General features: G+C 46.9%; 1 protein-coding gene, 1 long non-coding RNA gene and 1 pseudogene across 2 annotated transcripts; 1 reads left to right on the top strand and 2 right to left on the bottom strand.

The window, feature by feature from the left end:
- Nucleotides 1-4,604: 4,604 nt before the first annotated feature.
- LOC116884492 lies at nt 4,605-9,007 on the bottom strand. Its single transcript, XR_004385872.1, has 2 exons — nt 8,556-9,007; nt 4,605-4,935 (listed from the first exon to the last, which is right to left on the bottom strand). It is a non-coding gene; the product is annotated as an uncharacterized LOC116884492 (long non-coding RNA).
- A 3,365-nt stretch (nt 9,008-12,372) lies between these two features.
- On the top strand, nt 12,373-12,797 carry LOC116884405 (annotated as a pseudogene).
- A 20,912-nt stretch (nt 12,798-33,709) lies between these two features.
- LOC116884404 (60S acidic ribosomal protein P1-like) lies at nt 33,710-41,878 on the bottom strand. Its single transcript, XM_032885506.1, has 2 exons — nt 41,624-41,878; nt 33,710-33,829 (listed from the first exon to the last, which is right to left on the bottom strand). The coding sequence occupies exons 1-2, from the start codon at nt 41,876-41,878 to the stop codon at nt 33,710-33,712; spliced, it is 375 nt and encodes a 124-aa protein (XP_032741397.1).
- Nucleotides 41,879-60,948: the final 19,070 nt, after the last annotated feature.

Genomic DNA, 60,948 nt, shown 5'->3' with positions numbered 1-60,948 from the left:
TGTGAACCCTTTCTCAGAACAGTGTTTATGGTTTGAATCTTTTTTTCCTGAGGAAACATCAAGAAGCAGAAGACAGGGCTGGAGAGATGGCTCAACCGTTAAGATCACTGACTGAGCACTCCTGGGTCCTGAGTTCAATTCCCAGCAACCACATGGGGGCTCACAACCATCTATAATGGGATCAGATGTCCTCTTCCGGTGTGTCTGAAGACAGTGATAGTGTATCCACATATATAAAATAAATAAATCTTAGGGGAAAAAAGAAGAAAGAAGAACAAGAAGCAGGAGACGAATTTTGTATCGTGAAGAGCCAGTGTGAATTAGTACCAAATAGTATTCGTTACATTTCTTCAGTGGGGGCAGGGATGCTGTTTCGGCAAACCACCAGCAGGTGGGGATGTTACTCTCCACAAACAGCAGAGGGCGTGTGGCTGGTGTGCGTACCCTGTGGTGTGCATGGCATATCCTGTAAAGACTAGTATGATGGTTTATGTGTGTGATGTGTGTATAGATGGTATGTGTTGATGCATGGGACATGCATGGTGTGTATCTGTATATGTATTCTGTATCTGTGTATGTATCTGTATGTGTATTCTGTGTCGTGTGTGCAGTATGTGCATGTACCATGTATAGCATGTAGCATGTGGGTGTATGTGAGTGAGGTGTGCGGTGCACATCTGACACATGTGTCATGTGGTGTCACTATAACATCTGCACACATGCACTGGAGCTGACAGTGTCCCTCTCTCCTGCCCCCTCACCTCTCAAGTAGGCAACCAGATGCTCCTTTTTTTTTTTTTTCCGGAGCTGGGGACCGAACCCAGGGCCTTGCCCTCTACCACTGAACTAAATCCCCAACCCCCCAGATGCTCCTTTATTTTGCATTCCTCCCTCTCTCAGCTCTCCCACAGCTATTGTCTCTCTGCTCCCTTCCTAGCCAGAAGATAACAGGGAGGGTTAAGAAAGCCCTGCAAAGACCATGAAACCAATACCGAGCCTGGGAGGTTTTCCAAGATTCCTGGAGAAAGAACATGGTTCTCAGTTTCTCCTTTCCCTGGCCTTTGCTGGGTGGTGCTTTATTGCTTTCCAGGAAGGCTGACATCATTCTAGCAATTTCCTTCTTGCCAGGGTATGTTTTTTTTTCTCTCTTTGTCTTTGTATGGTGTGTGTGTGTGTGTGTGTGTGTGTGTGTGTGTGTGTGTGTACAGTATGAGAATTGAACACTAGCCCTTGTTTGTGCTAGATAAATACTAAACCACTGGGCTATAACCCAGTAGTTCAACATACACATTTGAAAAGAAGACTCTAGGGGGCTGGAGAGATGGCTCAGCGGTTAAGAGCACTGACTGCTCTTTCAGAGGTCCTGAGTTCAATTCCCAGCAACCACATGGTGGCTCACAACCATCTGCAACAAAATCTGATTCCCTCTTCGGGTGTGTCTGAAGAGAGTGACAGGGTACTCACTTATATAAAAAAAAATAAAAAAAAAAAAAAAGAAAAGAAGACTCTAGACAGAACAAAGAACCAGGAGAAGGTTGTTAGACCCAGTTCCACATGCATCTAGGATGCAGGCTAGAATGAATCTTCCCTGGTTCTTAAGATAAACCAGGAAGGAGAATCCACCTCCCCTATGTTTGTGTAAAGTGTTTCTCCTCTGAATTCTTACAAACCCAGTCCAACCTCTCCTGAGGAACCACCATGGGCAGACCCCCAAGCCATGGCAGGAGCTGCAACCATCCCTTGTCTCCCCTACTCCTGGACCACCTGACTAGTAGACATTAAAAGTTGCACCGTGCAAGGCTGCTCCCACACACTGGCTCCCCAGCACAGACCTTCAGGGACTCACTGTAGGCAAATCATCTAAACTCCCTGTCAAGATGCAGTAGAAGTAGTTAATGCTCTGAAGACAGCGTCCAGTCTCTTCTGATGATCACTTAAGAGTTAAAATCCAGACCTCACCATTGAACACGGGTGACCCTGGGCAAGTCACTAAACCTGCCTCTAAGCCACCTCTGTCAACAATTAAGGCCGATCCTTGCCACCAGTTGATTCGCTCACCCGTGAATCTTCGTGATCAAGTATTTTATTTTCTCTCTCTCTTTTTTTAAATCATGCTGGTGAGCAAAGCAACACCTCATAAACACCAGGCAGATGCTGTACCATGGACCCATAGCCCAAACTCTTACTGCTTCTTAGCAATATAAACATTGAGTACCTTTACTCCCACGTCTTCAGAGACAGAAACCAATGACCTCTGAGAGTTCAAAGCCAGCTTGGTCTACAGAGTTAAGTTCCAGAGCAGTCAGGGCTATATCGCGAGTCCCTATCTCAAAAACAAATTAATAAAACCCCCACAATGTAGAAACAATAGTGAAACATCAAGGACAATGTTAATATTGCTTCCGTGTGCCAGCAAAGTACTTGATACATTTTCTTTGATTGTCCTGGGATCAAATGTAGAGCTTCCCACATGCTGAACATACATTCCGCCAGTGATCCACTCACCCCAACCCAGCGTCCATGAGCCTCACCCTCACGAAAGATTCTATTTTTTTCTTTTTCTTAAGATTTTGTTTATTTTATGTATATGAATACACTGTAGCTGTCTTCAGACACACCAGAAGAGGGCATCAGATCCCATTACAGATGGTTGTGAGCCACCATGTGGTTGCTGGGAATTGAACTCAGGACCTCTGGAAGAGCAGTCAGTGCTCTTAACTGCTGAGCCGTCTCTCCAGCCCAAGATTCTATTTCTCAAAAGTGGAAAGTAAAGCCCAGGCGAGCTGAGCGCTGTGGGCTGTCTGAACTGTCAGAGGAACTCTATGCTGGCCACGGCAGCAAGGGCGCGTCGAGCAGTCTCCAACCTTCATGTGAGAAAGAAATTGGCCGTTCTTCTTTTGAGGTTGGGGGGGAAAACGAGAGTTCAGAAGAAGTGGGATTTGAGCTCATGTGCCACTCCCTATGGACCCTGGGTATTGGTCCTCCATGTTGACCGTGCATTGTGCACACAATAAAGAGCATGAAGCAGGAGGCTGAGCTGCCTCCGTGTGGTGTGGAATGGAGGACGCTGTCCAAGCTGGAGCAACAGTTCCCAAGGAAACGGCATGATGGGAATTACTGAAAGCAGCAGTGCACTTCCACAGGGAATAACTCTTTTATTTTCCTGGAGGGTTTGGATTTGGTTGTTTTGACGGAGTCTCCCTAAGTAGTGCAGGCTAGCCTTAAACTCAGGACTCTCTCACCTCAGCCTCCCAAGGGCCAAGATTACTGGCGGGCTCCATCGTGCCAGACTCGAGATGGCTCGGCAGGTAAAGGTGCTTGCTGCCAAGCCTAGAGAACTGAGTTTGATCCCAGGACACACATATAGAAGGAGAGATCAGCTCTGAGAGGTTGACCTCTGACCTCCACCTGTGTGATGTGTCATGTACACGCACGCACACGCGCGCGCACACACACACACACACACACACACACACACGGGCGCGCGCGCACACGCGCACGCACGCACAAATAAATAAACACGCAAACAAATAAATAAATCTAATAATTTTAAAGCAAATCACCATCTTTTTGACCGAGTGTGTTGAGAGTGGTGATTTTTACAGAGACCACGTTCTGTTCTCCGTCTGGAGGCTCCGGGCTTCAGATAACAAGGCACTGTTGAGAGACGGTGAGTGAACTGCACTTGGTCTGTCTGGAAGTCAGCGGTTCGCTGACATTTCAGCCTGGAGGATTTTTGCCAGCTCCTTTAAAGGTACCAGAACTTTCGCTATCCCGAGTGAAACCGACACACGGGCAAGCAATGGAGATCTGTTTGTTTCTGCAACCGGAGATAAAAAGAAATCAGAAGGGGTGACAGGCAAGGAGGAGGAGAGGTAGAACAAGGGAACAAGGGGTGACGGGGTGGGTGGGAATCATGCTGGGGTAGGATGGAAGACAGCAGAGCAGACTAAAGTCCTGAGAGTCCCTACTGGGACAGAAGCCCTAAACTCAGCATACAGAAATGCTAGGGCGGGCGGCTGTGGCCTAGCCAGATCGGAAAATAGCAAATGCCAGGCAGCTCTCAGGGGCCCAGCAGGCCCGCGAGACTCACTGACCTCATAGCCCGAGATCCAAAGGGAAAGTCTGTCCTAATCGTCTTACCACACCTCCCCCAAGACGCGGGGTCCACACGTAAACAAATGAGCTCACTGCCCACAGCCCCCTCTTGGGCATTCTCTCCCTGAGACCAGTCGAGGTCCCCAGGGGCTTCCCCTCCCCTCCTAGAACCAAGGGCTCCTTAGGTGTTGACACAGCTACCACCACCTCTGAGAAAGGAGGACCCTGGAAAAGCTATCTCCTGCCTGCCTTCCCACTACTTTTCCCACTGGGGCCTCCTCACAATGGAGCCAGACCAGACCCTGTTGCTGAAGGGACCAGCAGCCAGCAGCAGCCCAGCCCCCTCCTCCACAGAAATAGCCTGGGGATTAAATTGCTCTAATCTCCCAGCTTCGGAGGAAGCTGAGCTCCCCTTGACCCAGAGGAAGTAGATGCCAAAGGCCCGCGCCTTTTCCCCTCATGCCTCATCTCCACTTCTCTCTCCTCAGAAAAAAAAGACCACAAACCTCCCCGAAGGAGAGCCGCGCCTCTGCTCCCTTATCTCAGGGAAGGGTTGCCAACGCCAGGCTGTGAGGCTGTTAGGTCTCTGGTTTCTTCCAGAGCCCAGAACTAGAAGGAACTGGCTTTCTTCCTCTGGGAACCTGGATTTCCCAGATCTTCTGATTCTTTTTCTGTGAACTCTGTGCAGCAAAGCATCTGGGGCTCCAAGTGTCGTCAGCCTAAAGGTTTTGTCTCTGACACCATGTCTTCCCTCTCTCACGGGTGATAAGTCTTCAGCATTTTGGGGGATTCAGGAGATGTTCGCCCCTAAATTGTACATTGGTGTTCAGGGGAGGCCTTTAAAAAACAAAACAAAGGGGTTGGGGATTTAGCTCAGTGGTAGAGCGCTTGCCTAGCAAGCACAAGGCCCTGGGTTCGGTCCCCAGCTCCGAAAAAAAAGAACAAAAAACAAACAAACAAACAAACAAACAAAAAAATACAAAAGCACCATGCCTCTGTTACAACAGTGGTGATGCAGGCCTTTAATGCCAGCTCTCCAAAGTCAAAGGCAGGAGGATCTCCAGGAGTTCAAGGCAAGCATAGTCTATGTAGTAAATTCCAGGACATCCAGGGCTGCACAGAGAAACCCTGTCTCAAAAAACAAAAACAAACAAACAAAAAAAAAAACCCAACAAAACCAAACCAACAACAAAAACCCATCTGCACCCTGTAACCTTGAAAACACACACGGAGTCTGTCTGCCTAGGAAGGGACCCAGGAAAAGCATTTCTGAGGTGCTCTGCCTAGTGCAGGGAGAGACAGTGAGTAGCAGCTTGTCCTGGCTTACACTAGTGACAGACTTTTCTGTTTGTACCAAATATGGCACGTGCCTTTTAATGTCAGCATTTGTGAGGTGAAATTTCAGCCTCCACTACGTAGTGAGTTGGAGGCCAGCCTGCTTGGGATACATCAGAAAAGATGTCTCAAGAAAACAAACAAACAAACAAACAAACAAAAAACAAAAAACAAGCAAACAAAATATTGTAATACCCACAGTATTTAGAAAACACAAGCTATAGAACTGTGCAGAAGAAAACGTCTAGGTCACCGGTGTGAACCAACCTCAGGGTCAGCGATGCTAATATTTTGGGTTATCTCTTCATTTTTCTTCAGATTTAGTGTTCCAAACGGGCACACAGCATACAGTTACGAGGTCTCCCTTCACCTTCCTCTGTAATCTAGTGGCACGGGCTCCTTGCTCAGCTCTGGAGAAAGCAGGAGTTAGTTTTTGTGGGGTGTATTGGTTTCGTCTTTATTTTTTGTTCTTTTCAACAGTGAGTGTCAAGAATAATTTACCTTTCAACCCACTGGTTCGGCTTCTGTGAATCTATCTTTCAAGAACGATTAGATGCTTGTACAAACATATAGAGGTTTTAGTGTCATCTATAATAAAACATCTTCATAAATATTGTACAAAGGCTAGAGGAACATAAAGTAGGGAAGGCAGGGTGTGAGAGACAGGTCTGGAAGGAGTCGGGGTGAAATGATCAAAATACGTTATATTGTATAGAACTCTCAAAGAATTAATAAAATACTTTTTTAAACAGAGGGATAAGTTTAATAAATTATAGTTGCTCATGAAATGAAATACTCTTTATTTATTTTTTTTAAATAAAACACTTTTTAAAGGCCAGGCGTCCACACATATCTGTAATCTCAGCATTTGTTAGACAGAAACAGAAAGTTACTCACAGGATCAGGGCCAGCCTGGACTATGTAGCTTTCAGGCTAGCCTGGGCCACATTAGTATTAAGTTCCCATCTTAGACTCCTTTGTGGTTAGAGTCTTACTATGTAGCCTTTGCTGGCCTAGAAACTCACTGTCTTGACCAGGCTGGTCTCAGACACTCAGAGACACCCACTTGCCTCTGTCTTCTGACTTGGTACCATGGCGGTGCAGGCGCCGTCAGCTGGGAACAAAGGTGCGCACTATCATGGTGGCGAAAGATAAATAAGTCACTTTTTAAACTAGACGTGGCGGCACGCACCAGCACTTGAGACGAAGTAGTGTCAGGAGTTGGATGCCTGCCACCAAAATAAATAATTACTGTTTTCAAAGAATATGTAAAGCCCATAATATCTTTCTTTCCTTACGACTCTCCAGGACATCCACCTCAGCTCTCAAAATGTACGTGTGTGCCTTATGGGAGTATACCCCTCGTAACCCCCGCCCCCCTTGATTCTGTTGTAACCCCCTTGGGAGGTTACCCTGTCCCCTAGCCCCGCTGCTCATAGCCTTTGGTCTCAGTGACAACCTCTGGGACAGCGCTTACTTTATCATCCTTTATCATGTACGATTTTGACTTGCTGTCCGGTTTTTACGTGTAGAACAGATTTGTGTGTGAACGTATGACCACGTGTACATGTAAGAGCAAGCCCTGGGGATTACAAGCTGCCTGCGGGCTGAGCCCTGGCTTACACATCTCCCTTGTCACCTCTTCAGTCTCAATAGACCCACTGTTGGTATTCTGTCTAAGCTCCACCCCCACAGTTACCTGGCAACAGCCAGGTAAGCTCCGCCCCACAGTTGCCTGGCAACAGCATCTGTGCCTGACATTATATTAGGGGCTGCTTGGCCCCTCCTCGCTCTTCCTGTATCTTCTCTTCTCTTCTCTTCTCTTCTCTTCTCTTCTCTTCTCTTCTCTTCTCTTCTCTTCTCTTCTCTTTTCTCTCTTCTCTTCTCTTCTCTCTTCTCTTCTCTTCTCTTTTCTCTTTTCTCTTCTCTTCTCTTCTCTTTTCTCTTTTCTCTTCTCTTCTCTTCTCTTTTCTCTTTTCTCTTCTCTTCTCTTCTCTTTTCTCTTTTCTCTTCTCTTCTCTTCTCTTTTCTCTTCTCTTTTCTCTTCTCTCCTCTTCTCTTTTCTCTTTTCTCTTCTCTTTTCTCTTCTCTCTCTTCTCTTCTCTTCTCTTTTCTCTTCTCTTCTCTTTTCTCTTCTCTCTCTTCTCTCTTCTCTTTTCTCTTCTCTCCTCTTCTCTTTTCTCTTTTCTCTTTTCTCTTCTCTCTCTTCTCTTCTCTTCTCTCTCTTCTCTTCTCTTCTCTTTTCTCTTCTCTTCTCTTTTCTCTTCTCTCTCTTCTCTCTTCTCTTTTCTCTTCTCTCCTCTTCTCTTTTCTCTTTTCTCTTCTCTTTTCTCTTCTCTCTCTTCTCTTCTCTTCTCTTTTCTCTTCTCTCTCTTCTCTTCTCTTCTCTCTTTTCTCTTCTTCTCTTTTCTCTTCTCTCTCTTCTCTTCTCTTCTCTCTCTTCTCTTCTCTTTTCTCTTCTCTTCTCTTTTCTCTTCTCTCTCTTCTCTCTTCTCTTTTCTCTTCTCTCCTCTTCTCTTTTCTCTTTTCTCTTCTCTTTTCTCTTCTCTCTCTTCTCTTCTCTTCTCTCTCTTCTCTTCTCTTTTCTCTTCTCTTCTCTTTTCTCTTCTCTCTCTTCTCTCTTCTCTTTTCTCTTCTCTCTTCTCTTTTCTCTTTTCTCTTCTCTTTTCTCTTCTCTCTCTTCTCTTCTCTTCTCTTTTCTCTTCTCTCTCTTCTCTTCTCTCCTCTCTTCTCTTCTCTTTTCTCTCCTCTCCCCTCCCCTCTCCTCTCCCCTCCCCTCCCCTCTCTCCTCCCCTCCCCTCTCTTCCCCTCTCCTCTCCTCTCCCCTCTTCCTCCCCTCCCTCCCCCTCCTCTTCTCTTCTCTTCTCTTTTCCCTTCTCTCTTCTCTGCTCTCTTGCCCTCTTCACTTTGTCCCTTCTCTTCCCATCCTGCCCCCTTTCCTCCACGTGCTCACGGCCAGCCTTTACTTCTCCCCTCTTCTACTTTTCTTCTCTCGTCAAACCTCTCCACGTGGAACCATGTTGGCTTGGTGTGTTCTGTCTGGACTCGAGCCGAGCCGAGATTTTAAACCCCAACACCCACGGCCCCTCATTTTGCTGAATTTGTTCTGGTTCCCTACGAACCTTCTGAGAGTTCAGTGCTCCTCAAACTGGCTCTCCCTGCCGCATCCAGCCGAGTCGGAGCGTCTTCCCCGTCTCCTCAGGGATACCCAGATTCATTTTTGAGTCGCTGGCTACGGGATGCTCCCACTGGGTTTTTCCATTCTCATAATTTGTCTCATTCGTTCCTATTGCTGCTACTTGAGGAAGGTCAGTGTCCCGACCACTGCTTTTGTCCGGCCAGCTTTGCCTTTTCTGCTTACAGCTTTTTGTCCCTTCTTTGCCCAATTCTGCTTAGGCTCTCTTCCTCTGGTCTCCTGTTCTCAGACGCTGCCATTTGGCATTAAAGGAGGCCCCTATTTAATGAAACACTGGCTCCATATCCTACTACGTGGATCCCTTCTCGATTTGATCCCAACCCATCCATCTTCCTGTTTTGTGTCACGGGACTTCCTAATTAATGTCTTCTAACTCCTGCCAAATCAGGGTATATGCTAATCCCAGGACACAGTCTGCATCCTCGTGATTTCTCCACTTGCCACCTGTGTGACCTTGGATAATTTATGTGACCTCTTCAAGCCCAGCCCCTCATCTGCAGAATGGGAGTCATGTTAACAATGCCTTCTTTATGGCGTTGTTGTGAACACAAAACAGATGCATGAATGAAGCAACTGTCGTTTATCTGTTTATAATTCTGCGGCTGGGGCCAAGCTCAGCAAGGACAGCTAGCTCAGCCCTACGCCCACCAGTAAACTGAAACTGTCTTAACGGAAACCGGAAGACCCAGTTCAACAGCTCTCAAATGGCTGGCAACTGGGTGTCGTTGGCAGTCATCGTAGTGTTATCCTGTTGCCCCCCAACTAGGACTTTCCAGGTTGCTTCTTGGACTTTGTAAACAGCATGCCACCCGTGTTGTGATGTGTATGAGGTATGGGGAATGGGGTGCCTCCGAGGGCCCATGCTGAGGCATCCCTACCCTCTGAGGGCCCAGCCACACAATGGTATAGTACAGAACAGAGTTTATTTAGGGGATGGGAAGGGGAGTTGAGAGGGGAGTAGAGACAGAGAAAGGCAGAGTGAGCAGAGCAAAGAGGAGTAGAGAAGTAGAGGCCGGCCATAGGCATGTGGAGAGAGAAGGGGAGGGGAATGGTGAGAGAGGGCAAGGGACAGGAGGACAGAGCTAGAGCAGGAAGGCAAGAGCAAGTGAGAGTGGAGGGGGCGAGCAGCCCCTTCTACAGTGAGTCAGACATACCCGGCTGTTGCTAGGTAACCATGGGGCGGAGCTTAGACAAAATGCTAACAACCCATGGACTAATTATCAAGAGCATAGTAGTAATGACAGTGCCTGCCTTTAATCCCAGGATTCAGAGGCAGGGAAAGGTGGATCTTTGTGGGTCCATGGCTAGCCACTAAGGAGTTCCTAGTACATGGGCCAGCCAGGGGGCTACAGAGTAAGAATCTGTCTCAAAATAAACAGGCGAAAAGCCTTCCTCATGAAGGCAAGGCTGAAGTCTAACAAAGAGACCATTCCCACCATTGGTTTGTTCTTTGGCCAGCTCAGAATAGAGATGGTGGGGGAGACAGTGTCCCTCTCCAAGAGGCCCTGACATAACCACCGAAGGAAGAAAAGAATTGATATTGACACAAGACAGCCCCCCAGGGTTCCTGCCGTCCCCTATCTTGGCCAGAGGAAGGCCTGTAACATTGATTTGTCACAAGATGGCTTGGAGAGCTGCCAGGAACCAGCATTTGACTTTCCCCCTGATGTGATTAGTCATGACATTCCAAGCAAACATTAAGCTCTTTGAGGGCAGGACTCGTATCCACAGCGCGTGCGCGCACATACACACACACACACACACACACACACACACAATTTGCACACTATAAAGGCCCCCATAAAGATGTGCTACGTGATTTACTTTCCTCAGGCAGCCCTGGGATTGGAAGGGAAGCATAAGAGTTGCTTTCATTGAATTTTTGCACAAGGGCAGGCTCAGCAGGCTCCTGGGAGACTCAGAGAAACAGCCCTTTGTTCTCCAGCCCTGCCCAGAGCTGGGCCAGAGCCTTCCAGAAGGGCGAGCTCAGTGAGCAGGCTGAAGCCTGTGGAGGGCGAGTTGAGGAAATTCCATTCAAGACCCTCATTTCCGAAACTGTTCCGTGATTAGTCTGGCTTTGTGTGGGTCCCCGTTCAGCAGCCGAGAGGCCAGCTGAGGGTCATAAAAAACACCAGGGATATACAAAGGCAGGCCCCTTTACAGCCCCGAACAGGAGGTTAAAGGATTTGCTCTTTATTTACCTCAGCCTGAAGACAATTATCCCAATTACCTAAGGAAAAAAAATTTTCCCCTAAAGACTATTTTTAAGTTCATTTCTTTCCCAAAGCCGGGCGCATATGGTTTTTTTGTTTTGGGGCTTTTTTGTTTTGTTTTGGTTTTTTGGGTTTTTTGTTTGTTTGTTTTTCCTTTTCCCTTTGGTTTCAAGGACACACACTCTGTCTCGCTGGCAGGAAGGGCAGTCTGGGGTCACAGGTTAGAGGACTGGGGAGGTCAGGGGCCACCCAATGGTTGCCAAATCGAAGTCTCACTATTGCTCCAGGCCTGGGTCTTACATGGAGGACTGAGCCGAGGGGCTGTCGCTGCAGTTCAAAGGCCACCAGTCTGGTTTCCTTGGCTTAGGGTTCAGCCTTAAGCGAGCCAGTGCATTGCCTCATGGGTAGGGAGGGTGTGGGGTGGGGCCAGTGCATTGCCTCATGGGTATGGAGGGTGTGGGGTGGGACTCAAACACTGGGCAGCTCAAAGCTTCAGAGCTGTGCACGATCACACTGTTTGGAAGTAGAAGATCTTCAGGATGGGTGCCAGGGACAGAAAAGGCCCTGTTGACTCTCAAAAACCGTAGACTTCTGTCCAGAATGCCTAACTGTAGAGTACCAAGGACCAGGTGAGAGCTCGCTCTTCAGGGCCCACTCGGTTCAGCCCAGTTCACAACACTGGGGTCCTGAAATGGACTCCATGTTCTTCTACTTCCTGGAAAGGGGAGCGGAGGCTGGAGCATGAACTGGAAAGTAAAAGACCCCCAAATCATCCTAAACATTATCTATGCTGATATTTTAAAATCTACCGTAATCTACATTTACACTTATTAACACACTAACACACACACATACACACATACATATATATATTTATATATATACATACATATATTTATACATACATACATGTATTTCTTTTGAGATGGGTTCTTATGGTCTGGAGCTTGCTATGTAGGCCAGGCTGGCTTTAAACATACAGAAATCCGGCTTGGGCCACCACACTGACTTATTTATATTTATATTTATATTATTTATATTTATATTATTATATTTGTTGACTGTGCTAAGAAACGTTGTTGAGGGGAGCATGTAATTCAGTTGTCTGGAGTGAATGAAGCCCTGGGTTCCAGCCCAACACTGCATACACTGATCCCAGTGTCCACTAGATAGAATCAAGAGGACTGAAAGTTCAATGTTGGGCTGGGGAGATGGCTCCCGGATTAAGAGCCCTGACTGCTCTTCCAGAGATCTTGAATTCAAATCCCAGGAACCACGTCGTGGCTCACAGCCATTTGTAATGAGATCCGATGCCCTCTTCTGGTATTTCTAAGACAGCTATAGTGTACTCACATACATTAAATAAATAGCTCTTTAAAAAAAAAAATTCAAGGTCATTCTCAGCTGTACAGCTAGTTCAAGGCCAGCCTGGGATCCATAAAACCTAGTACCAAAATGGAAAGGGGAAAAAAAGAAAAGGAAAAGACACACAATATAAAGTGGTCCACACTACTCTCTCTGAGCTTCGCCATGCTGTCCAAAGACGACAAGAAAAAGAAAGATGCCGGAAAGTCGGCCAAAAAAGACAAAGACCCAGTAAATAAATCTGGTGGCAAGGCCAAAAAGAAGAAGTGGTCCAAAGGCAAAGTTCTGGACAAGCTGAACAACCTCGTCCTGCTTGACAAAGCTACATAGGACAGACTCTGTAAGGACGTCCCCAACTATAGCTTATTACTCCAGCTGTGCTCTCCGAGAGACTGGCGAGTCGAGGGTCTGTGGCCGGGGCAGCCCTTCAGGAGCTACTTAAGGTAAAGGACTTTATCAAGCTGGTTACAAAGCACAGAGCCCGAGGAATTGATACCAGAAACACAAAGGGTGGAGATGCCCCAGCTGCTGGTGAAGATGCACGAACAGGTTCAATCAGCTGCACATTTGGGACAATAAAACTTTATTGAATCAATAGGGAAAAAAACACAGTATTAATAGTTATTCTATTATATAGAATAATTCTACACACACGCAGCGGTTGGAATGTAAACATATGGATGGATGGATAGATGGACAGATGGATGGGTGGATGGATGGATGGATGGGTGGATGGATGGATGGAAGGGTGGATGGATGGATGGGTGGATGGATGGGTGGGTGGGTGGATGGATGGATGGGTGGATGGATGGGTGAATGGATGGATGGGTGGATGGATGGATGGAAGGGTGGATGGATGGATGGGTGGATGGATGGGTGGGTGGGTGGATGGATGGATGGGTGGATGGATGGGTGGATGGGTGGAGGGAGGGGTGGATGGGTGAATGGGTTGGTGGGGGGAGGATGGATGGATGGGTGGGTGGATGGGTGGGTGGATGGATGGATGGATTAATAAATAAATAAATAAATAAATAAATAAATAAACAGTAGCCATTGCTAGCAGCCTGTGGTGGTGCACACCTGTAATCCCAGCCCTTGGGAGATAGAAGCAAGAGGATGAGGAAGGAGTTCAAGGCCAGCCTGATCTCCATAAGACCTTGTCTTTATAACAATGCAGGAGCAGGGGTACTCGTTGCACGTGTGCTCGTGCCCGCAAAACATCCATACGTATAAAATAGAAACAAGCAAATAATCCCCATATTCCACGATGCAAAAAAAAAAAAGAGCTTCAAAGAACTCATTAAATGTCTGGTATGGTGAGGCCTGAGGGTCAGGGTGCTCAATGGTAAAACGTGGCCTAGCATGCCTGAAACCCTGGGTTCAATCCTCACTACTGGAAGAAAAAAAAATAGAGCAGCAGTTCTCAGTCCGTTCAGGAGTTCTGTAACAATCCATGGTTTGTTTCTCCCCTTCTAGCCTAAATTACTGCTTTCTACAAAAGGGCCCAGAGAACCGATACCTGAAAACCACCTCAGGTGGTTCTGGAGACACTTTTCAGGTAGCCCTTGCCCGCACTTTAAGAAGCATTTTGTGTGTGGGCGAAAGGTGCTTGTCACCCAGCCTGACAACCTGAGTTAAGTCTCCTCCTCGCCTGAGGAAATCGGAGTTTACTATCGCTCTGGGAACACCTCACTTGCTCCACAGCGAGCACATACCCAGAGCTCACACAAATACGCGAACGTAAGAGTCGTAAAGAGGCGCTTTGTGTAAGTGCCTCCTGAGCTAAAGAAACAGAACCACGATTATTAAATCTACCCCCAGACTGTACCCCTCAGAGGTCATCTCTCTCCTTTCTTTCCTGCTCCTGCTGCATTCTTGGTATGCATCAGAACCAGACCCTTAAGCAAGCTACACTCGAACTCTGACTCTGCGTTCCACCCCAGGCTGAGGCCTTTTCTGACGCTGAGGCTTTTGTGACGTTTGTGTTGCAGAACGTCACAGGGTGGCTGAGGTTCCGAGCTGGGGTTTGCTCCTCACTTGTCTACCACCGTGGGCTAGCAGACAGCCAAGCCTTGCTCTCTTGCCTGCTAGTGTTCTACTGGCCAAGCAAGCGCGGCCACATACAAGATCCTTCTGAGGAAAGAGCTGATACCAGGCACTATCTCAGAGGCAAATGCTTTCCGTAAACCAAGAGCCCACGAATTATGGCCTGCAGGCTTTAAATTAGGTCTGCAGTCTGAGTTTATATAGCCTCCGAAGAGTATGAACGGCTTTTACATTTCTTACAGGCTGTAGAGTGAAATAACAAAGTGAACTTTCAGCAGAGACTCTGTGTGGCTCTCGAGGCCTAAAAAGTTATAGCCTCAGGCTTAAAGACAGAAGTGTGTGGATGCCTGCCATGTGCCATCAAAAGGGCAAGGGAAGGTTTTGGAGGCAGGATTACCACACGCACAGAGGTGGGTGGTTTTATATTTGTGTTTCTTTCCAAGTCAAGGGAGAATTTAAAGGTGATTCTCTGGGCTGAGGGAGGGGGTGTGGCTTTGATGGTAAACACACTCCATGCTCTGGGTTCTATCTTTACTACCAAAAAGAAAAAGAAAGGAAAAACGGATCATTGACAACCGAGTAAAGTGGGGGAATAGAAAAAAAAAAATAAGCAGACAAAACTCCAGTAAGAGGGGTGTTAGGTAAAGGTGACAGTCTGGGTGAAGGATCTTTGAAAATAAAGAGTGGCGGGTAAGAACATTTTTTTTCCTTCTACTCATCTTAGATTCAAGGCTAAGGTCCCTGTGACAAAAGACAGAGCAGCAAAAAAACAAAAAACAAAAAACCATGCAGACTTAATTATGAGTTTTGTAGGAAATAAACACCTTCATGAGGAAATGACTCATACCGTTAAGTCAGCATATTTATGTTACGTCTGAAGAGTGGGCCGTTGTATGAGAAAGCTAAATGTGCCGTCTGAAGGCCACACACTGGGAACTGGGCAAGGCCTGTTTGTTGGGATTCTTCTGAGTCCCTGGGTGGCCATTGGTGTCAGGATGGTACGGCCAACCTTAGGGGCTGCTTCACATCGAGTCCAGGGGAAGCATTCCCTGGTCTTTGTTTCATTTTTATTTTCTGAGACAGGGTTTCTCTGTGTAGCTCTGACTGTCCTGGAACTCGCTCTGTAGACCAGGCTGCCCTTGAACTCAGAGATCTGCCTGCCTCTGCCTCACAAGTGCTGGGATGAGAGGTGCACCCTGTAACCAATGCTAAGCACTTTCCTGGGTTTGATAACACTTTTCACAGGACAGAGGCAGGTCGGAGAGGCCTCCCTTTACGGGCTCTTTCTCTTTTCAAAATCTCTTCAACTTAATATATTTTGCAGTTGTGTGTCCTGAGTCAGAGTGACCAGCATGCAATTAACAGTCAGGTATGCCAGCCAAGTATGGGTGGGCACGTAGGCCACATGTCCCTACAGCATGCATGACAGGATCATAAAATAATTGAATGTGGCTTAAGAACTGGCTTAGCAGCTAAGGGCGCTACTGACTGTGCAGAGAACAGAGTTCTGTTGCCAGCACTCACACTGGGCAGCAGACAAATGTTTGCAACTTCAGTTCCAAGGGATGTATGTAATGCCCTCCTCCAGCCTCTACAGGCATGTGTGGCACGCACGCGCGCGCGCGCGCGCGCACACACACACACACACACACACACACACACACACACACACAGAAATAAAAATGATAATTTTTAAAAGCAAGAGAAAAAAAGCCAGGTGATGGTGGCTTACACCTTTAATCCCAGCACTCAGGAGGCAGAGGCAGGCAGATCTCTGTGAGTTCGAGACCAGCCTCGTCTACAGACAGAGATAGTTCCAGGAACTACGCAGAGAAATCCTGTCTCAGAAATCAGAGAGAGAGAGAGACAGAGAGAGAGAGACAGAGAGACAGAGAGACAGAGGCAGAGACAGAGAGAGACAGAGACAGAGAGACAGAGAGAGACAGAGACAGAGACAGACAGACAAAAAGACAGAGAGACAGAGAGACAGTGAAAAAGACAGAGTTTAGCGGAATGAAGTTAAAGCTGAAACAGGAATCTGCCCACTAAAGAGAAGGACAGGGCTGGAGAGATGGCTCAGTGGTTAAGAGCACTGACTGCTCTTCCAGAGGTCCTGAGTTCAATTCCCAGCAACCACATGGTGGCTCACAACCATCTGTAATGAGATCTCTATTCCTGCACAAACGTCATGACCAAGAAGCAAGTTGGGGAGGAAAGGGTTTATTCAGCTTACACTTCCACATTGCTGTTCATCACCAAAGGAAGTCAGGACTGGAACTCAAGCAGGTCAGGAAGCAGGAGCTGATGCAGAGGCCATGGAGGGATGTTACTTACTGGCTTGCTTCCCCTGGCTTGCTCAGCTTGCTCTCTTATAGAACCCAAGACCATCAGCCCAGGGATGGCACCACCCACAATGGGCCCTCCCGCCCTTGATTACTAATTGAGAAAATGCTTTACAGTTGGATCTCAAGGGCGGCTCCATTCTCTGTGATAACTCCAGCTTGTGTCAGGTCGACACACAAAACCAGCCAGTACAACATCCAAATATCAATGTTTTTGGGAAAGTGAATTGATGGGATTCAAAGCCATCCCCTCCCCAACTTTCCAAAGATCTCTTGGTCAAAGCCAGTGGACACGATTCCTTTGCCTTTCCCATCAGCCAGTAGCCCATCCTCCACTCATCCTAGCTTCCGTTCTCGCAGGCCCTGGAGAAGGGAGGAGTCTGTAGGTGTGCTTTCTAGATGATGTCCTCAGTCATTTGTGATAGGGAAGGTCCTGAGGAAAAAAATCTTCCGAGATGAAAGAGAAGGAATTAATCTGTTCCCTAGACAGGGCCGGCCTCAGCTGGCTGACAGCTTCATCTCCCCAGGGTTCCCAAACACTCCTTTCATTTGAGTGCACTGACTTTTATTCAGCACTGTTGGAAAAGGAAAAAGAAAAACAGAATTTTAGATAATTGCGCAGTAGCAGCCTCTTTCGCAGTAACAGATACAGTCTATTATTGTGATAAAAATAAACAGGGAAAAGCTTATTAATTTTTAGAAACAAAGGGCAGTTAGTTCTATTTCTACTCTTTAAGTAAATTTTTAGTCCTTTATTTTTTTTTTCTCTCCCATTGATTCTGGTGTATTTAAGAGGGGGAAATTGCTCTCTTAAGCACATCCATCCTTCCATAGAGCATTGCTAATTCGAGGGGCACCTAAATGTTGGAAATAATATCATTATCAAAGCCACGAAGTTTAGCCAGACCCCAACCCTCTTCGCTACAACCTAAAGCCCCTCTCTCTTCTCTTCTAAGAACATCTCAGAAGAGATTTTTTTTTTTTCAGTGATTTCCCCCATGTTTCTCTTATTCTCTTCAAGAATAGGCTATTGTGAAGGTTCTGGAAGCTAGCGACTCTGTTTCTGTATGATCTACCTCAGAGGAGACTCTCAGGAAGCTTGGTTTGGTTTTCTATGGCTGCGTTAACAAATGACCACCACCGCTGGCTGTTTAAACAACTCCCCATATGAGGCCACAGTTCTTCCCACAGGTCCGGAAATCCCAGCAGTCTCTACTGGAGCCTGTGTTCTGGGTCTCACAGCGGGACACCAAAATGCTGCTGGCCAGCTGAGGGCCTGGAGAGAGACTCACTTCAGTCCGAGGTCACTCAGATTGTTAGCAATGTTTCGTTCCGTGCGGCCACAAGGCTGAAATCCCGTTACCTAGCAGCCGTCAGAGCGTAGGCAGCCAGGGCTGCTCTGAGGACAGTGCGCACGCCCTCCATCTTCAGGCACGTCCAGCCTTCCTCCTCCCATAAGTCCCTCTGACTCGCCCTTTTGCGAACTGTCAATAAAATTTTGCTTTCAATGTACTCGAGATTGGATTAGACCCACCCAGATAACCTCCTTTTGATTAAATCTAGTTTAACTGATTAGGAACCTTAACGACATCTGCGAGCTGTTTCTGATACTTAATGGACTAGACGGGGCTCTGTCTATTCAGGACCGAGAGTGAGTGTGACGGGTAGAGGGCATTTGAGAATGTGTCCTGAGAATATACCCAGAGCAGGAGGTCCAGGGAAGAAGGATGCTGAGCTCGGCAGTGTCTACTTAGGTAAACGCTGATCCCAGCTGGGCACCTTGGATAAAGGCAGACAGAATTGGGTGCCTCCCCCTCCCATACACTGTTCATCGCTCAGTCCTGAACATGTCCACCACTTAAGGTCAGCGGTCACGGTGGAAGAGATGGATAGGGGTGGGGCATCATTCTTTGGCTTTAAAAGAAGCCATTTCTGGGGCTGGAGAGATGGCTCAGTGGTGAAGATCACTGGCTGATCTTCCAGAGGTCCTGAGTTCAAATCCCAGCAACCACATGGTGGCTCACAACCATCTGCAATGGGATCCGATGCCCTCTTCTGGTGTGTCTGAAGACAGCGACAGTGTACTCGCATACATGAAATAAATAAACATTTTTAAAAATTAAAAATGAAAGAAGCCATTTCTGAGCCAGCGAGATGGCTCGTTGGGTTAACAACACTCACTGCCAATACCTAGGACCACGCCGTAGAGGAGGTGGAAACTGGGTCCTGTGAGCTCCTCTCTGACCTCCATACACATGCAGCACACTTACATGAACACACATACTACAAAATAAATATAGTTAAAAGACCACATTTCTCCTTTCACAACCTCATCCTGAAGAAGTACTTCTCAACCTTCCCAGTGCAGCCACCCTTTCCTCACGTTGTGAAAACCCCCTGTCTTAGTTAGGGTTTTACTACTGTGAACAGACACCATGACCAAGGCAACTCTTACAAGGACAACATTTAACTGGGGCTGGCTTACAGGTTCAGAGGTTCAGTCCATTATCATCAAGGTGGGAACATGGCAGCATTCAGGCAGGCATGGTGCAGGAGGAGCTGAGAGTTCTACATCTTCCTGTGAAGGCTTCTAACAGAATACTACTCCAAGGCAGCTAGGATAAGGGTCTTAAAGCCCACATTCACAGTGACACACCTACTCCAACAGGGCCACACTTTCTATCAGTCCCTGGGCTGAGCATATATAAACCATCACACATACACCCCAAACATAAAATTATTTCTGTTGCTATTTCACAGCTGTGATTTAGCTACTGTTACGAACTGCAAATATCTGTTATGCAGGATATCTGATATGTGACCCCGGGAAAAGGATCATTTAACACCTCTGGGGGTCGAGACCCACAGGTTGAGAACCATCGCTGTAGGGCTAGCCTCTGCTCACACCTAGGGTTTTTGTGTGACGATGAATATATCCCACTACCCCCATCCTTGTTTTCTTGTTTTTGTGTCTACATTTTTTATTGTGTATGTCTGCACACATGCACACGTGTGCATGCACTCATACCACAAGTGTAGAAGCCAGACAACCTGTGGGGAGTAGTTCTTTCCTTCCCCCATACGGGTCCCAAGGATCAAACTCAGGTTACCAGGCTTGGCAAGCAGGCACCTTTACTCACCAAGCCTCCTCATATGCCCTGTTTGTTTGTGAAACAAGACCCCATGTAGCCCAGGCTAGCTTCCAAACAACCATTCATTGGAGGTCGCCCTTGAATCGTCATTCTTCTCTCCTTGTCTTCTGAGTGCTAGGATCATAGATAACACCACCATGCCTGCCTGGTTTATGTGGCTTAAAGATTGGGCTCTAGAGGCAAATTTTTCAACCACCTGCCCCTTATTCGGTTTGTTTGGTTGGTTGGTTTTGAATCAGCTTTTGCTCCATAGTCTAGGCTGGCCTTGAATTGTATAGGTAGCCCAGGATGGACACTGCTCCATCCTTCGCCTCGATCTCCCAACTGCCGAGACTACAGGTCTGTACCATCTTGCCTAATGCCTTTTTTCCCTCTCTTTAAACCTGTGGTTCTCTTCACAGCAGTGATCACAACTCTCTCTCTCTGCACCCGTGTCTTCCTCCCTTCCCCTGTCTTCCACAGCACTGAACATCTTTCTCCTCCCCGAGCAGACATGACTAGTCCAAGCCCTGCCCCAAATGCCTCTATTTCTATTTCTCTCCACAGGTTTTTCTGGCTGTCCGAGTAGCATGTTCAGCTGAAGACAGTCTCGAATCAATGAGAGTGACGATGGTGAATGAGTCATTACGCTTTTTTAAAAATGTCTATTATCCTAAAATATCAGCACAGGCCCCTATCTAATTATAGGGTCCGTTCACGCATAGCCTCATTTAATCCATCCTTGGGGATCCCAAAGATAAATACGAGCAGTATAAACATTCTTCCCAGGGGTGGGGAAGAAGTGTGCTTATTAAGGAAACTGGGACGTCTCCTTCCTTTGGGATAAGGTTTGCCAGTCCTAAAACATCTTTTAAGAATCAACAACTAGCAGTACAAGCTACTGCCCAATTTCCTCCTCAGGACTCTGGGTCCGCCAATCCGAAAAGCAAGCGGTAGAATTCTCCTCTTTTGTGGAAAAACAGCTTTCTCATTGTTTCCCACTCAAAGAGACACTTAAGTTTGCTTCCCACCAGGTTTGGAGCCGGTGCCTAATGTGGCTGAAAATGCTTTGAGCCCACAGAGGAAGTCCAATGCCCCAGGGCTGGGGATTGAATGGCTGCCTTGTTACCAAGGGCCTTCTCCTTTGTCTGCCTTCGATCTCAAATGACATGTTTGGACACAAAGCCTCTTAGGTAGAAATGACTACATTTGCCAGTGCTCTAATTTAGACCACGGTTTATTATTTCAGAGGTGTTTTTTTTTTTTTCTTTCTTTTTCATGATTAGACTTCAGTGAGATTTTACAGCTGAATTTACAGCCCTCATTTAAAATTATTGTGTTTATTGGTATTATTGCTTTTTTTTTTTTTTTTTTTTTTAGGTTCCCTTTGACAGAGAGCTTTCTGCCTCTTTCCAGTGAACATCATCGCCTTGCTGCTGTCAAGGCCATTTTTCTTAACCTCCCTGAGATATTTATCAAGAGGTCTGTTAAACCTTTCTGTGTGACAGGCACAGAGAGGAGCGGGTTGATAGGGTGGGCGGTGGGGGAAGGCAGCCTCTTCAGGGAGCTGAGGGAAGAGAGGCCACTTACCTAATAACTCTTCTCAGGCCAATAGATTAAGTTCTTTTGGAGCCGTGGGAAGGTTTGGACCAAGAGATCCAGGAATACACGTGTTTACGATGCAGTCCGTGGTCCCCACCATGTTGTTCTTTATTAAGTTATTCTGTTATCCTGATACTCCTGCCCCTGAGGCCTCACTGACTGCCATTTTCGGCAGAAAGTAGTTAGAGATTATGTCACCCTTTACGGCCTTTTGTCCTTCCTCAACCTCAGCAAAAAGACTGAGACATCGAGGTCTCAAACCACCCCCACAACTAAGACGTCCATTAACACATCAAAGCTGATGCTGGCCCCCAGGTTCTCTCAGAATCTCTCAGTCCCTTAGCTGTTCCAGAGCCCTCTGTCTGCCAGCCTGGGGGACTGGGCAGGGTTACCCTTCCACCAGCTGCTCTTCCCCATGTAACCCAGCCATTTTGGCTATGCACTCTTTTGCCTTTTTGAGCCCTTTGGAGGCCTCCTGGCCTCTGAGTATCTGGCTCTCCCTCTCCTCCCTCTGCTTGTTCTATGTGACTGTTTGCTGGTCTCCCTCAGGCTGCACTCTCCCAGATGCCTCTGCCTCCAGCTACGCTCTCCTTCACATGGACAATAATACTTCTCCACCATCCCTAGGAGCAGTCATGTTCTCCTTTTGTTTGTTTTTGTTGTTGTTGTTGTTTTTGTTTGTTTGTTTGTTTTTTATCATTCATCCACTCAACAACCATGTCGACTGTTCTGTGATCTTGATGCCCTGCTAAGGTCTCACTGACAGCAGAGAGAGACGCCTTTACTTGGGACAGCCAGCTCTTGGAAGTAGCATCTAGCCCATATTTCACAGGTACACTATCCAATATAGATCCCATGCTAGAAGCCACCTTCTCTATCTGGTTCTTGCACTCCAGGGGACCATGTTCCTCTGCTCGTCTCAAGTCCCAGATGACATGATAGTCCCACATGTCTGAGTGTGATCAAATCTGCCCTTCCGGAGCCTATCCACCCTGCTCAGCTTACCTTGCTGCCCTTCCTGTGAAAACCACCCACCACCAACTCTCCTGTGGGCCCCACCATATGGTACCGCCTGGCATGGCGTGCCTCCTGTTGCTAGGAAACCTCAAGCGGAAAAGGATTCCTTCCTTGTTTCCCTAGAATTTCACATATCCCAGACTGGCTTTGAACTGATTCCATAGCCAAATGTTGTCTGTCTGTACTGGCTGGTTTTGTGTGCCAACTTGACACACGCTGGAGTTATCACAGAGAAAGGAGCCTCCGTTGAGGAAATGCCTCCATGAGACCCAGCTGTAAGGCATTTTCTCAATTAGTGATCAAGTGGGAGGGCCCCTTATGGGTGGTGCCATCCCTGGGCTGGTGGTCTTGGGTGCTATAAGAAAGCAAGCTGAGCAAGCCAGGGGGAGCAAGCCAGTAAGTAACATCCCTCCATGGCCTCTGCATCAGCTCCTGCTTCCTGACCTGCTCGAGTTCCAGTCCTGACTTCCTTGGGTGATGAACAGCAACATGGAAGTGTAAGCTGAATAAACCCTTTCCTCCCCAACTTGCTTCTTGGTCATGACCTTTGTGCAGGAATAGAGATCTCATTACAGATGGTTGTGAGCCACCATGTGGTTGCTGGGAATTGAACTCAGGACCTCTGGAAGAGCAGTCAGTGCTCTTAACCACTGAGCCATCTCTCCAGCCCCTTGTGCAGGAATAGAAACCCTGTCTTAGTTTGTTTTCTAGTACTGTAATAAAACACCAGGCCCGAGAACAACCAGAAGAGGAAAGAGTTTGTTAGGCTTACACTTTTCAGTCATGGGCCATCATGAAGGGCAGTCAACAAAGCATGAGGAGCTACATTTAACTGCCAGAAACCTGGCTTTTGAAAGCGAGGCAGACTTGTCATCCTTGGCAGCAAATGAGAAGCTCACATTGTTTGAGGCCACAGAACCACACTGGTAGGCAGAGAGCCAAGCTCGGGTCACTACTACTGAAGGGCGACCCGACTCTAGGCTTTCGGTCTCGTCGTGTGCTTTTCACCCTGGCCACTTTATAAGGTGATGCCTCCTCAACTTTTTCCAAAATACTTTCACTGTCCACCACGTCAGGTCCGGAGTTAAGAGGTGAAGATGTGGGTGTCGTGATTCCTTCTCACCTCCTCTAAACATGCCAACCATTCACCATCTTCATCGGAAGCATGGGAGAGTCTTTAAGCCTGAGCTTGGTGGCAGTCACCCATAGGAAGTGGGGAAGTGGGGAAGTGGGGACGTCACCAAACCCCCACTTGAGAGTCAGCACACTCCCTGCTGCTCCCTTCCAGCTCGATTTGCCAGAACTTGTGCAGTCTTGGTCCGTGCTAGTGCATCGGTTCTCAACCTGTGGGTCGTGACCCCTTTAAGGGGTCAAACGATCTTTTCACAGGATCACCTAAGACCATTGGAAGTACCAAATATTTACATCGCAAGTCGTAACAGTAGCGAAAAGACAGTTACGAAGTGACAACTAAAATAACTGTACGGTCGGGGTTACCACAACACGAAGAGGAGTATTAAAATTTCTCAGCATTAGGGCGACTGAGAACCACTGTACTAGAGTATATAGAGGAAGGAGAGCTACCTGAGGTAAGTTATCCGGCTATGAGGAAGAGTTATCATGCACACTGAGGCAAGGTTTTCCAGGAGGGGCTGCTTTGGGGTCTCCTAAGGTCCTGAAAGTAAGCCAAACTCATTAGTTCACATAGTGTGGTGTTTTGAATAAAAGTGGCAGCTTAGATTCATGTATTTAAATGTTAGACCCATGGGGCACTATTAGGAGGTGTGGCCTTGTTGGAGTGGGTGTGGCCTTGTTGGAGTGGGTGTGGCCTTGTTGGAGTGGGTGTGGCCTTGTTGGAGTGGGTGTGGCCTTGTTGGAGTGGGTGTGGCCTTGTTGGAATGTCACTGTGGGGCTGGGCTTTGATGTTCTCAGTGCTCAAACTTTGCCCAGTATGGCTCATGGTCTCTTTCTGCTGCCTTCAGATCAGGGATCAAGTTGCAGAACTCGCTGAAAAGATGGCTCAGTGGTTAAAGGCACTGGTTGCAATTTCTAGGGTCCTGAATTCAATTCCCAGCCACCACATGACATCCCACAATCATGTATAATGGGATCCAGAGCACTTCGGGGGCTGGAGAGATGGCTCACTGGTTAAAGGCACTGACTTCTCTTCCAGAGGTCCTGAGTTCAAATCCCAGCAACCACATGGTGGCTCACAGCCATCTGTAATGGGATCTGATGCCCTCTTCTGATGTGTCTAGGACAGCTACAGTGTACTCATATACATTAAATAAATAAGTAAATAAATTAATTAATCTTTTTTTTAAAGGGCTGGAGAGATGGCTCAGTGGTTAAGAGCACTGAGTGCTCTTCTAGAAGTCCTTGGACACCATGCTAGAGGCAGATAGAATGTTTCTGGTCTGTGTTTGCCCATCCTCCCTACCTGCCCTGGGGTAAGTGAATATGTGTTGTTGTTTTTTTCAGGACATGTACAGGAAACACCTCTAACAGTGGTTTGAACCATCAGTGGGTTCTCCTGACACTAAGTATCCACCCTCTCGGTGCTCTCTGAGCTGTGTGTTGTGGCCCTTCCTGAGCATGGGCATAGATAGTCTGCACACAGAGAGTTTGCATTCTAACCCCAGACCTATGGTTAAAATAAAAGGAAGACTTCAATGTAGAGAAAGACTTAGTCAGCTGACAAATTACGTGGTTCAAAATATCCAGGTAGAGGGCTGACAAGATGGCTCAGTGGGTAAAGGGAGCTTGCCACAAAGCCCAAAGACCGGAGTTCCACCCTTCATATGATGAAGAGAGAGAACTGACTCCCACAAGTCGTCCTCTGAACTTGTCACATGCCCCTGCCAAACACAATGTAATTTTTAATAATATTCAGACAAGGGGCTGGAGAGATGGCTCAGCGGCTAATAGCACTGACTGCTCTTCCCGAGGTCCTGAGTTCAAATCCCACCAACCCCATGGTGGCTCGCAGCCATCTGTAATAGGGATCAGATTCCCTCTTCTAGTATGTCTGAAGACAGCGACAGTGTACTGACATACATGAAATAAGTAAATAAGTAAATAAATATCTTTTTTAAAATATCCAGATAGAAAGATAGGAGGAGATCATCAAGAACTTACCAGGACAAAAGAGCTTGGTTGAGATGTTGAAGGGTGGGAAAGGTATTTGAGCAAGGAAAGGGGTAAGGGGCTGTTGAGATAAAATAATACAAGGCACAAGCTTGACCACCTGAGTTCAACTCCACAAGCCCACGTGAAAAGCCGGATGTGGTGGATGTGTACAGCAAAATAGAAGCACAGACAAGGGCTGGAGAGATGGCTCAGTGGTTAATAACACTGACTGCTCTTCCAGAGGTCCTGAGTTCAAACCCCAGCAACCACATGGTGGCTCACAACCATCTGTAATGAGATCTGATGCCTTTTCTGGTGTGTCTGAAGACAGCTACAGTTTACTCATATACATAAAATAAATAATAAGTCTTTGGGCTGGAGAGATGGCTCAGTGGTTAAGAGCACTGACTGCTCTTCCAGAGGTCCTGAGTTCAAACCCCAGCAACCACATGGTGGCTCACAACCATCCGAAGTGAGGACTGATACCCTCTTCTGGGTGTCTTCAATGACGGTGTAGTCATATACATAAAATACATAAATCTTTAGAGGTGCAGACGGGAGGACCAGCCGGAACACGCGAGCTCCTCAGTGGCAGTGTCTCATAGCCGGGTCTTTACTAGTTTGCATGTGTGGAGAGAACGTTTTGTCGTTTTTAATCTTGGGAAGAATGGCGGTTGGCTTTTATAGTCAATGAGCCTGTTGAGAAGGTGTTTAGAGAAAGCAGTTGACTGGAAATTATAGCTGGCGCCATTTACCACAGAGGCAGACAACTTGGAGCGAACAAGAGCTTGTTTCAATGTGTGCACGAGGTTTGGTAGGAAAACAAAAAAAGGAAAGGAAGACCCATGGAAAAATCCAGAAACGGAGAGAGAAAGTTGGCTTGAGGGCCAGCCCGTGTGAGAGAGACCGTGTGGTGCTGACAGAACACATTGAGCGTCATCCGGAGCAAGCTCTAAGTTCTTCTCTTTTCCCCATTTCCTATGCGACTTACATGCATCACATTCCCAAGAACAGCTTGCGAGATGCCAGAAGTTTCCTTGGATAGAACGGAGATGGACATGGAACCCACTTCGAAACCTTGGCTAGCTTCCGTGGAGATGAGAAAACGCTCACTTTAGCCAAGTCCAGGAGGGTCTCATTCGTTTTCTTGGCTAACATTGGAAAGTGAGTTCCTTCCTAAGGCTACATTTTCAGCCTCATCTACTGGAGCAGCAAAGCAGAACAGAAAATCACAAGTGTTGGTAGGGCTACCAGAAAAACCACTGGTGGGCATGTTGGGAAATGCTGATAATAAGGACATGGTGAGTAGTGGCTTCATTGGGAAGCCACTCCCATGTTTGGTATTTCACAGGGATTGAATATGGGAAAGTAGGGAGTGGCCATCTTGCCTTGTGTGTTGTGTTACAAGGGTGCGGGAGCCACTGAGCCATAGTTCCTAACAGGCAAAAACCTGGAACATTCTCCTTGTCTGGCAGCAGGAGAACGCGTGAGGAGCCTGTCAGGTATTCACAAGGAGGAACAAGACACAGCCCTGGGCACAGGCATGACGGGGATGATGGTGACACAATGCTGAGCAGAGAGGCTTGGTCTGGTGTGACTCTACCCATATAAAATTCTCCAGCAGCATGACTAAACATTAGGTGGGAAGGGAAGTGTTCACCGAGAAGCCGGTTGGAGGGGAACAGTGGGCTGTGTATACTGTGCATGAGATAGGTCTTGACATGGAGGCAATCATCTGTTTCTTAAGAGCTCTCATCTTAAAGGGAATATACACAACAGGATGATCTCCAATGTAATGTTAAGCAAAGGAGACTCGACCTGGTGTCTTAGTTAAGGTTTTACTGCTGTGAGCAGACACCATGACCAAGGCAACTCTTATAAGGACAACACTTAATTGGGGCTGGCTTACAGGTTCACAGGTTCAGTCCATTATTGTCAAGGCAAGAGCATGGCAGCATCCAGGCAGGGATGGTACAGGAGGAGCTGAGAGCTCTATGTCTTCATCTGAAGGCTGCTAGTGGAAGACTGGCTCCCACTAGGCAGCTAGGATGAGGGTCTTAAAGCCCATGCCCGCAGTGACACACTTATTCCAAAAGGGCCATACCTTCCAGAAGTACCACTCCCTGGGCTGAGCATATACAAACCACCACACCTGGTATGACTGTCTATATGAAGTCCCTAAAAGAGAGCAGGAATGATGACTCAGGCATTAAGGCACTCCCTACTCTTCCAGGAGACCTGAGTTAAGTTCTCAGCACCTATTCTAGGGTGCTTACAACTACCCAGAATTCCAGCTCCGGGGGGATCCAGTGTTATCTCCTAGCCTCCTTATGAGCCTTTACACACATAGTACAGACAGACAGACCCACAAATACTTTAAAAACTCTCAAGCAGAAAACGTAAACATTTAAGGTACATCCGTAGGAGAAAAGTAACTATGAAACTTATGGTAGTGGTATAGGGGAAGCTTGACAGTTCCTTTAAAATTATCACTGTCATATGAACCTAACAGATCCTCTACTCGATGTGTATCCAGGAGAAATCAAGGCAGGGACTCACATCGATACCTATGGTATGACAGGTCTTTCTGTATACCAATAAAGTTATCTGTGTCTGTTCCCTCAACTTCCCTGACTTCTATTCAATAATCTACCTTACCCTCATTACTTTCATCAGATTTATTTAGCTTCTAGAAGATTCCCTATTTTCACCTCCCTTTCGCCTTCACCCTCCTTCACACTGCGGCAGCATATGGCTTCTGGAGTAGTTTCTATTTCAGATCCTTCTCTTTCTTGTGCACTCACTTGCCTGAGTCCTACTTCACCGTGTGTGTGTGTGTGTGTGTGTGTGTGTGTGTGTGTATGTGTGTGTGATATTGTATATCATGCTCATATGTATGAGCATTGTGTGTGAGTGAGGAAACACGTGTCCCCCAATATGTCTGTATGGTGAGAGGACAATTTTCAGGAGTATCTCTCTTGTTTCTTTTTCTTTCTTTTCTTTTTTTTTTTTATCTCTCTTGTTTCTAATGTACCACACACTCCAAACTTGCTGTCCCACAATCCTCCAAGCTCCTAGATCACACTAGGAGTGCTGGGGTTGCAGATGTGTACCTCTCTAGCTTTTTTACATAGGATCTGAGGATCCAACTCGGGCTGTCTGGCTTGCACAGCAAGCATATTTACCTGCAGAGCAATTCCACTCACCCACTTTGTCCTACTTCTCTTTTGCCATACATACTGGCTGGTTTTGTGTGTCAACTTGACACAAGTTAAGAGTCCTTAGAGAGAAGAAGCCTCCCTTGAGGAAATGCCTCCATGAGATCCAGCTGTAAGGCAATTTTTCAATTAGTGATCAATGAGGGAAAGCCCAGCTCACAGTGAGTGGCTCCATTCCTGGCCTGGCTGACCTGGGTTCTAAAAGATAGCAGACTGAGCAAGCCATGAGGAGCAAGACAGTAAGCAGCACCCCTTATGACCTCTGCATCAGCTCCTGCCTCTAGGTTTCAGCCCTGTCTGAGATCCTGTCCTGACTTTCTCTAATGATGGACTGTGGTCTGGAAGTGTAAGCTTTCATCACAACTATAAAACCCTAAGACACTATTCTACAAATCCAGCTGTCCTTGAGTTATCCCTTTCCTGATCACTATATACTACTGGCTTAGACGTGTACCCCTGAAAGAGGTGGGTCTCTATTAGTACTGTCTGTCAGGTATTGTCTGTGTTGTCCTGTGACTCTGATTCTCACTACTCTAATGGGTAACGGATCACCATTGTAAACAGAAATAGAAGGTTTGTACCAAGCATACCAAAGTTGAGAAGCGAGCTTTAAGTTTTGCTGATTCAGATTTGACTCTAAGGAGATTTCCATTCCTGAGATAAATGTCATTAATCCACACATGATACATGACTGCGATCAGTGCCGAGACACATTCTGACAAATGCGTGGTTAGAGCTGGCTGTGGAAGAGCACACCAATCTAATCCCAGAATTTGAGAGGCAGAGGCAGGAGGATAACTGCCGATTCTAAGCTAGCTTAATCTACATGGTAAGCTCCATGCCAGCCAGGGTTGCATAGTGAGACCCTGACTCAAGCAAGCAAACAAACAAAGCATGACCAGGCAATCCAGTGACAGTGCAGGCATCATAGAGCATCCGTGGACAGCATACAAGAGCTGTGACGTCGCTAGGCAGCACAGTTTTGTGGCACCACTTTCAAATATTTATTGTTACTGACCAACACATGGGTATGCAACACATTTCCCCAATAAGTCATCTTTAATTTATGAATCAATGTTTCAACACTCGATCTCTCTCTCTCCGTCTGTCTGCCTCTCTGTCTGGAATCCCATGTCTACAGATTAGCTTCTCTCTCTCTCTCTCTCTCTCTCTCTCTCTCTCTCTCTCTCTCTCTCTCTCTCTGGATGTCTCATCCACCCTTCAAATTCAACCCAATCAAAAACTGCATAATTGGGTTGGAGAGATGGCTCAGCCACTGACTGCTCTTCCCAAGGTCCTGAGTTCAATTCCCAGCAACTACATGGTGGTTCACAACCATCTATAATGGGATCCAATGCCCTCTTCTGGTGTGTCTGAAGACAGCGACAGTGTACTCATATACATTAAATAAATAAATAATAAATAAATAAATAAATAATTAAAAACATAAATAATTAACTTCCTCTTCTTTACTGCACTTTTGTCTCTGTGATCCCTCCCTCTCCAGTTCTATCATGTTCAAATGAGTCTCTTATCACCCCTCCTTACAACCGTAGCTCTGGTCAGACCATCTGTCTTAGTCAGGGTTTCACTGCTGTGAAGAGACACCGTGACCACGGCAACTTCTATAAAGGACAACATTTAATAGGGGTTGGCTTGCAGGTTCAGGGGCTCCGTCCATTATCACCATGGCGGGGAGCAGGACAGCGTGCAGGCAGACACAGTGCTGGAGAAAGAGCTGAGACTTCTACATCTTGATCCACAGGCAGCAGAAGGGGACTGTGCGTTACACTGGATGTAGCTTGAACATAGGAGACCTCAAAGCCTGCCCCCACAGTGACACACTTCCTCCAATAAGGCCACACCCACCCCAACAAGGCCACACCTACTGATCGTGCCACTTCCTATGGACCAAGCATTCAAATACATGAGTCTATGGGAGCCATACCTATTCAAACCACCATAACCACCCTACTGCTTTTCCACACCGCTGCGATGGCTGTGCTGTGTGAACTGTGCACAAGGCGGGCAGGCACTTGAACTCCAGCTGTCTTACATTCTCAGCAAATGCTCTTAGCCACTGAACTATCTCCTTGGCTCCTGCAATAGCTCTTTAACTAGTTCTCTCGACTTACTCTTGCCTCCTTTCACCTCAGAAGGGAAAACTGTAATCCTTTTCTTGCCCTTGACTTTCCTTTCACAAACATACATTGCCATGTGGGCTCATGGCAGCAGAATAGACCCAAATTCACGTCACCATCTGACCCACAGTTCATCTCTTACCGTCTTCCGGCCCCAAGCTTCATCCATGATACTTACAGTTATTCTGACTCTGGAAGCAGCAAGCCTGCACGTCCTCACACTTTTTTCTCCTTGGTGGTATGCCTCTCTTTGCTAAAGGAAGCTATATACTTCTCCAATCCCATTCCCAATATCTCACTGGTTAATCCCATATCGCTCTCTTCCCACGGTTAATGGCACCCTGCTTATCCTACATATTTGTTTGTACCTCGGATGGCCATTGCCTAAGGAGCTGGCAGTTTGCTTTGAAGGAGGCTGTAGGCAGCACGAGCGTGCAGAGTGTCCTGTCCAATGGCTCAGCTGTATGTCTCAGCAGCTAGCGTGGTGCCTTGGAGAGATACAATGTTTGCTAAATTGGAATGTATTGCAAATTAAGCAGTTGGACTCTGAAAGGGGCAGGAATGATGTTGGACTCGGTAAATTTAATGTAATCACATTTTTATGAACACAGAGACCTTATCAGCATGTAAAATATTACTGGAGGACTTGGGGGGGCGGGTGTTGTGATGCAGAAGAATATTCCATGCTCTTTGCCTTTTTGCCATAGTGTTCCCAGTACAGACCCACCTTGGCGAGCCTATCCCACAGAGGGAAATGCAATGTCAGAAAGGCTGATGCTCTCTCTCTCTCTCTCTCTCTCTCTCTCTCTCTCTCTGTTTTCATTCCTTCACTTCTCTGGCCCAGGGAATTCCAGTCATTTTAGAAAGAAACATATCCTGTGTATATTTCTAATGTAGCATTCATCATTTTGGGTTGTTATTATTGCTTAAAATTTCTTTCTTTTGAGTTCAACAAACTCCTTACAATCAGGGTACTGTACCTACTATGTGTGTCTGTGTTCAGCATGTTGTTCTGAGGTTTGCATGGACACACGGGTACATGGAAGGACGAATGACGGGCAGGAGGGATGGCTCAGTGGTTAAGAGCACTGACTGCTCTTTCAGAGGTCCTGAGTTCAAATCCCAGCAACCACATGGTGGCTCACAATCAACTGTAATGGGATCTGATGTCTTCTTCTGGTGTCTGAAGACAGCTAGAGTGTACTTATATATAATAAATAAATAAAGGAAGAAAGAAAAAAAGGAAAGAAATTTTAAAAAAAGAAGGATGAATGGCAGTTGAGAAGAACTATCATGTTTCTTTCCAGCTATACACTCACTCAGAAGGACATGACTCAATTGATCATCAGAAGGGCCCACATTACCCACAAAGCAGCTCATTTCAACTTCTGCCGTCTAGAGAACACAAACTACATTTGGGAAAGGGAGTCTCAGTTATATTGTTTAAATTCCCCTGATGTTTGTAATACATACCCAGAGTCCAAAACCCCTGTAGAAACCGATCATGGTACACACCTATAATCCCAGGATTTGAGGTGTAAGTTCAGGGCCAGCCAGGGCCACACAGCAAGCAAGAACCTGCATCAACCCCCACCCTACAACCACCAGAACCCATTGTATCTACATTCTTTCTCAATTTGTTTCCTTTTGGTGTTTTTCAGCAACACATCTATTTCAATATATAAAAACAGGCTCTTTGAGGAGCTGAAAAGTATCCAACTGCACAGATACAATTTGTGGGTCCACATCTTCAGTAGCATTCGATCATCTTGTTTGTTCCCTCCCCCACCTCCACAGACAGGGTTTCTTTGTGCGTCTTTGGCTGACCTGGACTGAACTCACAGAGATCCACTTGCCCCTGCCCACCCCATCCCTCCAAGTACTGGGATTTAAAGTGGTGCATGGACACCACCACCACCACCACCACCACCACCACCCAGCAATAATCCTGTTCTTATCAATATTGCTGTAACACAAGTACTCACTAGATTGTTGTGCTAGCTGGTTTTTGTCAGCTTGACACAAGCCAGGGTCATCTGAGAAGAACTTTAACTGAGAAAACGCCTCTGTCAGATTGACCGGTAGGCAAGCCATTAAATGATTAATGTGGGAGGGGCCAGCTCACTGTGGGTGGTCCCACCTCTGGGCACAAGGTCTAGGGTTGTGTAAGAAAGCAGGCCCGATGCTGAGTGGTTGCCTTTAATCCCAGCACTCTGGAGGCAGAGGCAGGTGAATCACTGTGAGTTCAAGGTCATCCTGGTCTACAGAGCTATTTCCAGGACACAAAGAAATCCTGTCTTAAAAAAAAAAAAGTCCTTGTAGTTTTAGTATATATTTAATTTGCTATTTGTAGTTATGGTAAGTATTTATAGTTATTACTAAACTGCCTTGTGAGGACTTAGTACCAATCCAAGTTTGGGAAGAATTGTTTGGAAAAATATGGCTAGATATTGGAGACACATGTACTAGGTCACAGTTACTGTACTTGAGTTTCAATTTCAAGAAGTGAGTTGAGAGCACAGACGTGGATCATCCACCAGAGCCAAGATTCCGAATGTCTTTCTCCATAGCAACCGTTGGACAGAAGCTCCCAGCACCTCTCCTGATACCATGAGTCTTGTTCTCTCTAGTCATCCTTCTCAGAAAGGAAACAGTGTGTTCTCTCTCTGCTGTGGTTCAGAAGGAAGAGGAAGCCACATTTTAAAGCACTCTGTAGACATCGTCCAGACCAGCAGCGGTATTTTAGAAGTGAACACTCCCAGAGTCAGGCCAAAGGCGAGCAGTTCACAAGGGACCTGGAGAGTTTCTGCCTCTGGAGAGATTTCTCGTTTATTAAGACCAGAGCCAAATAACGGAAACTTTAGGCCCAATTACGTTCACTTGGATGAGAAGAACGGCCAGCCGGAGAGCTTTACTTTGAGGCTGGGCCAGGAGCCGAAGACAATACAACCAAACATTGGCTTAAGAATGGGGTCTTCTACAAAGATGTGGGGTTCCTGGAGCAAAAAATAGGCACCCTTTTGGGAGGTCTTTGTTTTCATATAATGGAAGATTTTACTCTACAACTTTCTGTTCTCTGCTTCTGTTTTAAATCCTAGCTCCCCCTCTGAGACTGACAGAAAAGAAACAAAGATGGGGTTGCACCACAGAGGGAAACAATTCATTCTCCTCCCCTCTCCCTCCCTCCCTCCCTCTCCCTCTCCCTCCCTCCCTCCCTCTCCCTCCTCCCTCCCCCTCCCCTCCCTCCCCCCCTTCCCCCCCCTCTCGTTGTTGTTGTTGTTGTTGTTGTTGTTGTGGGGAGGAATTGGTCCTTTGCTTTGGTTTGAGACATGACTTTGTCCATCTCTTGCTCCCTTGTTGGTGGGAGCTCATCATGGAGCCCACAATTGGCCTCAAACTCACAGCAATCCTCCTGTTTTAACCTCTCAAATACCGAGATTATAGATGTGCACACTGCACTTCACCAGGTTTCCTTCCACATGCTTTCTATGTATGTGTGTACTTTGATTCTTTGTTGTTTGTCTGCATTTTTGTTTTGTTTTGTTGTTTGAGACAAGCTCTCACTACTGTGTATTTCTGGCTGGCCTGGAACTTGCTATGTTGACCAGGCTGACATCAAACTCACAAGAGATCTGAATCTACCTGACTCCGATTCCTGAGTGCTTAAAGGTATGACGACGATGCAGTTTTATAAAAGCTTCCAGGACTTCTTGGGGGGAAATGAACCATTAAAAAAAAAGAAGAAAAAGAAGATAATGTTCATGTAGGGTGAGCCCTCAGAGATTTCTTTATTTCTTGAAGAAATTCGAGCCTCTGTCTTTGAATAATCTATCAGTTGAAGCAAACAAGTCACAAGAGGGAGTCAGACGTGGTCATTTCAGCGCCATGAGCAGCGTGTGTACTCAACGACGGGGAACAGTATAAACCTGGCGTTCACAGTGCTGGCTTACAAGTGCTTCTAGGCTCCGAGGACTCGCAATATCGATCATAGTAGAGTGCTTGCCTATCTTGGAGTCTATCTATACCATCTATACCCCAGCACGAGCATGGAATGGACAAATTCGGAAAATTGGCCCTCTTCTCCATGGGGATCTCAAGGCTCAAGCTGCCCTGCTGTTCAGCAAACCCCTTCATTCACTAAGGATCTCTCTGCCCCACCCCCTTTTCATAATGACTAAGGAAGATTAGAAATGTCACTCAATGGGTAAGGTGCTTCATCCGCATGAGCATGACCTGAGTGACTAGTCACAAGAACCTAGCTGCTAGACTCGAGCAGCTGAGAGTAGTGTGAAGTCAAATCCAGGCTGTCTTAAGATTCCCTCTGCTGTGAAGAGACACCATGACCAAAGCAACTCTTATAAAAGATACTTAATTGGGGCTGGCTTACAGGCTCTGGGGCTCAGTCTATTAATGTCATGGCAGGCCTGGCACTGGAGGAACTGAGAATTCTCCATCTTCATCCACAGGAAGCCAGGAGCAGACTGTCTACCAGGTGGCTAGGAAGAGGGTCTCAAAGCCCACCCCCACAGTGACACACTTCCTCCAATAAGGCCACACCCACTCTGACGAGGCCACACCCACTCCGGCGAGGCCACACCCACTTCCCACGGTACTCTCTTAAAGGTTCTGAGGGTTATCCATACTCTCCCTGGGCTGTGGGTGAAGAAGCCGAACTTCAGATGGGGTCTGGATGCTTCCCGAAGTTGTGTATCTGCAAGCTTGTATAGCTCAGGCCCAGTGCTCAAAGCCGGCCCTCGTAAGGTCACTAAGAAGTCACCGTGCAGATAGGGCTGGCGGTCCGTCTGTGCTGGTTAATAGTGAAGCACTCGTGGTTCTTGGGGTGCCTTGTTGTTACCTCTATGTTAACCATGATTTGGGGAATTTTTTTATTTTGTGAGTTTCTTGGTTTTGTTTTGGGTTTTTTTGATGACAGGATTTCTTCTCTGTGTAGCCCTGGTTGTCCTGGAACTCTGTAGGTCAGGTTGTCCTTGAACTCAGAGGTTTGCCTGCCTCTGCTTGCTGAGCGCTGGCGTGGAGGCTGTGTGCCACCACTGCCGGGCATTAACCGTCACGTTTTCACTTCTGCATCTCGTAGTGTGTTGATAAGGAGCTTCCAGATACGAAACTAAACTTCCCTTCCACAGTAGTGAATTCCTGAAGAATTAGGAATTACAAGGGCGCATCCAGATGGCACACGAGGAAAAGGTAATTTTTTTAAAAAAAATCTTATGTCCTTTGTCCTTTCGCCTGCCTGTATGTATGCTCAAGGGTGTCAGAGAGCTAGTGTCACAGAGCTGCCATGTGGGTGCTGGGGATTAAACCAGGAAGAGCAGCCAGTGTTCTTAACCACTGAGCCACATCTCCAGTCCCTGGTAAAGCTGACTCTTGTCAAGATAAACAACCAGAGTCTGATCCCTGGAGCCTAGAGGGCAGGAGAGAAAACCAAGTCCCAGAAGTTGTCTTCTGACCGCTACCTGTGCTATTTGGCATTTATACACACACACACACACACACACACACACACACACACACACACACAGAGAGATGTTACAAAAATGAATTAGAGCCAGATGGTGGTGGCACACTCCTTTAATCCCAGCACCCAGGAGACAGCGTCAGGTGTGGATCTCTGAGTTCCAGCCTGGTCTACAGCGTGAGCTCCGGGATAGCCAAGGCTACACAGAGCAGCTCTGTCTTGAAAAAACAAATTAAATTAAGAATAACAGCCCTAGGGAGATAGATGTTTCCATCAATAAAATACTACCCACTGCAAAAGCAGGAGGGTCTAAATTTAGAGCCCCAGTGCCCATGTAAAAATGCTGGACATGGTAGCCACCTGTCTGCAGTCCCAGCACTGGTGAGGGAAGGACAGTGGATCCCTCAAGTGCACTGGCCAGCTGAAATGGTGAGTTTGAGGGTCAGCGAAAGACACAGCCCTCACGGGCTACAGAGATGGCTCAGCGGTTAGGCTCACTGACTGCTTTTCTCAAAGGTCCTGAGTTCAATTCCCAGCAACCACATGGTGGCTCACAAGCATCTGTAATGGGATCAGATGCCCTCTTCTGGTGTGTCTGAAGACAGCTACAGTGTACTTAGATATAATAAATAAATAAATCTCTTTAGAAAAGCCAAAAATACAATATATATAGGCTTCGAGAAAATGTGTATGCATGTATGTGCCTGCACGTGTGTGCCTGTATGTGTATGTACATGTGTGTTGTGTGTGTTGTATGTACTTGTTAATATAGATGTGTATGAGTTGCATGCATGTATGTGAGCACAGGTGTGAAGACCCATGGCTGAAATCAACTGTCTTTCCTCCATCTATGGTTTTAAGATTGGCAAAGCTTCCTGGTTTCAAGGACACACACATTTTTTATGCGGGTTCTGGGGATCTGAATTCAGGTCCTCAGGTTCTAGAGCAGACACTTTACCAACTGAGACGTCTTCCCCAGCCCTTGGGTACAGCATTTTAAATGGTCTCCTCCGTATCTACGTGTAAAGCTCAGAAGAACTCGACCACCGGGTTAAGGAGCAAAGGGAACAGCCATGACATAAAGTCACGTGCCAAGCCTTTTATGCCACTTCAGTCACCCGTCAGACGTTGTCTGGAGGATACAGTGAAAAGCCAGTGTTTTTTAAAGGTCTCCTTCAAGTTCTGAGAAGTATCCTAGGCAACCGTTACCATAACCCCCATCAGAGGTCTTATCTGCTGCAGACCGCTGGAAAACGCATAATGCATGGCCCAGCTGTGGGACCTCCAAAATTAGGAATTTTCAAGTCAAGAACAAATGCTGTGGTTTCGTTCTGACAGGTCGGTATTGACGTTGATTCTGGGACCCCACCAAAGGCGTTTCATGGGACAAGCAAGGATTTTCTAGTCAGCAGCTTTCCCTGCTTCCGTTGGGAGAGTGCATAGCTACCGAGATCCATGCTGTGGTTTTAGCTTGGTTTAATCACGTGGGGCCGGCCGCCTGTGTAAACCTCTCGGCTTTGGGACCTAGTCTATGGCTTTATCACAGAGTCACTGAAGTATGCTTCAGTGGGCTTCAAAGTAAGGCTGTCCCCTTTAAGTGGCCCCTATCTCTTTCAGCACAGTGTGCGCCATTCTAAACCCATGGTACAGATTTCTAACTCGAGGGCTGAAGACGTGGCTCTGTTGGTTGAGTGCTTCTCTGGCATACTCAAAACTCTGGGTTCGATCCCCAGCCTTGCATAAACTCGACCTGCAGCACGCACCTGTCTAATTCCAGCTTTCAAGGGAGGAAAAGGTAGACTGATCAGGAGTTCAGAAGTTCAAGGCCATGCCCAGCTACATAGTGATTTCAAGATCAGCTAAGTCACCTGAGACTCTGTTCTATTGTTTTGTTTTACTTGGTTGTTGTTTTGTTTTTACAAAAAAATGAAGGCTGATCAGTGGTGGCATTTACCTTTAATTCCAGCATTCAGGAGGCAGAGGCAGAGGCAGGCATCTCTAGGAGTTCGAGGCCAGCCTGGTCTACAGAGTGAGTTCCAGGACAGCCAAGACTATACAGACTATTCAAACACACCCCCCTGCCAAAATTAATTAATAATTAAAATTAAATATTGTCTGGGTTTGATGATGTGTGCCTTTAACCTCAGCATTTGGGGAGCAGAGGCAGGAGGATTTCTTTGAGTTAGATGTCAGCCTGAACTACATGGTGAATTCCAGGCTAGTCAAGGCTAAATAATGAGACTCTGTGTCTAAGGACTCTTCAGGCACAGTTCCACCCGTTTCCACTCATCCGGGAACCTGGGAACTCTAAAAGCAGGAAACGAATCGTTTATGGTCTGTATATCTGTCTGCGGTGAGTTTGTATGTCTGTAAAGGTGTGCTCACTCATGCATGGATACCAGAAGTCAATGTCAACTGTCTCTAAAGTTCTATCATCATCATCATCATCACCATCATCATCATCATCATCATCATCATCACATTTGTCTATTTGTATATATGTGTGTGTGTTGTGGGTACCTATGTGCCATAGCATGTGTATGGAAGTCAGAAGATAGCTCACGGGAAGTAATCCTGCCTGTCTACTGTGTGGGTCCCAGGTATTGAACTCAGGCCATAAGGTTTGGCAGAAGGCACATTTACTCATTGAGTAAGCAGTAAGCTATTTTCTGGCCTTCTACCTTGTTTTGTTTTTGGTTTTGTTCGTTTGTTCGATTTGTATTTAAGGTTTATTCACTTCATGCTGGGCAGTGGTGGAGCACGCCTTTAATCCCAGCACTTGGAGGCAGAGGTAGATCTCTGTGAGTTTGAAGTCAGCCTGGTCTACAGATCAAGTTCTAGAACAGCCAAAGCTACCCAGAGAAACCCTGTCTCAATAAATAAATAAATAAATAAATAAATAAATAAATAAATAAATAAATAAATAAAAACAAAAAGGTTTTATTTTATTTTATGTGCATATGCATTTGCCTGAATGTCTGTTGCACATGTGTGCCTGGTTTCCATGGAGCCCCTAAGAGAGTGTCCATCACCTGGAACTGAATTCTGGACTGTGAGCTCAACCAGGGTCCTCTGAAAGGACAGCAGGAGTGATTGACTGCTGAGACCTCCCTCTAGCCCCGCCCACCTTGGTTCTGAGTTTCTCCTGAAGCTGTGGCTCACACTGTGGCAGGCTGGGCTGGCCACTGCCATCTCTGTAATACAGAAGGCGCTGGGGTTACGTGTGCTAGCATGCCTGGTGTGTTGGGGACTATGTCTTCACGCCTGCTCAGCAGACAGTTAACCCACCGAGCCGTGTCTGCAGCTCCGAGCTGTTCTTTAAAGAGCTAAGGATATGGCTTGGCTGTAGAGTACCTGCCTCCCATATACGAGACCCTGAGTTTGAGCCCCAGCACTGAAAAAAAAAAGATTTTTAATATAAAGCTGTACCTATTCATGTTTTTTCCCCTCAGTCACCATCCTGGGTGATTAATGGACCCACGGAAGTCCAGACCCAGTTCCCAGCAATGTTTGCCTTTCTCGTCTTCCCTAAGCAATAAAAATTTTAATGGTACACATAGCCACCCAGAATGGACATGATTTCTGGCTGTCCTTGTCGAGCAAGCGTGGCCAATGGACTAAATTAGAACCAGCAGGACAGATGGATGGGAAATCTCTGTGGCTCACAACCCTTCACTTTGTTCTTTTTCTTTGTTTTGCTGTTGGTCCGTTCCCTCCCCTGCACTGTCCCTTCCCTGCACCCTTACCATTGGAATCTGACGTCACCGGAAGGACTGATGCCTGAACGTTTTCCAAAGCAGATTGCTACTGTTCAATTTGTCTGTCTTAGGGGTTGGGGATTTAGCTCAGTGGTAGAGCATTTGCCTAGGAAGCGCAAGGCCCTGGGTTCGGTCCCCAGCTCTGGAAAAAAAAGAACAAAAGAACCAAAAAAAAAAAAAAAAAAAAAAATTTGTCTGTCTTGCTAAGTATCTGTTATTTGGGGTTTTCTTTCACTTGAGGCCAAGCGAAATCGTTACTAATTCAGTTACTAATTCAGTGGCGAATGGTGTAAGCGAAGGGACCGGAGGAGGTGGCCCTTGGTGACAAAATTAGTAGTGGCAAGGCTTAACCGAGACTTCGTCGTACGGGCAATGACTTCTGCTAATGGGCTGTTATCTTAAAGTGCATGATTTTAATAATTTCAGATCATTTCCTCTTCAGATCCTCATGGTAACTACCCAAGTCAGAGAGATGAAGTAGTGCCTTGAGACCTCCAAACTGAAGCCCTACCTGCTCTGCCCTGTTGGCCTGAGGGCCTGTTTTTGTGTTTATTTTTTTACTATCTTGCCCCAACACCTGGCTCATGAGCCAAGGACAGGCACAGCAGACAATACAGATTTTATCGGTTTTATTTCAAAAGCTTTTTGCAACTATAATTTTCTCTTACATAACATATATGAACATGCAGGCAAAAGACCGATACATATACAGATATGCATGCACATGCACAGGGATATGAGTATGCATATATGCATGTTTGCGTGTGCATTAGAAGGTGTCCAATTCCCTGGAAGGGACAGTTAAGAGCCTCCATGTGAGCACAAAGAACTGAACTTGAGCCCTCTGGAAGAGCCTGGAGTACACCTAACGAGTCACCTCCCCAGCCTTGATTCTAATTTCTTTACAAGGACAATGATGTCAAAGTTTAGAAAGAGTCCGAGTGATGTCCCTCCACAATTCATGTCTTGAAACTCTCTTCCTTAATAACTGTGGAGAGAAGGCCTTCTGAAGTCATCGAGGTTAAATGAGAACGTCAAAGTGGCACCAGCATCCTTACAAGGACAGAGAGACACCGGGGTTACACATAGAGGGGAGCATGGAGAAGCCCGGGCTGTCTACACTGACCTAGGGCTTCAAGTTTCCAGAGCTGTAATGACATAAAGTTCTGTTCCTTAGGCATTTATTGTGTTAGACACAGTTTGGGTAATTCTACCCAAGACTTAATCCTGACCTCTCCCCTGCTAACACTAGGATCTCAGCCCCAGCAACCACCCTGCTTCCTTGTGGAGTCTGCTGGGATCCTACAGGACAAGTGCCAGGCTTGAACTGGTTTTGAATTATAGAAAACACCAAACATATACAAAATCCTAAGGCACACGCTACTGTACCTTCATGTACCCTTCACCCAGCTTTATCAGCGATGAACTCCAGGTAACACGCCCCCTCCCTGCTTCCCTTTATCCCCAACATTATACCCCCACCCCCACCCACCACCTGTTCAGCTCTTTATTGGATATGTTAACAAAAGCAGTTTAGTCAGAAAGACCAAGCTCACCTCATCTTCCGACTCCTCAGATTCTTCCTTCTTTGTTTCTACTTTCTTCTCAGCTGGGGCAGCAGCAGTGTGGATGGGGCTCCCAATGTTGACAATAGTCAGAGCCTTTGCAAACAAGCCAGGCCAGAAAGGTTCAACACTGACACCAGCTGCTTTAATGAGGGCATTGATCTTATCCTCCCTGACAGTCACCTCGTCATCGTTGAGCAGGATGAGGGCGGAGTAGATGCAGGCGAGCTCGGAGACGGACGCCATGTTGTGGACTCTCGGCACGGTGCTAGTTGTCCGATGAAGTGAGGGCCTCACCCCAACGCGGCCTTAGCTTCCTCGGAAGAACCGAGCACCTTGGCGGCAACTGAGGAAAGGGCCCCAACATTATTTTAAAGCCAAAACTCAGACATCCATCCGATGGTTCCATCGGCAAACACTTGGGCGCGAGTCTCTAAAATACAAGGGATGCTATCAATCTTTGTTTACTTCCGAGTTGGTTGGGTTTTTGTCAACTTGACACAAGCAAGAGTCATCTGGAAAGAGGGAATATCAGTGAAGGGACTGTCTCTATCGGGTTGGCCAGGAGGCAACCCCGCGGGATGTTATCTTGATTGATGGTTGATTCGGAAAAGCCCAGTCGACTGTGGGAGGCACCAGCACGAGGCAGGTGGTCCAGGGTGCTATGAGAAAGCAGGCTGAGCAAGTGTAAGCAGCACCCCTCCAGCTTTCTGCTTTAGGTCTTGCCTCTAGGTTCCTACCTTGAGTCCCTCCCCGGGACTTCCTTTCCTCATGGAGAGTGTGACCTGAGAGTTGTAAGCTGAAACAAATCCTTTCTAATCCTAAATTGGTTTTGATCAGTGTTTATCACTGCGACAAAGAGGCCTAACCAGGACAGTTTGCTTCTTTGGGTTGCTATTGCCTGTGAGCTGGGTGAGAACCTGGCTTTAGGCCCTTCCTCTTGTCTTCAAGAGGGGCTGGGTTCAAGGAAGCTGCTCGACTAGAGAGCCCAGCACTCATGAGGGTCATTGCTTGGTTTAGTGTTCTGTAGTTACTGGGTTTAGCATCTTAACATTGGAACATGGTAAGGGCTTTGCATTTTCATGTTGGTTTTTCTTTTAATTATATTTTTATTTTTGTTTTGTGTATGTGCGTGGTGGGGGTGGGGGTGGGGGATACATGCCACAGCATGCATGTAGAAGTCAGGAGACACCTTGTGAGAACCTATTCTCTCTCTCAACCATGTGGGTCTCAGGAACTTAGTCAAGCCCGTTAACCTGCCGAGCCTGAGCCACCTCTCCAGTTCTTTATTTCCATCCTGCCCTGGAACTTAAAAAAGTATGTCTGGTTCTGGCTGCAGCTACCAATGCAGTAAACAGGTAACAATTAAGGAGAATGCTGTGCCAGGCTCTCTCTGCAAAGAAATTAGCACACTCTAGGACTTTAACCTGAACTGCTCCTCCTCTCGGCAGTCCCCGGCCCAGGGGCGACACCATCATCCTTCCAAATGGGTCGATCTAAACACGAGAGTCAGACTGGGGATGTCGCTCAGCACATGAGCGTACGTGCCTTGCATGCATGGAAGCCTGGGTCCTTCTATCCCAGCACCATGTGAACAGCTGCAATCATGCCCACCTGAAATCCCAGCTTTAGGGAGGTAGAGTCAGGGGAATCTGAAGTTCAAGACCAACTTCTGCCTGCTACTCAGTTAGTTCAGGGCCAGCCTGGGATACAGTAGATTCAAAATGAATGATTTAATATATAAAACCTGGGGGGCTGGAGAGACGGCTCAGCGGTTAAGAGTACTGGCTGCTCTTCCAGAGGTCCTGAGTTCAATTCCCAGCAACCACGTGGTGGCTCACAACCATCTGTAATGGGATCTGATGCCCTCTTCTGGTGAGTCTGAGGACAGTAACAGTGTACTCACATATATGAAATTAATTAATAAATCTTAATGCACACACATAAAATAAAATAAAAAACTGGTCTCTTTTTGTTTCCTCCCTCCCCTTCAGTCTCTGCCACAACCCCACCATGCAAGTGACCGCCACATCCTGCCAACTTCTGTATAAGAACAGGGAAGGGGAGCTGGTTTTGAGCGGTCTTTGCAGGGCAAGCTTTCTTTTTGGGGTGTGGCTTCGTTTTGGATTCCCCCAGGTACTGGTGGCTTATTTGGGAGGTGACTGCAGGAAGCTCTGTGAGTGAATGAGGAAGTAGGACAGGGGAGCGTGACAGAGACTCCAGCGTAGGCTCCTGATGGGTTTATTCCTTTATACAACCTGGGGGGAGGGGTCAGCCTGAAGAGTGCCTCCTGAGAGACCATAGAGGACTCACAGAGAATTGTCCCCTGGAAGGAGAGGAAGCTAGAGGATGTATCCACCCATTCCTGCGTCCTGTTGTTTGGGTTATCGGGGGTTTGGCTGGGTGGTGTTACGGACTCACAACTATTAAGTGCACATCCTACCACTGGGATACCCCACCAGTTAGTTCCCTGGAGCCTGTGTACTCGTGTTGGTCCAGGGTGCTTACCTCTGCCGCTTTACCATCTGCGTGCATGGGTAGGGAAGCATAGATCTGCGGCCAAGGAAGGGTTAGGAGGCAAAAGGCCTGAGACCAGAAGCCATAGTGGGGCTGGTGCAGTAGCTCAGTGGGTAGAGTTAATTGCCCATCACTCATCAAGCCCTGGATTTGACTCCTGGATCCCATAAACTGGATGTAGTGGTGTCGGTATGATGCCAGCATTTGTAAAATGGAGGCAAGGGGATTATCCTTGGCTACCTAGCAAATTAGAGGCTAGCTCTGGCTCCGTGAGACCCTATCTCCAAAGCCCAAATCAAAGCAGAACAAAGGAAGGTGTTGGGCACAGGGGAAATGTCCCTCAGCTCCTGAGGGCTGAAGAGCTATGAGAGGTCCAGCACATTCTACAGAAGCATGGATGTCGAATATCAGACGGCCCACTCTCTCCCCCTTTCTGACGATTTAAAGGCGTCACTGCTTCTGTTTCCTCACTGCCAGCGTCCCAGGCAGAGCCAGCAGGCCTCCTCCATTTGGTTCTTTCCTCTTTAACCACATTTGCCTCTTGTCAGCCCCCGACGGCGGGATGGAGGTGGCAAGGACGTTTCCGTTCTTTCTTTTGACAATGTTTTGACGACAGTAAGGTGGACGTTTGGACGTCCACGGGGAGATTTTCCTTTGGAACTGGTGACTATTTCCCTATCTAGAAAAGGGCCTGTTGTGTTTATGCCCAGGAAATTCCTTCACTTGTCAAAAACACCCTTGAGGTTTTGGTGGGACAATCCGGAGTAAACAGCAACGCTCTTTACTCCTTTGTCTGGGCCATGTCGGTATCCACTTCCTTTGGTAAGAGTGGGTCTTAAGTTTTATTAAATTTACTCACATTCAAAGCACACTCTCACTGCTGACAGGTATATGCTACATTTACCAGAAAGTAGGAACACAGGGGTTTCTGTGGGGTTTCTTTAAGTAGTAGTTCTGTGGTCAGTTTGGTTGGGAGACAATGTACCATTCTGCTTCTCTTTTCTGTATTTGTTTATTCACTGAGACAGGGTCTGTCTATTATGTAGCTCTGGCTGACCAGGCTGGCCCAAAGCTCACAGAGATTCACATGCCTCTCTGATCCTGGGTTCTTGGATTGAAAGCATGTTTCTGACTTTAAATTTTTCTCAGTATATCTATTTGTTGTTGTATTTATTTGTATTTGTGCCCCCGTAGTGGGGACAGGGGATATATCCGAGGACATCTTTGGAGAACCATTGTCTCTTACTCTGTGGGTTCATTCGGGTCAGTGTAAAGGCCAAGCCAAGGTTTTGTTTGTTATGCAGTGACAGGGACTGAATCTGGGGTCTCAAGGAAGAAGGAAGGGCTTTCACACAGACACATCTTTCTCTCTGCATGTAGGTACATGTGGAGGCCAGAAGAGGGCAGCAGATCCCCGGAAGCTGGAGTTCCGGAGGCTCGTGAGCTGTCTATGTAGGCGCTGGGAACCAAACTCTGGTCTTCTTCCAGAGCAGCTGATACTCTGATCGCCAAGCCATCTCTCTGGCCCTGTGCATCTTCTCCCCCTCCCCACCCTCCCTGGAGCTGAGGACCGAAACCAGGGCCTTGCACTTGCTAGGCAAGCGCTCTACCACGGAGCTAAATCCCCAACCCGCCTGTGCTTCTTTTTTGGTTGAAATCTCTAAGAGTTTTTTCAGACAGCAGAGCAGCAGTGACACTGGAATAGAGACATAAAGCTTCAAGGCAGGCACTACTACCGAGTTCAGAAAACACCCACAGGGCCTAAGCTACCATTCCTGTCCTCTGCGAGTGTGGCTCAGACCTGAGGTCATTCATGCCGGTTTTGACTAAGCTGAAACGTATTGGGTTTACTTTACAGTCGCTGTGGAGAGTCGGGTAGGTTGTGTGCACGCACAGAGAATTCGCACTTTCATCTGACGGCTTTCTAATGAGCAATATAAATGTCACCTCACAACAAGAAATTGAACGCATCTCATTTCTGGGATGTTGCTGAATTTTTTGCCTGGTTAAATTCAATTTTCAGCTGTATAACTCAGGACACTACTAAGAGACCCATCTTCTACGACGTATTGGGCAAGACAGGCGTGTAAAATATTCGACCATGCATTTAAATTTTTTATTGTATTTATTCATTTATTTCCTCCCCGGGGTGTGTGTGTGTGTGTGTGTGTGTGTGTGTGTGTGTGTGTAGGTCAGAAGACAGCCTGAGGAAACCAGTTCTCTCCTCCTCCATGTGAATTCTGGGGATCAAATTCAGCTCTCAGAACTTGGCAACAGATGCCTTTACACACTGAGCCATCTCACTGGCCTCTTCAAACGTTTTACAGTTGTGTGTCTGGGGGATCCAATGAGCACACGGAGAGACATCAGTTCCAGAGTTTCAAAGACAGTTGCACACCAGACAACACAACCCATTCCAGTGTCGGGAACAGCTGCAGCGGCAGACACCTATGTAACACCTACTCGGCTACCTCGGCTAATGAGTCAGATCCAGGACCGATTTGACAACGATCCCACTAACCAAGTTTCCAATTCGATTCTCTCAGAGATGCGGCTGACCCTCCGACAGCTCAGAACCCTGAGAAGTGAATGGAAACTTCAGGACGTTTCTAGGAAAGTTCTTCATTTCCTGACGAAAGGGGACAACTGTCACTCCATACTCTCCTCTTTGTGATGTCTCATTGCCTGCTCACTAGTGTGCATTACACTGTGGCTGACCTGACGTGAGAAATTGAGAGGGACTAGAATTACCTAACCCTGTAAATATTCCAGACACCGTCATAGACTTTAATGTCACCTGCTTTAAAATAGCTCCAGGCATTGTTGCAAGAGGTTCACCAGAGGCTCAGCCACACGGGCAGGGCTTCTGTGTTTCCGAGGGACTGCAAACCTCTGAACTGGTCTAGTGGGCCTCCTGAACCCCTTTTGAACCAGACCCTGTCATCTAAGACAGGAAGAACAGGCAAACACATAGGGTTAAAAGAGAAAAAAAATTTTTTTTCTCTAGGGTTTTTAAGCCAAATCCTGAGGTTAAGACTTGTTAGAGGGGCCCACCTGCTCTCCCTTTAAGTAGATAAAAGACTCCATCCACTATTACCCCTCCTACTCCCCCCACCCCAAACCCTATAATTAAAAAGGCTCTTTTCAGGCGGGGATACAATTCAAGCACCATCATTATGAAAACCCTGCCTGGTTTCTGTGGTTACTGACAACCCCCTTTGTGTAGCTCTCATTAAATCAAACCAAGGATTCCTGATTTGGGGGTGTGTGTGCGTGATAATTTCCAGGAAGAAAAAAGCTCTGTTGATCGAAGAAATAATGTTGCAAATACAGGTATGACACCACTTTGGATTAGAAAGTAATATTATTTCTCTTCCTGGAGCGGCTAGCAAATCAACCATGAGAAATGGATAATGGTTTTTGTCACCATGCCCTTTCTCTGTCCCGGCCATATTCTCTGTCACCATTGAAAGGGAGACACATGGCTTTCTCTGAAAAGCTATTTTTTTTTTTTTTTTTTTTGTCAGACCTTTAACGGAGACAAATGGAACTCTATTTTCATCCTATACATCTTGGGTTGTTAGGAATAATCTACTTCCCATAGATAGAGAAAATGATTCTTAGTCAAGTCATAACCAATAGCAGGTTTTCCTTAAACCTTGGAAAGTAAAATGTGGCCGGTAAATGGGGTCCAGAAGGTAAAGGCTCTTAACTGGATGAGCTGAATCCTAGCCCTGGTACTCACACGGTGGAGGGAGAGAACTGTCCTCCAGTTGTGCACTGTACACACACACACACACACACACACACACACACACACACACAGAGGGAGAGGGTGAGAGAGGGGGGGAGGGAGGGAGAGAAAGAAAGAGAGAGAGATGTATTAATGCACACACTTGCACAAAATAAAATGTAATGTGAACTTTTAAATTGACATAACAGTGAGATTAATCTTGGGCTAGCCGCTAGGATATTTTCCCCATCTTAAATTTTGCTATTTCTAAATTCCTTGTGTTGTTTTCTTGTCTCTGAGACTAAGCACCCGGCAGAAGAGCTTAAGCGAGGAACAGTTTATTTCGGCTCATGGTTCAGGAGAAGCAGTCTGCTCTGTCTCAGGAAGGGAGCGAGGCGCTGGGACTGTGCCACCCTTTGGCAGCAGAGCTCAGGGAACAGATTGTTTATGTATTGGTGGTACAGACAGGATACAGAAAGCTCAAACTGAAACTGCAGTCAGATACTTTAACGGATGAGACCTGCCCCCTGGGCGATCTAGGTAGGTCCAGTGTTCCCCAGTTTCCATGACCATCCAAAGCGCTACCGCCAGCTTGGGACCATCTTGTGAAGTATGTGCCACATTCAAACAAAAAGCTAGGGGTGCTGGTGGCACACACTTTTAATCCCAGCACTTGGGAGACAGGGGCTGTTGGATCTTTGTGAGTTCGAGGCCAGCCTGGTCCACAAAGTAGCCAGGGCTACACAGAGTAATCCTCTTACAAACAAACAAACAAACAAACAAACAAACCAACAAGAACAAACAAAAAGCTAGACCTGACATGGTGGTGTATGCCTTTAAACACAGCACTCTGGGGTAGAAGCCAGAGGATCTCTGTGAGTTCACGGCCATCCTGTTTTGCCCATTGAGCTTCCAGACAGCCTGGACTACATAGAGAGACTGTCTCAAAACACCAAACCAAACCAACAACCAACAACCAAAAAAACAAAAACAAAACAAAACAACAACAAACCCCATAAAAGTCCCTGTACAAAGTCTTCTCTTTTCCCCTTATTTAGTTAACTAGAAGATATAATGGCTTCTGACCTTTCCTTACTATAAAATTCCCAAATGTTCTCCGGGACCATTCTACGTGCTTCTGACAGAGCATGCTGCTTTGAGCCAATCTGAGCATTCTGGTCTCTTTGAGTCTTTGCTCTCTTGAATCAGGGCTCTTTCTCGGTGGAAAAATCCTGTTTGAGGATGATGGGTGGGGCTGGGAACAGAGCTCAGGGGTAGAGCATTTGCCTACTGTCAGTGAGACCCTGAGTTTGGTTCCCAAGCCCTGAGGCCGAGGCTGAGGGGATGCCAGGTATGATGATAGTTTTCATCCACGATCATTTTAGCACTTGGGAAGCTGAGGCAGGAGGATTGAAAAGAGTTCAAGACTGGCTTGGGCTACACAGTGAGTTTCATTGGCTACAGGGTAAAACACTGTAACACACACACACACACACACACACACACTCACAGACACATACACACTCACAGACACACACACACTCACAGACACACACACACACAGACACACACACACAGACACAGACACACACACTCACACTCACAGACACACACACCACACACGCAGACACACACACACACACACACACACCCACACACACACACACACACACACACACACACACACACACACACACACACTCACTCACACACACTCACACACTCACACACACACTCACACACTCACACACACACACACACACTCACACACACTCACACTCACACATACACAACACTCAAAGACACACACACACTCACACACACACACACACACAGACACACACACTCACACACACCTCACACTCACACATACACAACACTCAAAGACACACACACTCACACACACTCACACACACATACACACACACTCAGACACACACACTCAGACACACACACACTCACAGACACACACACACAGAGACACACACACTCACAGACACACACACACTCACAGACACACATACACACACACACACACAGTGCTTGTGCATATTTTACTGAGCACATTATTACAGAACTCTGTTTCCTGTCAGGACACGGTCCTCTGTGTGAGAATTCTGAGCTTGTGAGAAACTCCAAGTAAACCAGACGATACTCTTACCATCTCTTCTCCTACACAACATGGGTTTGCTCTCTCTCGGCTGTGCTTTCACACCCCTCCTGGGTATAACAGACAGGAGTGGGTATCCTTCAGATCACCCATCACCTTCCCTGTTTTTTATTCAGAATGTTTTTTCCAAGCACAGTTGTCCTCACGTGCTCGCCTAAACTCACATGACCTTGCCCTTGTGACTGTATAACGTGAACTTAAGTGAACTTTGCTCACATGGCCTTGCCTAACCCTCAGAACACCCTTGGAGCATAAATGACCTGGTGCCCTCCATAAAGATAAGTATTGCATTAGACTTTAATATGACTCATTTTTTAGGCTCCACTCTTCCAGGTTCATGCCACCACTAGACCAGTAACAGATTCCCTATCTATCTGTTTATTTATATTTATTTAATTCTGTGTGTCCGAGTGTTTGCCTGCTGTGTAGTTGGGAGCCAGAAGGGGCATCAGATCCCCTTGGAAGCGGCTTTACAGACAGTTGTGAGCTGCCAGGTAGGTAGGTGCTGAGAACAGAACCCAGCTCGCCTGCCGGGCCCGGAACTGCTCTTAAAAGCTGAGCCACCAGCTCGGCAACACTACCATGTCTCAGGCTGACTGGAACTCACCCTGGCTAGATGGAAATCTGGGACAAATGCAGGCCACCGTGCGTACAGCTTGCTGCTTCCCCGGTCTTTACTGGGAAGTATGCTACAATGTGTCCTGCTTCTCAGTGGCCCACAACCCTAGCACCACGCTTAGCCCAAATGCCCTGTGGTGGACACAGCCTCACACTCCATCATAGGAGTACAAAGGCCAGAAGTATGGACCAGAGATGCACACGCACCCTTCTAGGACTTGGGAGGCTAAGGCAAGGCTTGGGAACTGGAGGTCAGCGTGAACTGACGCAGTGAGACACTGCCTTTTAAGAAGGAAAAATGAGCCGGGTGGTGGTGGCATAGGCCTTACTTAGATAGAGGCCAGCCTGGTCTACAAAGTAGTTGCTGGGAACTGAACTCAAGACTTCTGGAAGAACAGCCAGTGCTCTTAACCACTGAGCCATCTCTCCAGCCCTACAGAGTGAGTTCTAAGATAGTCAGGGTTACACAGAAAAACCTTACCTCAAAAAAATAGATAGATAGATAGATAGATAGATAGATAGATAGACAGACAGATAGACAGACAGACAGACAGACAGACAGACAGATAGATAGATCTATCTCTTTTTAAAGCATCCCCCAACACTTGTGAGGCCGAGGCAGGTGGATCTCTGTAATTTTGTGACCAGTCTGCTCTAGAAAATACACGTCCAACCTGAACCTTGAACCTTATGCTAAGACTATCTCAAAAATGAAATAAAGTAAAAGTACACACACACACGCGCGTGCACACACACGTACACACACATGTATACACACGTACACACACGTACACACACACACACACACACACACACACACAAAACTAGATGCCTGAGAATCTGCAGCTGTTGAAACCTGATCTTTTATACTTTGCAGAAGGCTAGCCTCCTGGGAGAGTCATCTTCTAACAGATAAATAAAGCAAGCTTTTAACTCATGAACCAGAAATATCTCCTCCCTGAATAAGATGGTGAAGGCCTAGGAAGACATTTGGAAGCTTAGGACTGGAGGGGGAGAGCCTGTAGGACAAAGGGAGGGGATCGGAGGAGGAGCGGAGGGGGAGCTGAGCAGGGTTGCAGGAGCACATCCTCCTGTGAGACTGTTGGTGATTAGCCCAGGAGCAATGAATATTTATGAGGGAGGCGCTGATTATTTTTCAAGGCTTCATTTGAATAATCATGAATATGTCTCCATGCATTTGCACCTGATGGGATGGTTTTGTCTTTAAAGAGCCAGGGAGAGAGAAGGAGCAGGGAGACCGAGAGAATGCAGTGGGATCACGACCCCGCTAGACACCTTTATCTGGTCCTGCCCTGAAGTAGGCAGAAAAAAAAAATATCTAAAATCCCACGCTCGGTGTCTAACGATGCATAAGTGGGAACTGGCTGAGGTCGCTTCTGCACCTCTTCCGCCCTGGAAGACAAGGGCACCCAGATGCTGAGCCTTCCAATTCAGTCATGGTTTCCAAGCTGATGAGACATCTGAATTTCAAGGACGCTAAACGCCTTTTCCAAGGTCACAAGGCTATGTGATGTGAGGCATAGGCTCAGGTCTCTTCCAAGGGACTGGGTTGAGCATGTCCCCTCTGCTGTGGGTCAGTGCTGGCCTTTGCCCAGGCTCCTGTCACAATTAGTAACGTGCTGCCTGCCCCTGGCACACTCAATATGTAGAACCGAGGTTTGTTCGGTGGTTTGAGGAAAGGACCATTTATTCCTTTCACCCTCCGTCCTCTATTTAGCTTACTTGTGGCTGTCTGTGTACAAAACAGTCGACAAAAGGAGCTTACATAAGAAGCCATGACGACAGGACCAGGAGGCAGTTAGTCTCATTGTATCCGCAGTTGGGAAGCAGAGAGAGGTGAGTGCTACTGTTGAGCTGGCTTTCCTCCTCTTTATTCAGCCTGTGAGGCCCCGGCCCCTGAGAGGGGACCATTCACATTCAGGGCACATGTTCCCTAGTCACGTTCTGGGAACACAGATATAGCCAGAGATGTTTTACCATCGTCATTCTGTACCCTATCAAGTTGTCAATCAGGATTAAGGATCTCAGGTACCAATGAGGGGTGATAGATGTTTTGAAAGGATCGATGCCAGGAGGGCAGGGTAACGTAGTCAAGGAAGGCGGGAGATGGGAGCATGACATGTGAGCTGTTCCGTGGGAGGGAGCAGCTGAGGGCAGAGGAGGAGAACGTCAGTCTGTACGTACTGTAAAGGAAGGCAGTTGAGAAACCATCCCACAAAAAGCATAAGCCAGAAGGAACTTAGTTATTTTCTATGCAACATCCGGGCATTATTTTTGGGGTGGGGGCATGCCCAGACAAGGCGAGACTGTCTACCATGTGAATCCAAACCCTGTTCTAGCCTTTCTTGGAGCTGCTGCTGTTGGGCAAGCCCAGGAGCCTTCCAGGGCTCTCAACCCCATCCCGCGCTCGGCTGAAAGGCAAGGAGGGGTGTAGGCTAAGGCCTAGGGCAGATGCAGCACAACACGTGGGAGCTATTATTAGGCAATCCCTACGGGCGGATGCGAATGGTAATGGACCTGCCCGCTCTACCGGAACTGAAGTGGGGGAGGCAGGCGAGTGAGTCAGCTGTCATTGCATCCTTCCTGTGTCAGGCCACACCTGCCACAGCAGCCAGCCGGGGCCCCTCCTGCCTGGGAAAGTTCTACTTAGCAAAATTCCAACCCTGAGTTTGCTAACCCATCCCCCTCTTCTGATTTGCCAGTCCTTACTGTGGCTATGGCGATACCTTCGATTACATCACTTGTCTACTTTTACTCGGCCAATGGGCTTTGTCTTTTAAGGGAACTTTGGCTTTCAAGGGCCTCGCACACTAGGTGGTTTTTGTGTTTAGCAATTCACCCGTAAGGAGCCAAATTTCCAACCTTGTCTCTGAGTGTGTTCCTTTGTGGGTATCTCAGTCTAGATGACCCCAATCTTGGATCATCTGGCGTTCAGGGTATTTGAGGGTTTGATCTTAGGTCAATTTGTTTTCACCTGAAAAAAGTTGTATCTCGGTCTCTCTGAACTATGAACTGTGTGCTTAGTGCATCAACATAATAGAGTTCACAAGATGCTGACCATGGTGGTGTGTGCTTTTAATCCCAGCATTTGACAGGCAAGACAGATCTCTGTGAGGTTTGAGGCCAGCCTGGTCAACATAGTGAGTTCCAGGACAGCCAGAATTATATAGCGAGGCTCCGTCTCAAACAAACAAACAAACAAACAAACAAACAAAGAGTCCATGAAACACTCCTGGAAGAAGCGAGCGAAGCCCCCTGGAGAGCACCACTGTGCATCCTGGAGCACCACAGTGAATACTGGATCATAAGACTTCCGATGCTGTCATCAAGATGGGTGAGTTTCCATCACGAGTGACTGTGGTTATCGTTACCAGATTCCAGACACTCTGCAAGTCAGAGGACAACTTTCAGGAGTTGCTTCTTGCCTCCCACCTTGTCGTGAGGCAGGGTCTCTCTCGTTTCTGCCAAGCACTCCAGGCAGGCTAGCTGGCCTGAGAGCCCGCAGCTAGTTCTTCCGTCTCCACCTCCCATCTCAGTTCAGAAGCGCTGGGATTACGGGTGTATGGATGTACTTCTGGGTTTTTATTTGGATTCCGAGAATCTGAATTCAATCCATCAGTCTTGTTAGGTAAGCACTTTTACCTGCTACGCCGTGTCCCCCCACCCCCCCATTACCTTTCTTGTTTTAGTTTTGCTTGTTTGCTGCTTGAGACTGGATCTCTGGAATCACAGACTCGCCTCAAACCTGCTCTGTAGCTAAGAATGACCTTGAAACCCTGAGCATCTTGCCTTTATCTCTCACTCACGTGCTAGCTAGCGTGCCCTGAGCCTGAGGCTTTTTCATTTTGTTTGGGTTTGGGCTTTTTGTTTGTTTGTGTATGGCTGTGTGGGGGGGGATATATATCTCGTAGGTATATGTTGTGTGTGGGCATGAATGCATGTGAAAATGTTCACACAGGTGAGTGTGCTAGTGTGTGTATAGCTATCAGAGGATAACCTCTGGTGTCTGATAACCACCCATCCTACGGTGTCTGTACTTGTCTCTTCGTTTGGAAAAGTGTCTCTTTTGTGGATTCTCCTTTCGGCATCTCCCATCTCACCACAGATGAGCCAGGATTACAGATAGTCCTGTGCCCAACTTTTACATAGCTTCTGGGTCTTCGTGTTGGCATGGCTTTACCCATTGAGCCATCTCCCCGGGTCTGGCTTTGCTTTTTCTTTTTAAGTGTTATCATATCTATTTGTATCACATACAAGTTCACTTATCAGAGGGCACTCGGGGTGCCACAAAACACGTGGAGGTCAGTGGAGAACTTGGGGGAGTTGGTTCTCTTTCTACCATATAAAGTTCAAACTCAAGTGGTTAGGGTAGGCGGCACATGCGTGCCCTCACCCCCTGAACCACGCTGACTCTGGTTCTGGTTTGTTAGAGCATTTCTTCTAGCCCAGGAACTCCTACTTTTCCTGCTTTCACCTTTCTGAGTGCTGGGATTTCAGACACGTGCTACTGTTGGGAAAAGAATGCGCTCTCTCTCTCTCTCTCTCTCTCTCTCTCCCTCTCTCTCTCTCTCTCTCTCTCTCTCTGCATCCTGAAAAGAAAAGAAACACAGAAAGGGAAAGTAATTCAGCAAGGCAATTTCTTTTTTGCAAAATGGGTCCACCACAACACAAACTGAGCGAGTGTGCACACACATCCAAAATGGCTTCTGTTTTCATTCCTGCTATAGATGGTAAATTCGTTTCATTTACCATTGGTGAGAGCTTAAGTTTATAATCAGATGGGAATGGCTAGTCAGCACAAAGGGGAAGGGAGTTCCAGAAATAAAAGCTAGAAATAGAAAACAGTGTATTTCATACCACCACGGTTCTTTTGGGTTTTGAAGGGTGAACTATGTCCACATAGAGGTTAGACTCTATGAAGAATAGAGATGATTAGCCAATCCTAGTGGTCCCAAATAAACACTACAGGCTGGAAAGGAGGAAGGAGTATTAATGCAGCATCTGAGAAGAGCTAACCCAGTGAGAAGGCGTTGGGAACTCCTGGGAAGAAGCTCCACATTGTATCGCTGAGCTATTATCCCAGGGTCTTCTCAGAGACCTTTTAAAGACAAGACCTCACTAAGCTGCCTCAGACGGACTTGATTGAAATCACTCTGTAGCCCAGAAAAGCATTGAACTTGTGCATTAGCCTATGGAATAATTACAGATCCGAGCAGCCATCGATTTGACTGACTCAAGGCTTTTAGAGCTGGAGATTCAAATTCAGGAAGAGATGTGGAACCGTGGTTCTTCCTGTCCAACTCCATTGTTATGGATTCATGCTTGAGACATGTACTATGGTTTAGTCCCAGCACTGGGGAGGCAGAGGCAGACTGAACTCTAAGTTTGAGTTCCGCTTGGCCTACAGAGCGAGTTCTAGGACAGCCAGGACTATACAGAGAAACCTTGTTTGGGAGACATCTGCTGTCTTAGTTTCTTTTTCTGTTGTTTGGTAAAATATCTTGACAAACACAGCTTAAATGAAAACCGAGTGATTTTAGTTCACAGTTGAAGGGTGTATTCTATTAGGGTGGTTAAAGCAAGGCATCAGGAGCTTGAGACAAGTGGTCACATGACATCCACAAGCAGGAAACAGAGAGTAATAAACACAAGCTGTTGCTCAGCTTCCTTTCTCTATATATGCAGTCCAGGGAATGATGCCGCCCACAGTGGACCAGTTGTTCTACATCTACTAACATAAGATAATCTCTTGAATACTTGTCTAGAGGCCCATCTCCTAAGTGGTTATAAATTCTGTCAAGTCAACAGTTAACTCTAGCTATCATAGTGAGTGTACTGTTGCCTTAACAGAACCCTTGAGACAGAGAAACTTATAAAGAAAAAAGGCCTTTAGATCACAGTTCTTGACAGAGTAGCTATGTCAGCTTGGCTTCTGATAAGAATCTTCTGTTGCTCCATGCATGCTGGGAAATTCGGGAGTGCAGTGCAAAAAAGAGGAAGATAAAAGGGGCCAAACTGCTTTCTTGAAAACCAATTCACTCTTGTAGGAAACACAACAGTCAGTCACTTATAAGGACACTGGAGAGGCAGAGGGAGGAAGAGCTCTGTGAGTTTGAGACTAACCTGGTCTACACATTAAGTTCCAGGAGGGGGAAAAGAAATAGAGAAATAATAATATATTGGGCAGAAATTAATAGATTTACAACAGGGCTAGTGAAAAATAGCCCAGTGTGTGGAACATCTAAACTATATACAGTTCTAACTGACCTGCTCATCTCTGTTTGCTTGTTTGGTTTGGTTTTTTAAATTACTTATTTATTTTATGTATATAGTACACTGTAGCTGTCTTCAGACACCAGAAGCGGGCATCAGATCCCATTACAGATGGTTGTGAGCCGTCATGTGGTTGCTGGGAATTGAACTCAGGACCTCTGGAAGAGCAGTGTACTTAGCCACTGAGCCATCTCTCCAGCCTGTTTGTTTTGTTTTGTTTTGTTTTTCTTTTCTTTTTTTTTTTTTTTGAGACAGAGTTTCTTTGTGTGTAGCTGTGGATGTCCTGAAACTCACTATGTAGACCAGGTTGGCCTTGAACTCACAGTGATATGCCCGCTTCTGCCTCCTAAGTCCTCGGATGGACTGAAGACAAGTGCTAGCACTGTTGACATTTTATGTGTGTCCTGAGGGAGCTCAGTCACAGTGGGACTAGAATTTTGAAATCTTCTTTTCTTTTCTTTTTTCCACACAGGGTCTCACTATGTAGCTCCGGCTGTGTTGGAACTCATGTAGACCAGGCCAGCCTCCAACTTAAAGAGATCCTCCTGCCTCTGCCTCCTGAGTTCTGGGATTAAAGATATGCACCTTTAATGGAGGCCAAAGAGGATGCTGGGTTCCCTGGAAATGGAATCACGGACAGTGTAGAGCCACGGTGTGACACGGTGGTTGAGGATTGAACCCAGATCCTCTGCAAGAACAGCCAGGGCTCTTAACCAATGAGCCATCTCTTCAGCCCCTTAAAGGAGATTTTTTTCAGGAAAAAAAGATCACAGCATACATGGCCTTTATTTCTGTAAAGGCTGATGTTGTGTAGTGTCCCCCTCTCCTCCCAACAGCAATGGAAGAACAAGAAGAGAACTTGGCTTCCTTCTGGGTGGAGACTTAACAATTCACACGATAGCAAGAAGCTAATGAATCAAAGGTGCGACTCGGGGCTGTGTGTGGGTGCTTTTACCTCCTCTTCGGCTCCCTGCCTTGGGGAAAGTGGTCATGAGAAGAATTTACTTAGCTGAATGAATACCCATGAAGGATTGGGTGAAGATTCCAAAATTCCCCCTAAGATAGGAACCCCAGCTAACAATATGCAATTGTCCAAACACTGGATGAGGCTGTCCTGGCTACCACCCCAATGCACACAAGTGTTTTATAAGCTAGCTGTAGAGCACAGTAGCAAACGGTCACAGCTCTGTTTCATGGCTTAGAAGACAGGGCAGAAATGCAGTGGTTTTAGGTGAGAATATTCAGCAGGGCAAGATGGAAGAGGAAAGGGGTATCAAGATCATGTTCATGGCCAATTTCCTGGCTCTATCCTGGTGTGTGTTGGTAGGATTGTAAACTTCTTTGACTCAGTTGTTTGGCATGTTCTGGTGATAGACCAGAAAGCAATGGTTATATGTCCTCGGGAATCGCCATGACAATTGGGAGATTTCTGAGGACGCATGGGAGGGTAGACAGGAGTGTGGCATAGATGGCCTGGTTGTGGCTGATACCTCAGCCAGCATTGCTTTCTGAATTCTGCCTTTGATCCTCAGCAGTTGTGAGTGCTTACCATGGGCAAAGGCTGACGAGGCCGAACACTAGAGGATGGTGATTTACAGTATCGGATCCTGCAGACCATGTCAGCGCCCTCACAGGGTTTGCCTTCACGTGGGCGAGAAAGGAACGAAACACAAACTATTTCTAGGGTTCCCATGCTTAACAAAAATCAAACAACAAAAACCCAAGATGACCATTTCGATCTGAATTACGAATCAATAGTAAGTGATTTCCCAGGATCAGTATGTTCAGGGTTTGAGACAAGGTCTCCTGTCGTCCTGCTGGCCTTAAAGGACTGTGCAGCCAAGGATAACCTTGATCCTGATCCTCCTGCCTTTACCTGCCTTCATAGGCATAGGCTACCACACTCAGGTTATGTGGTGCTGGAAATTGAACCAGGAGCTTTGGACATGCTAAGCAAACACTGTACAAACTGAGTTACATCCAGCTCTTGAGTGCTCGGGTAAATGTATATATGTCACCAAGCCCAGCCTCTTGTTCTGTTTGGCTTTGTTGTGCAATGCTTGGCCCCTGAAACTCTTTCATTCTCAACCCACATTTAATATATAAATGGTGGTTGCTTAGGGGATATTCAGTGAAGGACAGTTGGGCGAAAAGTGTATGACTGTTAAGGAGTCACTGTGAAAACTCAAGGCGATTTCTGGATATAGTGGCCTTTAGTCCTAGCACTCAGGAGGCGGAAGTAGGCAGATCTCTGTGAGTTCAAGGCTAGACTGACCTACTGACCCTGGCTCAAACGAAAACAAACAAAACTCAGATGGGGAAAATGGCTTAAGACACATTGACTAGAGGGTGGGTGTGGTGACACCTTAAATCCCAGCATTTGGGAGGCAGGCAGAGGCAGGAGGTGAGTTCAAGGCTAGCCTGGTCTACAGCGTGAGTTCCAGGACTACACAGAGAAACCCTGTCTTGAAAAACAAACCAACAAACCCGACATTGACTTGGTGGGGAACAGGGCAAAGGCGTTAAAGAAGCTCCAAGAAGGAGTGGAGGGCGTTGGAAGAGATGGGAAGAACAGTGTGTGGACGACCTTGAATGATGGGTGGTGATGGACCTCCTGCCTGGGGTGGGGGAGGAGGGGCAGGGGGGACACACTTGTTCCTTGGTACCTTAACAGTTCAGAATTAGAACAGAGATCAGATCTAAATATTCAGATTTGGGAGTCATATGATTAAATCCGAAGCTCAGAGCAAAGGCGTTCCTTTAAGAAGTACAGATTTAGGAATGAAGAGAGCCAAAGATAGAACCTTGAGCAAGATTTGTAGTTCAGAGAGGAACGCAGGAAAGGAGCCAAGGCCGGGCAGGAATAACTTCCCGGAGGGAGGGAATATGCCATAGAGGCTATGAAAGAGGAGATGTGAGGGGCTTCTGCGGGCATGCAGCATCTCCCAGATAACAGAGTTCTGCCATTTTATCAAGGAAGGAGGCTACCGACAGTCAGCAGGTTACCTCAGGGGCCATGGGTCTGGGCTGTATTCCTTTTTATTAAAATTTTAAAAAAGGTTTTAATTATGTATAGGTGTGTGTGTGTGTGTGTGTGTGTGTGTGTGTGTGTGTGTGTGTGTGTGCCTGTGTGAGTTTGTTCACATGAGTGTGGAGGCCATGGAGGCAGGATCTCCTAGAGCTGAAGTTGCAGGTGGTGATAGGTGTTTAAAAGGAGACGCAGTACACGCTCTTGACCTCCGAGCAGTCTCATCAGCACCGTGTTCCTCTCAACTTAATTTCTATGTAGAACATAGGCACAGGAAGGGCAAGTTTATAAGGGTAGACAGGTGGGCAGCAACAGCCAGGGCTTTTCGAGTATTTCCTCTGCCAATCTCCCCAGGATTCTACCGGTACGGGATAGGAGTATTTAAGGTAGGGTGGTGAGGACGTCCTATGCAGGTTCTTTTTCCAATAGGTTGTAGTTGAGTCCAGTATAGGGCAAGCATACTCAGAGGTGAGAAGCTGGGCTTGAGGCCTCATGTCTGTAATCCCAACACTTGGGAGGCTGAGGCAGAAGGAGCAGTATGAATTCAAGGACTCTGTTTCATAAAACAAAAATAAACAGCTGGGGGAGTGTAGCTCACGCAGTAGGCAGAATACTTGCTTAGCATGCACGATACCCAGTGCTGATCCAAGTGCTGTACAAAACCAGGTGTGGTGAGATACCACGCCTATGATCTAGCACTCTGGGGGAGGGGCGGAGGTAGTAACTCTACGACATAATTCGTGCCAGGCCAGACTGGCCTACTTGAGACTCTTTCTTAAGAAAGGAGGAGGAGGAGGAAGAAGAAGAAAGGGAAGGAGACGGAAGAGGAAGAGGGCGGAAGAGGATAACCTGGAAGTCCTTCACACACAGTGAAACCTAGGCTCTCCTGCTGTTCAGAGGCTGTTTGAATGGCTTGTCAGTTACTTTTCCTGGTGCTGGGATGGACTGGTTGATAA

The sequence above is a fragment of the Rattus rattus genome, chromosome 15 (genome assembly GCF_011064425.1).
Source record: "Rattus rattus isolate New Zealand chromosome 15, Rrattus_CSIRO_v1, whole genome shotgun sequence".
Classification (NCBI taxonomy): domain Eukaryota; kingdom Metazoa; phylum Chordata; class Mammalia; order Rodentia; family Muridae; genus Rattus; species Rattus rattus.
The sequence above is the reverse complement of the archived record's forward strand: the minus strand, read 5'-3'. Positions and strand labels throughout refer to the sequence as shown.

Excerpts from the sequence above, each read along its gene's own strand:
- LOC116884404 (XM_032885506.1), bottom strand. The coding sequence starts at position 41,878 with ATGGCGTCCGTCTCCGAGCTCGCCTGCATCTACTCCGCCCTCATCCTG. Across the intron at positions 33,830-41,623 it reads CTGAGGAGTCGGAAGATGAG|GAACCCCACATCTTTGTAGA; the intron begins GTGAGCTTGGTC and ends TTTTTGCTCCAG.